The sequence below is a fragment of the Cyprinus carpio genome, chromosome B14 (genome assembly GCF_018340385.1).
Source record: "Cyprinus carpio isolate SPL01 chromosome B14, ASM1834038v1, whole genome shotgun sequence".
In the NCBI taxonomy this organism is placed as follows: Eukaryota; Metazoa; Chordata; class Actinopteri; order Cypriniformes; family Cyprinidae; genus Cyprinus; species Cyprinus carpio.
The window spans coordinates 5,894,860-5,966,289 of NC_056610.1; the positions used below are offsets into that span (position 1 = coordinate 5,894,860).

The 71,430-nt window shown below is 36.4% G+C and overlaps 6 protein-coding genes across 8 annotated transcripts; 2 read left to right on the plus strand and 4 right to left on the minus strand.

Moving 5' to 3' along the window:
• Positions 1-7,494: 7,494 nt before the first annotated feature.
• On the minus strand, positions 7,495-11,400 carry LOC109060025 (cis-aconitate decarboxylase-like). The gene is made up of 6 exons (XM_042737848.1): positions 11,171-11,400; positions 10,674-10,737; positions 10,246-10,433; positions 9,901-9,993; positions 9,152-9,357; positions 7,495-8,787 (listed from the first exon to the last, which is right to left on the minus strand). Exons 1-6 carry the CDS (start codon positions 11,186-11,188, stop codon positions 7,860-7,862), a joined length of 1,497 nt encoding a protein of 498 aa, XP_042593782.1. The 5' UTR covers positions 11,189-11,400; the 3' UTR covers positions 7,495-7,859.
• A 147-nt stretch (positions 11,401-11,547) lies between these two features.
• si:ch211-153b23.3 lies at positions 11,548-17,418 on the plus strand. 2 transcript variants are annotated; one of them, XM_042737846.1, is made up of 11 exons: positions 11,548-11,623; positions 12,902-13,085; positions 13,267-14,733; positions 14,829-14,921; positions 15,033-15,137; positions 15,253-15,362; positions 15,453-15,644; positions 15,746-15,908; positions 16,030-16,195; positions 16,621-16,715; positions 16,794-17,418. In XM_042737846.1, the coding sequence occupies exons 2-11, from the start codon at positions 12,929-12,931 to the stop codon at positions 16,877-16,879; spliced, it is 2,634 nt and encodes an 877-aa protein (XP_042593780.1). In that variant the 5' UTR covers positions 11,548-11,623; positions 12,902-12,928; the 3' UTR covers positions 16,880-17,418. The 2 variants fall into 2 exon arrangements, with proteins under 2 accessions (XP_042593780.1, XP_042593781.1); XM_042737847.1 differs by having other exon boundaries at positions 11,572-11,623; positions 12,905-13,085.
• An 11,210-nt stretch (positions 17,419-28,628) lies between these two features.
• On the minus strand, positions 28,629-34,018 carry LOC109060023. Its single transcript, XM_042737849.1, has 9 exons — positions 33,870-34,018; positions 33,284-33,397; positions 31,011-32,687; positions 30,817-30,916; positions 30,318-30,466; positions 30,121-30,233; positions 29,932-30,021; positions 29,727-29,849; positions 28,629-29,639 (listed from the first exon to the last, which is right to left on the minus strand). The coding sequence occupies exons 1-9, from the start codon at positions 33,922-33,924 to the stop codon at positions 29,412-29,414; spliced, it is 2,649 nt and encodes an 882-aa protein (XP_042593783.1). The 5' UTR covers positions 33,925-34,018; the 3' UTR covers positions 28,629-29,411.
• A 674-nt stretch (positions 34,019-34,692) lies between these two features.
• On the plus strand, positions 34,693-37,473 carry LOC122139577 (glutamine amidotransferase-like class 1 domain-containing protein 3A, mitochondrial). Of its 2 annotated transcripts, none has more exons than XM_042737850.1 (5): positions 34,693-34,845; positions 35,473-35,588; positions 35,708-35,879; positions 36,753-36,954; positions 37,067-37,473. In XM_042737850.1, the coding sequence occupies exons 2-5, from the start codon at positions 35,481-35,483 to the stop codon at positions 37,257-37,259; spliced, it is 675 nt and encodes a 224-aa protein (XP_042593784.1). In that variant the 5' UTR covers positions 34,693-34,845; positions 35,473-35,480; the 3' UTR covers positions 37,260-37,473. The 2 variants fall into 2 exon arrangements, with proteins under 2 accessions (XP_042593784.1, XP_042593785.1); XM_042737851.1 differs by having other exon boundaries at positions 34,779-34,845; positions 35,476-35,588.
• A 2,177-nt stretch (positions 37,474-39,650) lies between these two features.
• On the minus strand, positions 39,651-42,460 carry LOC109102597 (L-proline trans-4-hydroxylase-like). The gene is made up of 8 exons (XM_019115991.2): positions 42,327-42,460; positions 42,188-42,236; positions 41,577-41,803; positions 40,801-41,074; positions 40,605-40,696; positions 40,384-40,523; positions 40,161-40,265; positions 39,651-40,067 (listed from the first exon to the last, which is right to left on the minus strand). The coding sequence occupies exons 3-8, from the start codon at positions 41,698-41,700 to the stop codon at positions 39,978-39,980; spliced, it is 825 nt and encodes a 274-aa protein (XP_018971536.1). The 5' UTR covers positions 41,701-41,803; positions 42,188-42,236; positions 42,327-42,460; the 3' UTR covers positions 39,651-39,977.
• A 1,033-nt stretch (positions 42,461-43,493) lies between these two features.
• LOC109102596 (periplakin-like) lies at positions 43,494-53,257 on the minus strand. The gene is made up of 7 exons (XM_019115988.2): positions 53,012-53,257; positions 51,083-51,233; positions 50,216-50,359; positions 47,562-47,693; positions 47,274-47,480; positions 46,094-46,219; positions 43,494-44,301 (listed from the first exon to the last, which is right to left on the minus strand). The coding sequence occupies exons 1-7, from the start codon at positions 53,101-53,103 to the stop codon at positions 44,074-44,076; spliced, it is 1,080 nt and encodes a 359-aa protein (XP_018971533.2). The 5' UTR covers positions 53,104-53,257; the 3' UTR covers positions 43,494-44,073.
• Between the last annotated feature and the right edge of the window lie 18,173 nt (positions 53,258-71,430).

Genomic DNA, 71,430 nt, shown 5'->3' on the forward strand with positions numbered 1-71,430 from the left:
ATTCAGTTAAAGGACATGCAGTTCTATAAACAGGAAGTTTATACTGAATAACTTACATCTGAGACGCAATATTGGCAGTTACTTCAAAGCCATGAATCAAACCAATCAGATCAAAAATCAGCTTATTTTAACAGGACAGGTGCTGTGGGTCCCATCCGCTCCCTCTATTTCCGTGACCCTGACCACAACTTGATCGAAGTCTCCAATTACCAGCAGTAGACAGCAGGGGCGCTGTATCATTGCCTTAAGATGAAGATGAAGATATACTCAGATGCCTTCCCAAAGATGTTTTTAAATGTAATAAAATTAAAAAAAATGCCAAGGTTGTTTTCACTTGTGTTTTCAGCTGAGCTAACATTCCCTTATTTTATAACTTCTCTGTGGCTGCTAGATCCTTTCATACTGAAATGCATGATTTTAATTATTATTATGCTGTGGAGTAAATTCATTTGAAGCCATTTAGATCTGGTAAACTCTGGATTCACTTAAGAAGCTCTTTTACCCAAAACCATTTTACCTCTTCTGTCTTCCACTGAACACGTAATGTAGTAGAATTTGTTTATGCTAAATTAATATTTTTTCAATTTATAATGTTTATGTCATGTGATGTCAAGTAAATTACTAAAAACAGCAATCATCACCAATATAATTCAGAAATGACAAAGCCAACTGAGATAGATAAAGGTCAGGGACTTTTTTTATTTTATTTTTGGGATCTTAGAGCATTTTGACTTGGAAACGGCAACGATTAATGTCAAACTTAACTGGATACAATGACCAAACCCTTGCACAACACACCTGCAGGACTTCTTGTGAAGAGTTGAAGCCATTGCTATATTTGACAGAAAGCTCTCCATCATCTTCAGGAAGTCCATGTGAGGAAATCCCCTCTGTAGTTTCTGATGTGAGTGAGAAGCAAAGCATTGTCCTGAAGAGGCCGATCATCAGGTTTCTGGAGGTGTGTAGATGTAGCCACCCTGCAAGGGTTCGTCCATCAAAATGAAAAAAGAGCGAAGACTCATCGCATTGACAGGAACAATGCTATTTTTGGTGCTCCAGCCTGAACAACAGAAAGAAACAAATTAATTTTGAGTTTCATCTGGTGATGCGATTTATAATAATACTCCAACCGGCAGTCTGTTGGTGAACAGGCCTTTGATTGATTGCCACGTAAAGCCCAGACTAAAACACTGAATGGTTATTTCTCTTTATATTAAGTGACTTTAACTACTATGTACTTGCATAAAAATAAGTACAATGTTCCTATTGTGTTTGTATTGTATTTTAAAACACTTCTGCTGTCATTGATGTTGGATACGGCTTGGTTAGGGACAGGTTTGGTGGTATGGATTGGTTTAAGGTGCAAGGGATGGGTCAACAGTGTAACGATAAATGTAATTACAGAAATCTATTACAGATGTAATTACATGCAGGTATTTTAAAATATAATTACACTGTACAAGTGCATTGTATCAGAATCAAGAACACAGGACTAGATGTTAAAAGCTGTCTCTTGTGCCAAGAAGTGGTGAGCACTTTTTGAAAGAATGGCAGACAATCAGCTGACTGGATTTCTCCGAGTTGTATGGGAGATGAATCTTGGTCAGGGAACAATGTTGGTATCAAATGATTGATTTCGAAGTACATAGCAGTTAAGGCCACCTAATTTAAATTTGGAGCTATTTTCCTTCTTCCTTCACAGTAATTGATGATAAAATCATGCGTTTAGTAGCACATTAACTGATAATTTTTATTGACACATTCTCTGAACATGAGGGACAAGTGATGTGTTACTGATAATATGTGACATCACTGTTTCCTCTATCCTCTTCTGCAGTGCTGGTAGGAAACAGGAAACTGATTCCTCTTTCTGCTCACCTGAATGATAATCTGTTTCAGCAGAAAATGTTTTTGTTGGTTGTTTTTGTGTCCCTGTAAACCTACAATACACATAATGATGTGCGTGATAAAGCTGATGACACTGCTGTCACAGCAGCAGACACCACAAAGGGTTTGTTAAATACTAACGGATTAAACCAATCTGATGACTTCAGTTTTCTTTATTCTAATACAGCAAAAGAAAATCCACCTGTTTCATCTCAAATTTATTTTTAAGTATTTTTTCAACTTAAATGACATTAAACTGACTTAAAAATCAAGTTGAATTTCACATAAATTCTTAAAAAGAAGTTTAAATCGCTCAACTTATTATTTTTTCTTTCTTTCTTTTTCTTTTTTTTGTACTAGGGTAAATAAATGTACTGTTATATTGTAGACCATAATGTTTTCATTCACAAAAACTTTCATGTGGTTTTAATTATATTCTAATAATGACAAATTACATAATATGTCATATTTTGCATTTATATATCTTAGAATCATATTTTTATTTGAGTTATGATTCCAAATTATAACATTTTAACTAACTTGCATGATATCTGAATTAGTTACTTTTTAGTTACTTAAAAAAAAAAAATCCAACAGAGGAAGATTTTAACAGGGGCATGCGTCCATTCACACTGCTACAGAGTTTGACTCCAGTTCTAATCAAACACATCTGAACCAGCTAGTCAAGATCTTCAGGATCTCTAGAAGCATCTATAAATAAATGTTTGGAATTTATTTTGTCCCGTTGTTCCTGGTTTCTCTTTTCCTGCATGTTTAATTCCTCTTGGGTATTTGTTTGTTGCTTTAGTTACTCATTACCTTCACCTGTGTCTTCTTTAGTTGCTCGTTTATTCTGTGTTTATACAGACCTGTGCTTCAGTCCTGTTTTGAACCTAACCAGATGCCTTTTATTAATTAGTATTACTGTATGTGCACCTACTGTAAAATAAAGTACAACCAATTTTGCACTTGAAATAAATAAGTTTACATAGACATTTAACGTCAGTGGCTTGCATGTACAGTAAGGTCATTCACTCAGATTACAATAGACTAATGATAAAATGTATACTTTGAAAACACTGTAAGTGTATTTTTGAACAATATCAATCCATACATCTGATTTGTGATGCAGTCTGGAGTCATAAATCTCACGTGTTCGTTTACTTACAGGCCAGAGGAGAACTGGTCCATTTCTCCATTTCTGTCTCCTGATGGAGTCTGACTTCATTGCCTTGGCTTAGTCTGGACTTGAAAGAATAAGACTCAGTTAATATTCATTAATAATGTTGTTATGCCTACACTAACACCATAAGATGAGAATAAAACTTCAATTAATATATGTTTTACAGCTAAATTAATAAATGTGCTGAATAACAACACTATTGCCTTTACAGCTGATTTCGATTTTTTTCCCCTCATATTTGAAGAAGTTTGTTTTTCTAGATTCTCAGTGGCTTTACTGAAACTTCACATGATATAACTGAGTGCTGATTCTTGAATTTACCGTTGTACTGTGACTTTCAGCTTAATGACTCAATTCTATCAGCTCTGTAAGTGTCTTATTTCAGACCACTAGGTCTAAGTTACTCTTATCTGCTTATCTGTTTGTTTAATTTCATATGTGCACATTTTTTTATATCTGGCACCACACAATCAATTATTTGCTTTATCTTGAGTTCAAATCTTGAAAAAAAAAAAACACTGCCCTACATCAAAAGGCTCTGGAGAAATTGTAAAACTCAAATGTATTGGACTCCCTTCCCTCAAACCAGAGCTTCCTTCTTTTTTTTTTTTTGTTCAATCTGTTTCTCAGGGTAGTTTGCCAAAGGTTATTTATTTGGTCATTTAACACTCTTAAACCATTCTCTGTTTATACTGGATTAACATTTTGATACCTTATCTTACATTTCTTCCAGATAATCTATTAAGTGTTTCCGACTTCCTTATGTTTAAGGGTGTCTTTGACATCCTCATAACTGGCTGCTGACTGTGTGACCTTTTCACATGTGACATCTTTATTTTTCTTTCTTTTTTGAGTGGGTGAATAGTAAAAATTTCCCAGTAAAATGTAAACCATTAACCAACATGCTTTTGACAGCATATGAAAAACACATTTCTGCATGTAACCAGAAAAAAACAAAACAAAAAAAACAAAAACAAAACAGTTTATATTACATTTTATTTGTCCAAGAATGTGAGAAAACGACTCCTGATAATTACTTTATATAACAGACAAAAATATGTTGTGGTACTTGTCACTGTGTTGTGTAACATTTTGGTTTCACAATAAAGACATATCTTTTGTTCACAGCTGACGATTCACATACTGTACATCAATAGACTATCACAGGCGTTATGTAACTCCAAACTGGAATTACCTATAACCTGTGCCAATTTCCAAAAGCTGTGCCATTGACGACACATCTGACAATAGATGGTGCAGCAAATGCAGCTGCTGTATTCAGATCAGCAAAATATCATTTGGTGGAGGAAACTGTAAGATGAGGACTGTGAACTTCACTTTCTGAATGAAAGCAAACAAAAAGCAAAGTTTATCGCACTCATCATCAGATAAACTGAAACTGGTGAGCACCCCTAGGGAGCACACTATTGAGTGTTCAACTATGCACAGTGCATGTGTGACCTGGGACAATATGGTGGAAATTCTGCTTTTTTTAGCTGTAATTGTCCTCACAACACTTTGAGAAGGCGTCTTGGGAGAAGTTTCTTCTGCTGTCTGTGGTACAGAGATACACTGGCCTACATACTAACTGGCCGTAAAAGCATTTTTTTTTCTTTTTTTTCAGCTAACCCATTACAGGAACAATAATCCAGAAACAACCTGACACTGAGTGCCTTTCTTGAAAGCTCATGGAATGGAGGATAAAACACTGAGACAGACTTTTACCCACAATATTTAATTGAAATTCACCTACTGACTCTCCAAATATATATAGGCTACATTAATACATACAGTCTTACTACAAACACAATATTTAGTTTAAACTCAGGAGACAAGCTGTGATGTAAATTGAAGAACAGGAGATACACTTTGGATGAAAACATTTCCTATTAACCTTAACAGTATACAGATGTTTAATTTTAAGATATATGGTAACACTTTAGTATGCTGTATCCAGATCAGACGGTTACTGCAGTCACCCGGATCCAGTACGTATCCAGACCAGATGGTGGATCAGCACCTAGAGATGACCTCGACAGCCCTGAATGTCAGCCGAGACCAGGACAACTGCGCCCCAGATACAGATCCCCAGTGAAGACCTTGTCTAGACGGCCACAGGGACAAGACCACAGGAACCAGTTGAGTCCTCTGCACAATCTGACTTTGCTGCAGCCTGGAATTGAACTGGTGGTTTCGCCTGGCCAGAGGAGAACTGGTTTAGTTGGGGACTTGACTGATTGCACAGATACTGAGCTGAGCCTGGAGTTTCGGTTCTTTGCAGCTGTCACCATTAGCTTGCTTAGTTGGGGATGCTTGATTGATTGCACAGATACTATTTGAAGAGAGCTGAATGATGACTGAATCATGAACTGACTTTAGCTGGAAAATTGACTCTTTGTCATTGTCCTCTTGCATTATTGACAAGCTATTTCCTGTTGACCCTGTAAATGTGCTTTGACACGATCTGTATTGTATAAAATGCTGTATAAATACAGGTGACTTGGCTTGACTATGGGGACCAGTTCTCATAATTAAATAGTCACTTATTAGCATTCCTATTATTAACATACTGGCTGTTTATTAGTACCTATCAAGCACATATTCTGCATGACCATATTCTACATCCCTAATCCTACTCAATACCTAAACTTAACTTACTACCTTACTAGCTATTAATAAGCAGCATATTAGGAGTTTATTGTGTTGCTAATAGCAAGAATTGGACCTTAAAATATGCCACTTAATCAAAAATGGAGTTCCTGAAAACATGTCAAGTAGAGTGACCAAAATGTTCACATTTTATTTTCAAAATTAACGTACCAATATTATAACTATACCATCATGTGGAGATATCTATTATGGATTTATGGTTCAATTTAAAAAGGCACAGTTATAGTCCCAGTTCATAGTCCTCTTGACTCTAAAATGTAAATTAGTTATATTTTTAAATGGATATTGAGCACTGACACAGAATTTTGATCATACAATTTTGATTTTATTGCAGTTTCATGTCCGCTGCGTTCTCAAAACTCTGGCAATTTGATAATGCCTAAAAGTTCAGGATTTTTATGCTGCATTAACACTTCCTATCCACCTTTTTTTCTGATGTAAAAATGGGCGCCACCATTTGTAAATTATATTTGTCTAGCTTCCGGTCTCATTTGTGGCCAGCTATTTTTGGCTGTACAAAACAGTTTGTTTTGCTGCTTGATATTGACAATTGATGTGCCCTATCATATTATTTTAAGCTGTTATCTTAATTAAGAACACACTAGTTTGTACTGCAAACAGTTTTACTGTTTACTGCACATAGTTATTCTCCTCATTATTTACCTATAGTGGCTAATGAAACGGAAGTCTCACCCATAATCTTACTTCCTCGTTGAGGAAAAAGGTGGATAACACCAGATGTAAGTACATGAATGACATCCACACTAATATTAGTCTGTTTCTCTCTTATTCTGAGGTCAATGTAACCACCAGATCCAGTCTGAATCCAGATCAGAGGGTCATTGCAATCCCCCGGATCCAGTACGTATCCAGCCCAGATGGTGGATCAGCACCTAGAGATGACCTCGACAGCCCTGAAAGACAGCAGAGACCAGGACAACTAGATGAGCCCCAGATAAAGATCCCCTGTAAAGACCTTGTCTCAGAAGACCACCAGGACAGACCACAGGAACCAGTTGAGTCCTCTGCACAATCTGACTTTGCTGCAGCCTGGAATTGAACTGCTGGTTTCGTCTGGTCAGAGGAGAACTGACCCCCCGACTGAGCCTGGTTTCTCCCAAGGTTTTTTTCTCCATTCTGTCACTGAAGGAGTTTTGGTTCCTCTGGATTGCTTAGTTGGGGACACTTAATATCCTGGGATGTTGTCAACTTGATTGCACAGATACTATTTAAACTGAACTGAGCTGGATGATGACATCACTGAATTCAATGATGAATTGACTTTTAACTGAAAATTGAGTGTTTACTATTATCATTTTCCATTATTTATACACTATTCTCCTATTTAATACTGTAAAGTGCTTTGACACAATCTGTATTGTTAAAAGCACTATATAAATAAAGGTGATGATGATGATGAACCTCCTGATCTCAGACACACAGGACACAATCTCCAAGTAGCTACAAATGTCTCCAAGTAACTTGCCAAAAATAACAAACACCTGAATTTGTGTTAATATCTACTTTCAGTTTGTAGCAATACATGTTTGTTTGTTGTAATTCACCCCATTAATGTTTAACATTTTGTAGTTAAAATTTTCCACTACACTGTATATGATGTAAACCTACAGTAATACAGACTCTTTTACTAATATAACTATTTTTATAGAAGATGATGAAAATGGCTGAACTCTTTTCCTTTTCTTTTCTATATATTACTAGTGAAATAAAAATGAATGAGGCATCATCATGCATAGCAATAAAATTTCCTCTTTATTGAGTTTCAGTCTAGATTCCAATAGACACAAGATGTTACATAATTTAAGCAGAAGTCATCACGAAAGAGCTTACTAGAAAAAAAAACTAAACAAAACAAAAAACATTTATATTTACAAACAAACCTTTAGGCATTTTAAGAACTATTGTTAATAAATATTGCAAAAACTCATTTGGAAACAGACACAGCAAGAAATGAGACAGTTCTCCAGTATATACATCGAGAGATAAAGAGAGTGTAGTGTTCGAGTAGTACTTCTAATTAAATAAATCCTACAAGTCGTTGCATTTCAAATCAAGATTCATTATACATTATTGGTGCCGTAATAAAGCAGCATGCTGTTTACTGCAGCTGAGCCAGCAGTGGTTTACAGTCATCTAAACGGTCCAGGCCTTCGACAGCTTCGATCAGCCTGTCCACCCTCTCGTTGGACAGAACTGCACCTGCATTGCTGCGGAACTTCTTTTGAAGGCTTTCTTGGCTAAGTGGGTTCCTCCAGTGACCATAGAAGGTGTCACAGCGCCCTCGCAGCACGTCTCCACTTGCCAAGGTGACCTCCACCTCACCGTACATGATGTTGAAATTGGCCGGGTTGTCATGGGGGTGCTCCACACGGACGCGGGAGAGGAGCGCGAGTAGCTCGGGTCGCTGGAGGGCCTCCGGATGGAAGGACTGCACTGTGACTTCTCCATCCAGCAGAGCGGTGCAGGCGTTGAACTGGAAGGAGTGGCGCGCCTGGTGCTCCGTCTCCGGGAATGGGCGGTTGATGTACTTGGACAGCGGCACCCTAAGCAGGATATCCTGCACCAGGTTTGGAGAAACACTGCCTCCTTTCAGGCCAACCAGGGACTTGTGCACGATGGCGGCGGCATCGGCGATCCAGTGCATGCCAAGGTGTGCGGGAAAGCGCTTGAACGCAATGTCTTGTGTCTCTATGAGGAAGCTGTGCTCATGCTCCTCCAGGGAAGCGATGGGGTTCGGTGCATAGTCTTCATAGAATGCACTGAATCCGGCAACCCCGGGTACTGCATCCAGGACTAGAGGACTTGCCTCCAACCCACGGGATGCCAGCAGGGCTGCTTCTAGACCCAGGCGCGAGGCGTTACCAATGTGAAGAGGTTTGGATTGCGTTGCTGCATTAGCCATTGGTGCACCTGCCAAAGATGCAGCGATGGCCAAGGCATTACTGCACTGACTGCGATCCAGAGAGAGGAGGCGTGCACAGGCTGCTGCGCTGCCCATAGTGCCCACCACGCTGGGAGGATGAAACCTGATGGGGAAGACAGAGAAAGAGTCATTAAAAACCAAGTAAAAGTCTGAAATAGTAACAGCAAATCCAATTAGATTCAATCAACTTCTGACATTATTCCAGAACCCAAGTGGATTCTGTTTTCACAGCACTCAGGAAATAACAAATTATAAGTGTTAACTATATTCTCAGAGCACAAACAGAACTGCTCTGCATAAACAGCTGTCTGAAGAAGCTTTGACAACTTTCCCATGGCATCTGTGATGCTCCAACCCACCCAGCTGCGTGTGCTTTACCTCACAGAATACACTGTTATCCAGGCTGTGCTGTATTTAGACATGCAATTATTGCTCTCCTTAGCTGAGACAAAGAAATGAACTCTAACCTCTTAGGGATGTTGTGAGCCTCGTTGGAGAATCTCATCAGCCGACCTTGGATTTCGATGCCCACATTGAAGGCGGTTAGAAAGTCAAGCCCACTTGGTTTACTGTTGTTGTGCAACATGTCACTTATAGCCAGGAGGGCAGGCAGTACTGCTCCTGAGGGGTGGGTCGCGGGATGCCAAGTGTCGTCAAAGTCCATCGAATGAGCCTGTGAAAAAACCAACATGTCAGTAATGGTCTAGAGTGTCTTTCTGTTTCTACATACCGGCATACATGTTTCATTGCCATGTCATTGCATTCTCTAGCATAGCCAAAACACTAGAGGGGAAAAGGAAAATCCTGTGCATGGCTACTGGTAGTATGAGAAAGACCAAATAAAATAGCCTGTCTAGTTTCTATTTGAAACACTTCCTGGAGTGTTATTAAACACACTCAGTTTAGAGGGTTTGCAGCAGACTTTCCTACAACACAGTGGATGTTTCTGTACTCAGTAAAAGATTCATAATGCTGAGGTTTCATCATTTGAGTTGTTTTCAACATTGCCACATTTAGCTGCCAAAATTGGCGCTGAATGTTGCAAAACAAGTTTATAATTAATGCTTCATTGACTGTCTCTGCTGGAGGCTAATTTCAAGACTTGCAGAACAGGACTTTCTGGAGAAATGCTAAGAATGTGAAGAAGTTAAATCACATTCAGCATAAGCTGAACTAGGAAATTCAATTACAACTCAGTGCACTTGATGACACTTACTGCTACTCCATTGACAAACGCAGCAAGGGTTGGAGAGAGTTTCACGCCTTGGCGTCCGTAGACAAAGCTGACGTCATCAGGAGCGTACATGTGTGAGGAAAAAGATAAATGACTCATTCACATATCAACATGCTAGAAATGGCCAACATTACTGCTCAGACATAGACATTGTTTGAACACCATTGAAAGTGGTTACACAGACATGCTGAACTATGTCAAGGGAATTGTATTCTGTAAAATAATGACTTCACTCATTTCTGCTGGAAAAATGGTGTCTCTTCATGATGGAAAAACACAGGTTGTTTTCTCTACAGTTTACTATTTACTATTGGCGCCATGCTCTACCTGGCAGTGCTGTAGGGCAAGTTCAAACACATCAGTGGTGCTTCCCAAAAGCCCAACGCCGATGCTGTCCAGAACCATGCGTTTGCTGCGCTGCAGCACGGTTGGTGACAGATGCCTTGGCTGGACGCTCTGAATGAACCTGCCAAAACTACTGGTCACTGTTTCCTCAGGGGCAGGACGCTCCACCACTAAAAAACAGATGAGAGACTGTATAAATAAACACTCAAACACTTGACATTGCTGGATAACACCCATCCTTCTGAGTGCCAGCGACTATTCTAGATTAGTCAATTAGACATTCTGTATAAAAATTTAGCTAAATTTCACACCTTAACAAAAGCCTGGACTTTCACTTCTTTACTTTTCCATCACAAGTTAACAAACAGCCGTTTACTGACAATAAGGCTTTGACAGTAGAGCTTGCTCACCATCTAGTGCAGACTTATGGAGTCCTCGAGCAGCAGAAATAGCAGAAAGGTATCTGGTGGATCTCTGTGTACAAACATTAATGTTTCAGTGACTCAGCCGGACATACAGTTTATAAAGTAAGTATGCACTATATGTTTTGTTCTCTTTTGTACTGGTTTAAAAAGCCTAAAAACAAAGCTAAATGTCAAGGTTTATGTAATTACAGTTTTTCCTTGTAGGAAACAACCTCAAAAACAGTTATTGGAAATCGTTTCATCAATCAATTGTTTCAATGAGACACTTCAGTAAAAAAAAAAAAAAAAAAAAAAAAAAAAAAAAAAAAAAAATATATATATATATATAGTATATATCTATATATATATATATATATATATATATATAATATATATATATATATATATATATTTGTGTCAGAAGGTTTGATTTTCTTTAAACCTTAGGCAAACATACATAAATCTATAAAATGCTCAACTATGTAAAGACAAAAAATCTTTACCTGTAGGGTTGAAAGCATTTTGTCAATTTCGTCAGGATCTGGATATGAAGATGCTTGAAATCTTTTGCCGTTGATGTAAAGTTGAAGGAATGTTGTCGTCTTCTCTCTGTCTCAATGTTTAGATGAAATGATTGTAGGTAGAGGATGCTGATGTGCTAGAGTCAGGTGTGTCCACCTTTATATAGTATTGGACCACAAAAGACAATGATACACCCACGGAAGGACCTGGGCTGGATTTTCCAAAGTATTGTTATTTTTAGATTAATAGGTGGGATTTTTCAGCAGGAAACAAACTGTCTTATTGGAAGGGCCAGTGATGTCATCACTGAAGAGGACATGGGTTGGTTGACATCACTGTAACTCCTCCCAGCTCCATTGAGAATGTTTCTATAAACTTAAAGCATTCTTCACAAGCATCTCAATACTTCATTACAGATCAAGGATCTTCACTAGGTAAGTTTCGTATTTCTGTAATCTGTAAACAAATTTAAGCGACATAAATATACAAATCAACAATAATGTTTTACTGCCCATTCAGTTTTGATTGAGTTTCATATTTATATATATTGGAACATTTGTTTGTATACATATTATATAAAAATCTTATTATATATATTATCTTATCTTATATATTATAAATAACCAATTTAATAATGAACAAATGTACAAAACAATTAACATTTCACTGTTCGGTGGGTGTATCATATGTTAAATACATGCTGAAAAGCTGACATAAAAGTATGCTCAAACTTACTGTAAGTTTATCCTCAAGTCTTGTCCTCAGACGGCTGTCTGTCTGTTGACTCCTGTCTGCTGGTTGTTTGAGATGAAACAGATTAAATCTCTGCAGTTGTCAGTTTACTTTCACCTAGACTGTAATAGTATTATTGTTCAGCTAAGAGTCTTCAGATATGTGTGTTATAGAAGAAGTGTGAGTTTTAGTGCCTAAAGGCTAAAACTTCCAATCTGTGAAAGGTGTTTGACTCCTGCTCAGCTGTTTGCTGAACCAGACACCTGTGTCACTTAACTACGGAGGGGAGGGAGGATATGAATGTAAACACACCCTATGAATAGGCTCACTAAATGAGAAGTCTTTCAGCACATAGAGGCACTTTTTTTTACATGGCTTTGACAAAACTATGAGGGTGTTTAACGGTCCTTTTTAATAAATAAAAAATGTTTGTACGCATGCTTGTAGAAGTATGTATATAACCACCACTAAAAGTGCAGAGTATTTTATCTGGTGGATATTGGTCACACTTTTGTTGGGGACCAGTTCTCACTATTAACTAGCTGTTAACTACAACGTTTTGCTCAGTAAACTCCTAATTTGCTGCTTATTAATAGTTAGTAAAGTAGTTGATAAGTTTAGGTATGAGGAAGGGTTAAGGGATCTAAAATATGGTCATGCAGAATAAAGCATTTATATGTGCTTTATAATCACTAATAAACAGTTAATATACTAGGAATATGCATGTTATCAAACAATGTGTTAACAGTGAGAACTGGTCCCTAAACTAAAGTGATACCCAGATACTCATCAGTTATAAGTTACTTTTATATCAGCTGATTTAGGCTGATCAAACCAGGCAAACCTATTTTTAAGCAAACTGTGAATTAATTATTATTGATTATCAGATGACTTGACTGATCAAAGTATTGTATAACCACAAATGTTTGAGCCTTTACTTTTTATCATCGCTTCCTGTTTACACAATTTAATCTTATCAGCAGAAAGCAACATTTAAAGGGAAGTTCATGGCATCAGCAAGTGGCTTTCCGGCAAGTTTTTATGGAGAGCCGGGTGTGCTTGGGCTCCTGGCCAATGGCATCAGTGCTTTCCTTGTTCTACTGCAGAACTTCCATGGGGCCAGGACTGGCGTTCCTGCAGAGGGAGTGGAAAACATATTAGCAGGTCTCATTGAGAATTTTTTTTTGCCATTTTAATTATACAAACAAACTTGGAAGAATCATACATTTATAAACTGATATCAGAAAATAATAGCAACCTGTTTGCATTGTGGATTCATGCTAGTTCAGTCCAGTACACCTGTTTCATGCATCCTTTTCTGTGCATCTTGTGTTCATTTATACAGGCGTTCATCTCATTCTAATTGGTGGAGTGTGTCAGCTTGTGGCAGGCTTGCTGTCTTTTCGAAAATATGACCATCTGAGTGGGACGTCATTTGTAGGATATGCAGCACTATGGGCAAGCTATGGGGCCACAAGAATTTTCCTAGGTGCCAAACAACAAAGTCCAAACCTATTCAATGAATCTGCAATGATAAACAGCACATTTCCAGATCTGTTCACAGACACTAGCATCAATAAAACTGACATGTTCATCAAGGAGTCTGCTATAGCTGGGCTGGTGCCTTACATCCTGCTTTCCTTTCTGCTGGCCTTCTGTTCAGCAACTGTAAACTACATCATGCCCTTTGTGTTTGGGGCCATCACCCTCACGCTGATATTTGAGGCTGTGGGTCTGGTAGCAGGGTGGGGTTTGGTGGTCTCTGGGGTTCTGGAGCTCCTAATCCTGCTCTTTGCCATATATGGCTCATCAGCACTGCTAATCAAGGGACTGGCCCAACGCTATGTGCTAAAAGGTTTTGGAAACCCTCTCTTCAACGTACTGCTACTAGGAACCACTAACGCAAGTAGCTCCCAAAGCTTGGGCCAAGAGAAGAAGAAGAACACGAAATATGCCGAACCGATGGCCTTGGGATTCTTCTGCGACACTGTCTCACCATTTATCTTTGCTTTCTATGCCTTTAACTACTTCCCGTCACTCTCAGTAGCTGCCATCTGGATAACCATCAATTCTGCTGCTCAACTTCTATCTAGCTATTACGCGTACATGCGTCAAGACTGCTACCATGCAACCAAGTTTGGCCTGCACTGCGTGTTTTGGTTGGTGAAGACCTGGGAAGAGCACGTGGTGTCTGTAACCATCAGCCGGGCTGAAGCTGGTGAAGTAAGGCACGCCATGGTTGGCAACTGGTTCTTCGTGTCTGCCGCCTTGGTGCTCTGCATTGCAAGTCTAAACAAAGACACTCTTGAGCTAGTTCACAACTCATTTTTTGTCCTGGTGACCATATCAACCATCTCCCAGATTCCCATTGAAAGGTACTACATCTTTTTTGGAGTGACCTGCTCCCTCTTTACTCTCCTGTCCTACTATGGCACCTTTGCACGCCTCATCAACACCATTGCCGAGAAGGCCTTGATCCCAGTTGGACCCCAGCCTGTTTCCACTGAATCCCTGCAGAAATATCTCAGTTTCCTCAAGAGATCCAAACAGCATGAGCCTGAAGATAAAGGTGCACAGCTCCCTGATGCTTTGTTTTATCTTTGCAATGGAGTGGCTGCACTCTCAGCCATTCACAGCATTCAGCCCGGCCTGGCGTTTTTCGACCTAACTGTTCCTTGGGTGCTCATCCCAGGAGCCATCATCCAGGCCTATGTCAGTCGACTACAGGTACAAGGTGGCCAGAGATTCGGATCTGTTGTTCCCTCCTTTTATGTGGCTATTTGGGCAACTTGGAGCTGGTTTAGGTTTGCAGGTATGAAAATGTACATATTCATAGATAGAATAAAAAAAATAAAAAATACTTGGCTACAATATTGGTTAGAAATCTAAGATGTATTTTTCCTGCAGGACACCGTTTGGAAATATCCACAGAGTCAGCGAATGGATTTGCAGCTGGGGCAATAGCATTCCTGGTCATCAATGCTTTCTTGATTCTAGTTGGTAGGTTTGTTTACAAATACATAAAATCGACTCTCACAACTGACTCCTTATTTAAGCATTGCAAATTGGACTCTTTCTTTATTTCTTTCTTTTTTCTTTCTTTCTGTACAGCGGCCTACAGCAATCTTGTTCTTCTGGTATTGACCACAGTCATGGAGGTCATCATAGTTTGTTTCCTCCTCTCTACTCTTGGAAGACTGCCCTATCAGCTAGAAGGTACTGTACAGAAATTCATTTAGTAAGAAAACATACTGTGAAAAATAAAGATGAAACTGCATGAAAAAAAAATGTGTAAAACTTACCTCACTTTTTCTTGAAACTCTTTCTTTAGTTGCCATGCTAGCAATTTTCGCCATCATATGTTTGTATGGCATGCTAGCATCCCTTGTGAACAGTATCTTCTCCAAGACCCTGATACCAGTTGGACCTTCCCTGATCAAGGTATTACTTTTATCTATGATCACAAAATGCTTAAATCATGTCACTGTTAGACAAGAAGTTCCTACTGACTAACTGATCTTCTTTATCCAAGACAAGAAAAAGAAGGAATCTGAAACCACTTATCCATGTTTTGTCACAAACTCTCGGGAAACCAGTGGACTCCTCAAGATTGCCAAATTGCTGGAAAATAATGGAGTGTGTGGCATCCCTACAGATACTGTCTACGCCTTGGCTGCTTCATGCAAGAACCCCAGTGCAATCGAGAAGATCTACTCTATTAAAGTACGTGCCAGCAGACAAGCTATGAAACATAAAATTATTTTACAAATCATCAAATGCCTGTGCTCTTTGTCTGCTGACCCACAAACTTTTATCTCCACTAGGATCGTCCTGCAGAGAAGCCAATTTGCATCTGCATTTCAAGTGTGGAGCAGCTTGTGGCCACCAAACCTCCTTTTAGTCCCCTGCTATGGGAGTTCATGAGAAATGTCTACCCCGGAGGCATCAGTTGCATTGTCCCCAAGGGCGATTGGCTCCTCAAACTCGGTAAGGTTATTAACAAGATACAGGGTTTTGTAATTGCACACAACTCTTTTATCAAACTTGGGACAATCACCAAACCAAATGAAAACTATCCAGTCATTTTCACTGGCCATATTTTCCACAGGTGTGGGTCCTGCATATGACCGTGTGGGGACCAGAGATAGCATTATGATTAGAGTACCTGACCACACTGCTACTGCTCACCTGTGTGAATTCACTGGCCCATTGGCCATTACATCAGCCAATCCCAGTGGAGAAGCTGACAGTACCCATCACGACATGGTCATCAAGTAAGTTTATAAAGACACCAACAAGTGCTGCAAGTGAATATAAACTCTGCCAAACTAATGCACTGTATATTAAATTATATTAAATAGCCTAAACAAGGGTTAATTGAGGGTTTCAAAGGGTGAGACTTTACATAATCCAGGCTGTTATGTTACCTTCAAAAAACTTGATCAAGAACAAACCACAACACTCTATTATTAGGCACACTGATTCATTCACTTAATTAAACCAGAGTGTTCTGAAATTAAAAGGTTTACCTCTATTATTAAGTTTACCTCATCTGAAGCCAACTTTATTATTAGGAGGGATGTGTTCTCTGCTGGTCTTGACATTTTATATTAAAACAAGAACTAATTTGCAATGGAAAAACATCTTAGCTTTGGCAGTGTGCATAATCGAAGCATTGTTTTCTTTTGTCCTGAAACAGCCGTCTTGGTCACAAGATCGATGGAGTCCTGTGTGATGGTGAATCTAATGAAGTGGTGGCATCGACCGTAGTGAACTGCCTCAAAATTGATGAAGGTAAGCTGATATCCCAAAGAGCCGATATCCTGTTATTATAATATATGTATTGCTAACATGCATTTTGTTCATTTTCAGGAACTATCAGCATTCTTCGTGAAGGTTGTGTGCCTGCATTGAAAGTGAGGCAGATTTTTGAACGAGTAAAAAGCAACATGTTGTAGGATTACTACTAACATCAGTTTCGATGGCACTTTTACTTGCTTTGTTTAATTTGAAGGATGTTTCAGTTTGCATATGAAGGAAATGCTTTGAAATAACTTGACATGTGGCCTAAATGAATAAGTTTTGATATCACTTTACTGCATAATCAGTTATTCTGAGCAAGAAGTATCGCCATGAAACCATGTTAAAGTGAGCATTGTTTACGCTCATATTAAGTGAGCATTAGCTACATAATCCTGTTACTGTATTGCTGTGTAAATGTATTGTATGTTTGCCAATGCTTTTTAAGGCTGAAAAGTGTTCTAATACCAAACTGTTTTTCTTTTTAATTTAATGCTATTTATGCTCTTTCAGTGGATCATGCCTTTGTTGATCAAGAGTAAATACACTGAATAGAAGCACTAAGAAATCAATTCAGCCAATGAATGAAAATATATTTAAATATTGCCATTACTCGGTATGCTTGTATTTGAATATTCTGAACTGAGAAACTGTGTGCATGAGATTTTGTGCTTTAGAACTGTCTAATAAAATACTGTTTTGTCATGAAAACCAAACTTTATTGAGCTTATATTCCAAGCAAGCTTTAATTCTGTTTGTAGTAGAACCAGACAATGAAGACAATAAATACAGAACACACAACACACAAGAACACAAATAAACACAAAGAAAAATATGAAAGAATTTACAGAAAATATGCAATGCACTACTTGCAGTAAATAAACAGCAATATCTGCGGACCACATACAAACAAAAATGAAACAATATAAAAAAGTTTGCAGATAATGGTTGTATAAATAGAGTTGCAATCAGAATTATTCAACTCCCTTGACCTGCAAGACATTCTGATGCTATGACATTTTTTTTTTTTTTTTTTTTTATGAAAACAGTTCAACCAAAGCATCAGTAAACAATCATAGAAACTTTATTAATATACATTTAAGTGACTCTGAAGATGTAAAGTTGATGAAAAGTAAAAAAAATGGCTCTAATCATTCAAGTACAAAATTATTCAACCCCCAAGAGTTACATTTTATGCAGAATATTTTATTCTTTCTAACCTCCAACAAACATTACTACCAAGCTCTTAGATGCTTTTGAGACCTCTCTATTGGGATCTTGGCCCATTCTTGGCTTGAAAAAGCTTCCAGATCACTAATAATCTCCATGAGATTTAGTCTGGAGACTGAACGCACCACTCAAGAATACAGTGTATATATATATATATATATATATATATATATATATATATATATATATATATATATATATATATATATATAGATAGATAGATAGATAGATAGATAGATAGATAGATAGATAGATAAATAGATAGATATAGATATATATACAGGTGCTTCTCAATAAATTAGAATGTTGTGGAAAAGTTCATTTATTTCAGTAATTCAACTCAAATTGTGAAACTTGTGTATTAAATAAATTCAGTGAACACAGACTGAAGTAGTTTAAGTCTTTGGTTCTTTTAATTGGTGATGATCTTGGGTAACATTTAACAAAACCCCACCAATCTTAACAAATAGTTCATAAGACCAATAAAAAATAAAAAAAATAAAAATTAAAAAAAAAACTTTTTAGTGAACTGTTGGCCTTCTGGAAAGGATGTTAATTTACTGTACATATACTCAATTCTTGATAGGGGTTCCTTTTGCTTTAATTACTGCCTCAATTTGGCATGGCATGGAGGTGATCAGTTTGTGGCACTGCTGAGGTGGTATGGAAGCCCAGGTTTCTATGGACAGTGGCCTTCAGCTCATCTGCATTTTTTGGTCTCTTGTTTCTCATTTTCCTCTTGACAATACTTCATAGATTCTCTCTGGGGTTCAGGTCTGGTGAGTTCAAGGTCAAGCACACCAACACCATGGTCATTTAACCAACTTTTGGTGCTTTTGGCAGTGTGGGCAGGTGCCAAATCCTGCTGGAAAATGAAATCAGCATCTTCAAAAAAGCTGGTCAGCAGAAGGAAGCATAAAGTGCTCCAAAATTCTTGGTAAACGGGTGCAGTGACTTTCGTTTTCAAAAAACACAGTGGACCAACACCAGCAGATGACATTGCACCCCAAATCATCACAGACTGTGGAAACTTAACACTGGACTTCAAGCAACTTGGGCTATGAGCTTCTCCACCCTTCCTCCAGACTCTAGGACCTTGGTTTCCAAATGAAATACAAAACTTGCTCTCATCTGAAAAGAGGACTTTGGACCACTGTGCAACAGTCCAGTTCTTCTTCTCCTTAGCCCAGGTAAGATGCCTCAGGAGTGGCGTAACAAGAGGAATACGACAGCTGTAGCCAAATTCCTTGACACGTCTGTGTGTGGTGGCTCTTGAAGCCTTGACCCCAGCCTCAGTCCATTTCTTGTGAAGTTAACTCAAATTCTTGAATCAATTTTGCTTGACAATCCTCATAAGGCTACGGTTCTCTCAGTTGGTTGTGCATGTTTTTCTTCCACACTTTTTCCTTCCACTCAACTTTCTGTTAATATGCTTGGATACAGCACTTTGTGAACAGCCAGCTTCTTTGGCAATGAGTGATTGTGGCTTACCCTTCTTGTGAAGGGTGTTAATGATTGTCTTCTATATTGTCTTCTATAATGATTGTCTTCTATATATATATATATATATATATATATATATATATATATATATATATATATATATATATATATATGTATATATATATATATATATGTATATATATATATATATATATATATATATGTAATGCTTCTTATACTTCTATGGATTATGCATATCATTGTATATCATATATTTATATAGGTGATTGTTGAATTAATTTACTTAGTATCTAACAAATAAATACATGGACAGTTCTATATGAGTTCCTTTGCAAATGTGTCTGTGCCAGAATTTCTTTTTACGTAAACACTTATGAAACTGATGATATAACATTTAACTTTTCTGTTTCCTTCTAAGTTCATTTCCTTTTTGCTTGCTAAATAAAGTAAAAAGTCATTCCAAAACTCTTAGTCATAAAACAAAACAATACCTGCTAATGTGCGGCATCTGGAAGTAAAGCTGTTTTACATGTTTGCAAACATGTGAGGCATTCACTATCATAACAATCATTCATCCTCTCGATTTTAAAATCATTTTCAAGCCTTTCTTTGGAATAATAAAACTAAAGACAGACAATGCAACTAACAGGAAAATAATGACCCTTACAAAAAAAGTATACTTCAAGTTCATTTAATTAAAGTTTAAGTATATTTTAAGTATACTTGTAGAAAGTATATTACTATCAATGTACTAATGGTATACTTGTAAGTGTACTATTTCAGTACTACTTTGGACTAAATTGGCCCCTTTTAGTTTATTAAAGTATATTTTTCAGTGTAATTTAAGTGTATCAGTTATAAACTTTGAGTACCCAACTAGTTTACAACTACAAAGTACATTTTTTATTTTTATTTCTGAAAAGTACATGAAAAGTAATCTGAAAGTATCCTTTTTTATTCTTAGTTTAAAAGAAGTATATTAATAGCACACAGGATGTTTGGCTCCACATACTGTACTATACTAAACGTGTGTTTGATTGATTGGTTCTGTTTTTAGATTCACTTTAAATCACTTTGTTGCCACTGACAAAATGTTGTACAGGACCATTATGAATAGCTATGATACATTTCCATTTTTGTAAATAGTCCATAATTAACTTCTCAGCATGTTCTTTTCTAATCATGTCTGCTTCATTCTTTAACTAGTGATGTTTTTTCCCTCCTGTACTGACACCTCTACACTTTTCCAAAGACATCCTGAGATTTTTAATGACCACAGAGAGTCAGGTCCTTGGTTTAATGTCTCATCTGAAGGATGGAGCTCATCTGTTATGTCCGATGTAGAATAATAAATAGGGACAATAATGTGCTGCAAGTTCTGTCTTGATCTTGATCCTGATTAATTAATGTGATTTCAATGATTATACTGATAACGATGCTTTGAAAGGACTGATCCTCAAAAAATTGGACTGCACCTTATTTTTTAAAGTCACAGTGTAATTACACTATACTGAGTAATATTAATTGAAAACATGTAGTAACTATAGGGTTAATTTTGTAATACTGTAGACCACAAACTTCAAATGCTACTCATATACATTGATATTTCATAAGTAGTTTCCCTTCAAAAATGTAAACGTGCTACAATTATGCGTTAAATACCAGATCATGTTGAAATGGTCCATTTGACAGTGTTATTCAGTCTATTTCCTTCTTCCTCAGTAAGAATGGAAAGATCGCAAAGCTTTTGGTCATCAAACGAGACAATCCTCTGGAAGCTGAAAGAATGACGAGTGACATGTCAGGTGTTTTCCAGAGTGAAGTGTCACAATCTTTACTTCATAGAAACCTATTATATTACCATGGTACACGTCCACAACCATATTGCCATGGTTATTTTTTTTATTTTTATTTTATTAATATTATTTATTTACCAGTTATGTTTTTTCTACTTTATTCATTGATTTAAAACAAAAAATTAACTGTTGTGCATAATAATCAAATATTTGTGATGATTTTTGAGCGTTTTACTTTACCTTTTGTCAGCGTTTGGTCAAGTCAAGTCAAGTCAAGTCTGCTTTATTGTCAATTCTTCCACATGTACAGTACATACATACAGAGAATCGAAATTGCGTTACTCTCAGACCCCCGGTGCATACAGATAACACGAACAGTTAGAGCCTAAAAAATCTAGATCAAATATAAAATATAAGATAAAAACTATACAATAAGGGAATGTAAAAAAGACAAAAAAAAAAAAAAAAATAAAATAAAAATAAGGTTAAATAAAAGCAGCGCAAGGCACATGGCAGATAGAGTGCAAACCAGTGAACAAGCAGTGCAGATAAAAATATTTTTAGTGCATAAAAAAAAAAAAATAGCTTATTCAGTCTGATTAAAAGTGACAAAGTGACAAAGGGCTCAAGAGCAGTTATATTATTAAACTGACTGATGAGGTGGTAGAATGATGTCAGTTCCAATAATAAAATATTTGTGATGATTTTTGAGCGTTTTACTTTACCTTTTGTCAGCGTTTGTTCAGTTAACTGTACTGTTGTGCATAATAATCAAATATTTGTGATGATTTTTGAGCGTTTTACTTTACCTTTTGTCAGCGTTTGTTCAGTTTGCAGACGTATAATGTTGAAAACCTTTATATTGTATATACAGTGTAAGTGTAAAACAGCTTAAGTGCCATTTTTAATAATTATTTTATTATTTTACGACATTTTAAACCAGGTCAGACCAACACAATTCCTAAAACAAACAAACTGTTTTAAATAAAGGTTTTCAGATTGCTGAAATGCTGCTTTGTTGTAACTTTGTCATTTTTGTTAAGTATTTTATATTTTGATATAAAAAGATCATCATCTTATAATATTTGTTTTTTCACACATTTTTGCGCCAAAATTTAAAAGGCTACACATTTTTCAAAAATGTAAAACTATAACATCCATAACAGCTTTGCTTTTGAAGGGTGATTGTTCCTTCACAAACAAAGATAGCAAAGTTTGCTTCACGTATTAAGTGTCCTGCAAGACTATATACAGCTACCAAAACAATATGTATTGTGTTACTAAATGAATTTTCTGAGCAATCTATCGTTATCTTGGTGGATTTATTGGCTGAATCAGGCATTCTGCATTCAATTAACGAACAAATTCAAACTAACAAAAGTAATGTTACTAGTTGAAACCAGCTAGGAGAACTTAAAAATCTGAATGCAGTCCAAAGTTACTTGGACTTTTTTCAACAATTATATATTTATATATATATATATATTTTTTTTTTTCTTTTCAGTGTATACATGTTCTAAAATTATACTTGGCACACACCTATGACTGATTAGATCACATTTAGCTTTTTGTTTCACTATTTTATTCAGTATATTTCCTTCTTCAGCAGTGAAGTCTTTCCAGAACTCTCAGTTATGAAACAAGGCACACTGTAAAAAAAAAAAATCTGTGACATTTACGGTAAAATACCGGCAGCTGTGGTTGCCAGAATTTCACCGTTAAAAATATGGTAGCAACATTTTAGGCTTTACAGACTTAACTTAAATTCACAATAAAATACCGTATTTCATTAACTGATGTAATGTTAATAAAGCAGCATACGGAAGTACTAATATCGGTTTTGAACCATTGTAATACTGATAACCACCAAAAAGCAGGTGGTGATGAGAAAAGTCACATGATTATACTGATATACTAATATATATATATATATGTATATATGTTGTTTGTGTGAATGACACCCTGCTCCTTCTATATATATATACATATATATATATATATATATATATATATATATATATATATACACATATATATACACATATACACATATATATATATATATATACACATATACATACATATACATATACATACATATATATATATATAATATATATATACATATACATCTATATATATATATATATATATATATATATATACAAAAGGAGCCCAGTGTCATTCACACAAACACTAAACACCATCATGGTAACACACGTGATATTGAAATAATGCAATAAACATTAATTCAACAACATTAGATGTAAGATAAAACCCCAATGTACACAACTGATAAGAAAAAACTAAAAGAAACAGTTATTTCAATGAAAAAAAAAACATAAAATATGAAGTGTAATGCAGGGAAATCTGGGAGAGTCAAATTACAGTTTTTCACTCTAAATTGTACAATGACTTTTTCTTTTTCACTTCCAAAAACCGTGATTTTAACAGTGTTTTACTGTAAAATTACATTTAATGTAATTACAGTTATTCACTGTATATAGTAGGGAAACTTACTGATAACCAATTAACAGGTTTTTACTGTAGTATTTTTACAGTAAAACACTGTTAAAAACACAATTTTTTACAGAGCAATACCTAATGTAATCTGAAAGCATGATGAGTCAAAATGTCAGCTGTTTTTCCAGAGTGAAGCATGAATCGTGACATTTCCATTATTCTATGGTAGCATTATATTGTTATACTAGGTATGGCCTTTTTGTATACTTCACCTCTCACTGTAGCAATCATGCATGCTTTATTCTGTTTTAATAGAGACATTGATTAAGTTTTTAATTTGAATTTGAGTCGCATTCTACCTCTCATTAATTCATAACTGATTGCTATTAATAGCATTCGAGCATTTTTAGCATTAGAACTACTGTCAGAAAGTCCCATCCATGGGATTTCCAGCCAAATATACTTTGTTAATTATTCTCAAGCAATTTAGACTACTAGATAAAAGCAAAGTATGCTATAGTACTTCAATAGTGTGTGTGATGCTTCCTGTTACTATAAACACACCCTGCGCTCCAGAGACACACCAGACAGTTCAGCTCGGTTTACAGAGGGCATGTGAGGCAGCTCCTCTCAACCTTTACAAAAACACTGAAACCTAAGCAACATAAAGGAAAGTTGCCAACTGAAATATTGCCCATCCTTCATGGCCCACAATATAGGCTGAGTCACCGATATCTTGTGGGGTGAAAAGTAAGAATGAAAGTAGTGTACCACCCAAACCCCACCGTGTCATGCTCTCAGATTCATGCGCCTGTAAACGGATGCTCTGATGCATCCCCCAGCTGCATGAGACATCATGACACCATCTGAGAACTCAAAGAGCAGGTTTTGCCCATCATAGACGGGCTGGCAAATAAAATAAACTGACAGGGCAGGGTCATTGGTTTACTTTGGCACACAAAAGCACACTCATACAGCCTGACACACCAGCATCTTATTTTCGTTTCATTTTCCAGGAAAGAAACTTCTTCTTGGAATAGAAACTGCTGGAAGCCGCACCTACTGTATTACGGATGTCATTTAAAATGTTCACGTATTTGCCCATTACAGAACAAGTGTCCATTTAATATTTAACTTGAAAATTACCCCTCTTGTACTTCCTTCAGGTTAAATCAGATGAAGGTTTATGTGTAGTTCCTGTCAGTAAACCTGTCAACGAGAACAAAACAAATCCAAAAATCTCTACACCGACAAGGTGCCTAATTGCTACCATTGGTCTATAATTAACTTCACTATTATGTCCTCGTCTTCCCTAAGCTGTTTGAGAAATCTGAAAACCACAGTCCAAAATCCATGACTGTATATGAAAAACAAAAATATTTCCTTCCAGTAATATAGCCTAAATAAAGCCAGATTAAATTCTTCGGTAACTCTATTTTAAGGACCAATTCTCACCATAACTAGTTGTTTACAAACAAGCATATTGCTAGAGCATTTAGTACTTATAAACATATATCAATGCTTTATTCTGCATGACCATATGTTAATCTAGAGCACATTAAGAAGTTTATTGAGGAAAAAGCTGTAGTTAGTTAGTTAGAGAACTGAGACATGAGAATTGATCCCTAAACTAAAGTGCGGCCAGTGTTGAAGTATAGGCTACTTAATGTCATTTTATTTTGGTAAATAGCATTAAAATCACCACTCAACGTTTTTTTTTTTTTTTTGGTTACACTTTATTTTGATAGTCCACTTTAGACATTCTACTAACTATAAGTAACTCTGCAACTAAAGTGTTGATATTAAGCAGACAGTCTACTAATACTCTAACGACTGCTAGTTGACATGGAGTTGCAAAGTTACTTACTGTTAGTAAAATGTCTAAAGTCGAGACTATCAAAATAAAGTTTTACAATTTTTTCCCCTTTATTTTACTTCTCTTTTTATTATATGTGCGTATACTATGTATGTATTTATTCAGAGAGTCTGTCTTTGGAATAAAACTATTCCAATTGCATGTTAACATTGGTTAACATTCATTTAGTTCTTCTCCCTCATCAAACACACCTGATTCAATTAGCTCATTAGTGTTTGAGAATGAATATCATGAACAAAATTGAACTACAATTAATAAATAGAATTAACATTAAACTACAAATTAATAAATACTGATGTTACATAATCATTTTAATTTGCATGTCATTTCCTCTGATTGACTGTCATTTGTTTGGAATCTTCTTGCCTTTATTTAGTAACAATAAAGTCACCCAGCAAATCAGTTCCTGCATAGTTTCCTTTGTATGACATATCCACGTTCTTTCAGTCCAGTTTGATTCTATTATTAGTTTTCATTCATATGCAACTTAACATTGTTGTGCTTCGGTGCTGAGAAATCAAATTCTTTTACTAATAGTGAAGGAAGTAAATGAAAGGAAAGAAGAAATCCTAAAGTCCCCAAAATAAAAGAGCTGTTTCATGTTCTTTATGTGAAAGCATGACGTGTCCAGTTTAACGGAGCAAACATAATAATCAAACCTTCATTTGCTTCCTTCTTCACTGCTGATTAACTCATTTAATGCAAAGTACAGAGAAACTTGTGTGATGCTCAATAATAATATATTTAAAACAAAGAAAAAGAAAGAAACTGACAAACTACAGATGATAAATGGAGTTTTATACGAAATCTATATCTCTCTCTCTCACTCTCACCAGAATCATTTTAAACAGAGAAATAACTGTAAGTTAATGCATTTTATTGTAGGGCAAATGATATTCTCAATTTTTAAATAATTAAAAAAATTATAATAATAATTGTAAGACATGGTCAAGATATATATTTCAGTAATTTATCAAACACAGAATCATTTCAGATACTAAACTCTCAGTTATGAAACAAGAGTGAAGCGTGAATCGTGACATTTCCATGATTCTATGGTAGCATTATAATGTTATACTAGGTATGGCCCATTTTATTGTTGGGCAAATAATATTCTCAATTTTTAAATAACTAAAAAAATTATAATAATAATTGTAAGACATGGTCAAGATATGTATATATATATATATCAGTAATTTATCAAACACAGAATCATTTCAGATACTATCAGAATAAATCACACAATTCAACATTATTAGCTTTCATTGACATATTTTTTAAAGTATCAAATATGCCAAAGTCTTAGCAAGCCGCACTACCTGAGGTATTTGGCATTAAAACATTTGGTGTGTTACAGGAAAACAGTCTGCATTATCTATTAAGATTGATAAGCTTTATCTGAACATGATCTGACCCACATTTGTGAAAGGCTGAATGAACGCTGGACGTGTTTGCCTATAAACCGACAAGAAGCTTTGTTACTAATTTACTAACACTATTTCTTCTTCATCTTCCTGAAGCAGTTTGAGAATTTTCTAAACAACAATTAGAAACCCATAGTAAATGAAATATAAAAATATTTCCTTCCAGAAATATAGCCTAGTTAATGTACAGCATTATGAACAATAATTAATGAACTATCATCAATAATAAGGAATTAGCATTCAAATAGATTAATCACTGATGTTACATAATCATTTTCATTTGCATATCATTTCCTCTGATTGTCTGTCATTTCTTTGGAATCTTCTTGCCTTTATTTAGTAACAATAAAGTCACCCAGCTAATCAGTTCCTGCATAGTTTCCTTTTCATGACATATCTACGTTATTTCAGTCCATTTTAATTCTATTCAAATAATTCTAACTGAAACTGACAAACTACAGATGATAAATCATGTTTTATACTGCCTATATATCGCTCTCTCACTCTTAACAGAATCAGTTTAAACAGAGAAATAACTGGAAGTTAATTAATTTTATTGTAGTGCAAGTTAACATCCTCAATTTTAAAAGTTATACTTCAGTCATTCATAAAATACAGAATAATTTCAGATACTAAAATCACATGCATCTCAACATAATTAGGTTTCACTGACAAAAACATTATACATTTTCTATGTGATTTGATGAAAGCAATACTTATTGACCAGTAATTGACTCCTGTAAATGTTTGTGGTTATTTTAATTGAAGTTTGTCATGGTCTCAGTTATTTTAATACGCCAAACCTACAGCCTCGCCTTCTGAGGTATTTGGCATTAAAACATTTGATGTGTTACAGGAAAACAGTTTGCAATATCAACAATCTACTGAGAAATCTTAATAAACTTTACCTGAACACAATCTGACCCAATGTTGGGAAGAATTGAATGAATGCTAGAGAGAATCTTGAAGACAACAATCAGAAACCCATGAAAGTAAATTAAATATAAAACTATTTCCTTCCAGAAATGCAGCCTAAATAAAGCCAGATTAAAGTCTTCTGTCCATGGTTGAAATAACATGCAAACCGGTTTATAACAATGTGTTTTCAAGACATTTGAAGTAGCTTCATGCCACTCACTGTTTAACTTTAAGCTGCCAGTTTGGTAAGTGACATTGCAGTTTGTCAAGGTGTCAAGTTATTAATTTTAACCCCAAAGTGTAATCAATCTACAACCTCACTTCCTGCCTGAGGTTTTTGTCATTAAACATTTTATTTTCAGGAGTTGGCAATGTTAGAAAGACTCATGATTTTAAGACATTTTAAAATTTACAATAAAATATAATAAGACAAAATAAGATTTTAAATGTTTCTATTAATGACACTTTGAAAAAAATCTGTTAATATTAATGAAGTAGAAGGCCATCACACCCCAGTATTTTAATGATATATTAAGAAAGCCTTACAATTTAATGATGACATTTTTGTGTTGTTTCTATTATTAACTCACTGGCTGATCCTTCACCATCCTGCACATCTAAAATATGTTCAAAGTACATGCACTAAGGGGGGCATCTTTCCCCATCTTACATTATATTTGTCCTAAAAATATTCAGGTAATCTTGAGTCATTGCCAAATTACTGACAATTTTATTATTGATTTTTTTCACTGAAATTCACACTGATTCCTACCAAATTTTGGATCAGTAGGCCCAAACAGATAACAATACATGAAAAGTTTACATGGCTTGATCTGAAGATCCAATATTGGTTAAGATTGGACACAATTTGTTTCTAGAGCTAAGCATTTGAAAGTTAAAATCAGAAGAAAAGGTCAAATTCGAGCACTTGGTGGCACTAGAGGGTTCGAGGGGGCACCCTAACCTTGGCCCCAGAACTTTTCAGACCCATCCCACCCCAGCATTTTACCATGGCTGTTATTGACTCAGCCAGAAAAACAATCAATGTTACACACTTTCAGTGCTTAACCCTAATGCTGTATATATGACAGGTTTTCAGGCATTGGTTTTTACCATTCTCTGCAGGACTGCGGGTCTATGGACACCATATTTATTTAACTTTCAGTATTTTATACAAGTCTACAGTATATTACAAATATAAAACAACACATTGACAAATTAAGAATATACACAATGTTACATTGTAAAATTTCTTAAAATTAATAAATAAGTAGAAAAGGGTTTACAATTACTAGTAAGATAATGATAACCGCACTCATATGGTAAAAATGATTAACAACACATTAATATTGCCTATTTGCAATATAATTTGCCTATTACCATCTTTATTCATTCATATAATTGTAATGTCTTTGTTTCCTGGCCCATTTGTCCAAAACATCTGATGTTAACTCACTAAAAGTCTGTACAGTACATGTTGAACAATTACAGTTGAAACACATTCAGTGTTTGGCAGTGTCTATAAAGACTCGTCCTCCTCCTCCTCCTCCTCATGTTGGCTGAGATCCAGAGAGCTCTGGGAGTTGGCAGGGGAATTTTGACTAATTCCAGAGTCTGTCTGAGTCTCTGACAAGTTTGTCTGAGAGACTGTGAGATGCCTGTGAGGATCTGCGACATCTGTCTCAAAAGCTGCATTCATCTGACCATGCATGTGCTTCTTCTGAATGCCCTCGAAGATCTGAAGAACCTTGAGAAAATCACAACAAAACAGATTCGCTGTGAACTTCAGACAGCTGCATACGTTTTTGAATAATAGGACATGTGTGCTAGTTACCTTAGATTTAGGAATGAGCCCGACACGGAAAAACCCAATCTGGCCATTCTCAATTTTGGTGCAGTCTACCACTGTGGAGGCGATATTCTCTGGAGACGGTCCATCACAAAGCACCCCATCTACCTGCACGATATACGCCAATGAGATTTAATTCCCCCAATAGGTAATACCTATGAATCTTCAAACAAATGAACCATCTCTGTACCTTGTCACCAAGTTTGGCATAAACTTGGTTATGATGGGTAGTATCTGCCTCACCGGTGGGATTAGCAGAGGTGACCGCAATGGGACCCACCTAGTCAAACAGATATGCATGGTTTATACAGTAAAGGTCTACGATAAACAGCTTTTTTTTTTTTTTTTTTTTTTTTTTAGCAAATATGACAACACATACTGCATTAATGAGGTGTGTAGCAACAGTGCAGTCTGGGTTTCTTATGGCTATGCTCTGCGGTGTGCCAATGTATTTGGATGAGTCGCCCAATCCAAAGAATTCCATCCATGGAGCTACAAATAAATGGAGAAGTCTGGGTTAAATTTGACAAAATGTGGTACACATGTCAAGTACAATGTGAATACCACATTACCCACCTCTAGCTATGACTAAGCTAATGGAAGACGGCCAAGCAGCTTCCATAAAGTCCCAAAGGAGAGGGCTGATCTGGTCCCTGACTGGCTCCAACTGCTTTATAGACGAAATCCATAAGGACATGGGTCGTTCTTTCGCCTGTTTCTTTACCCTATTAAGGTGTGATTGCATGGTTAGGAGACACTGGTGGAGCAGAAACCAAAGACTTTTCGGTCACACTTTTGTTTGAGGACCAAGCTAACTATTAACTATGACTGTTTCATCAATAAACTCTTAATTACTGCTTACTAATAGATAGTATTAGTACTCACATTTTAGGTATGATTAAGGCATCTAAAATATGGTCATGAAGAATGGGCTTTTAATATGTGCTTTATAAGTATTTATATACAGCAAATGTGCAAGTAATATGCATGATAATTAGCAACTAGTTAATAGTGAGAGCTGGTCCTTAAACTTAAGTGTTACCGACTTGAAATAGAAGTGGGGAAGGTAACTGACTTATATGCCTTTTCAACAGCCTGTGGACGATTGCAAGCTGCCACAAGCACATAGACGGTGTCTGTGGGCATTCCACATATGCCCCCGTTCTTCATGATCTCTGTCATAAAAGAAAGGAAAGTATGTTGGTATAGACACACAAGCATTCATGAATACACCAATAACTTTTCCCAAATTTTACTTAAGTGGCTCACCTGCAATTTGCTGAACGGATGAGGACTTCCTGGCTGGAAGGTGAGGGCAGCTGTCTTTGCCTCCTCCAAAGCCACTCAACTTGATGAAAGGATCGCCGAAAGGCATTTGTGGGCTTTTAAAGGTGCAGTTGAAAATGCTGGCCAGGAACATGTAGAAGCTGACCAGCCCGAGGATAATGGTCACGCCGATATCGTAGCCGTAGGGCAGCGCGCCTACTGCATCCAGTAAGAAGCTAATGAGGATGAGTTGGAAGGTAAAGGTGTAGATGAACCAAGCCTTGTTGAGAAACAGGGCCCCTGCTGTCACTAACACATTGAAGAGCATGAAACTGATGATTCCCACAGCTAGGTGTAGGCCACGCACATCTCCATAGAGGCCTCCGAAGCGCGTCAGTCCCCACACTGTCCACATGATACCGTAAAGGATGAAAGTCGAACTTTCTAGGGTCTTTCCTCGAGCGAAGGCAACAGAGCCACATATCAGGTGCAGCACACCACCGGAGACCACCGCCCAAGGCAGGATCAGAATAGCCAAGGGGTTTCCACTAGAAAGCGAGGCTGTGATTGAAAATGCGGCCAGGACACTGCAGCCGTGGCCCAACACCTCGGCATCAGCATATTTAGAGTAGCCCAGATATGGAGCGTGTAGATCTTTGCTATTGGTTTGCAAGACAAATCTATTACTGCGGGCCAACAGGTTCTTAAGGAAGCCTGCACCTGTAGGTATCTTGTTTGAGGAAGCCATGTTATAAAGGGTTATAAAGAGCACAAAAGCGGAGGCAACGAATATGGCGGCCTGTACGCCTTGTGTTCCCCTCTGAAAGAAGCTTTGGGGCTCGGATGCAATTGCTATACAGTATGCCACAAAAAACAGCTGGTAGATGGTGTTCACAAACCCACCCTGCAAGTTAAACAAGGCCAGGATGAAAAACAACACTGAGAATACAACTGGGAATGGCACTGGGGAATAGGGCACTTGGTTTGTGAAGTGAACCACTAGCGCGGTATACCCTTCAGTGAACCGCAGGATGGATGTGAAGCCATAGAAAGTGGCTGCCAGGGTGTCCATAGATCTGTAGCTCTTAACACACACACCCAGCTGGAAGACGCCAGCGGTCCACAGCCAGGGCACATGGCCAGAGAAGAGCTTAGGGACAACACCGAGCAGAGGACAAGCTAGCACACTAGCTGACAACAAGTTCATGATCACTCCGACTGTCACAATATCATTAACCTCTTGAATTTGTATTGGTTTCACGCTATCTTTGTTGAATGTTCCGGGGAGCTGAATCTTTCTCTGCGTGATGTACGATAACAAACGGCCACTTCCGAAGTAAGCGCCCACAAAACAGACCATGAGGTAGCAGACAGCGGTGGCTGCCTGTCCGAAGGCCGAGTCTGCCAGACCTGCAATCTGGTGGGCGCACGCGAGACATATGCTCAGGGCGATGAATGAGAGGACAACCTCGTGACATAAAATAGCCACGATGCAGATGGCAAGCAGTGCCAGAGTGAAAGCTGCAAGGCCTGGCACCATGGCGTCTCTCAGCCCTCTGCTGCTATTTATTATGTTTTCACCTGCAAGTATGTGCACTAAACCCGAACCGCACCATAGGGCTGACACTGTCAGACACAGACTACCAAAGAGTACATTGTGGGACTGGCTGCGTCGAACACCTGGATAAAGGACAGTGAGATGAAGAATGAAGGACAAAGAGGGAAAGTTTTACATGGGATGATTTATGTATTCAAAGTCAGACTGCATAAAAAGAGTTTAAAGCTGAAATGTGTAATTTCTGTACAGAAAAAAAAAACACTCTTAACAAAAGTCCCTTTTTTCCAATTAGTCAGACAAACAAATAGCTCGGTTCCAAACCCATGACATTTAAAAGAGCCAATGTTGTCATGTCAGAGTGCTCAAAAACAACGTTTTGATAGTGTCACAGTGCCACACTGTTGATGTTTTTCTTAAAAAATCAATCTTCAAATAATTTACTTTGAGATTCAAGTCTACATGTACTACATTTGTAATATTTCAATCTGGATATAGTGACACTAGTTGTTGAATTAACCAAATAATAAAAAATAGTTCTTTTTTTTTTTCAGTTTCTCCATTTGACACTAAAACTAAAACAACACAGACTATAAACACACACACACACACACACACACACACACACAAAACTTTAAAAATCAGTGATGCAAATGTGATTTGCATTTCTGTGTGCAGTACATTACATCTGTTTTGTAGTCTAATATTGTGTAACACATACCTGAATAAGCCAGCAGAGCAGCGAATATGAGGAGCAGAACTCCTAAAGCTGTGTTTGTGATCACAGGTTCGTCTGGAGAGCTCGCATAGTTGTTCACCAGAAGCAACAAAGAACCTATTCACAAGACATTATTATTATTATTATTATTATTATTATTATTATTATTATTATTACCCTATGATATTTTTAAGGGGGAAAAGGATTACCAGAGATGAACAGAATCAATGAAGATTTACATCTTATCTGTTTTCACATCAGCGGTGTAGTTAAAGTACAGTACACACGTTAATTTTGCCCTCTACTGGCGTTAGCGAAATAATAAATAATACGTAAATAATAAGCCAAATATTAAACAGAATTCAACTCACAAGAATGACTATTATAATTAGCCTATTAATAAACATTTAGAATAACAACAGTTCGTAATGCAAATATTTTTTCATTTGGACATTTCTTGCGAAAAGTTTTATTTTTATTTATTTATTAAACATTCGAGGTAAATAACTGCGATTATAACTTAAATACTCGCTAATAAATAATTTCTAAAATATCTCTTCTTCTTCTTCTTCTGTTTTCTGCCACCTACCCCCAGAAATGCCCAGGACTCCGATGGATAAGTGCAGTGATTCAGACTCCGCCATCCTCAGTCAGATGCGCTCTTCTCACACGCGCGCGGCTTTATACACACCCGTGACGTCATGCGCCGCTACGTCAGACATGCGCTCACAAAAGCCCTTTATTTCCTCTTGTCCTGGAGTTTCCTCATCCTTTATACCACTGCTGGAAAATTACTAATATCCTTCTAATACAAAACAAAATTAATTCAACTATATAACTTGTATATATTCAAACCTTTGCTCCTAAGTTAATATTATATAACTTATTTTAGCCTACTTTTTGTTTAATAAATTGAAACGTAATTTTTATGTACATAAATTGTGGATTTTCAAAAACATTTTACATTTAGAGTTACATTAATTATTATACATTAATTTCAAATTAATTAATGAAACAATAAATACAGAGCTCAAAATTAAGATAAGTATTATGAAACTGTGGCTGTCAGAAGGTAATGGGATATGTTCATAATTAGTGTGAAATACTACACCTGCGGATACTCTACGAGGACACCTGAGGAGAACTGACTTACAAAAAAAAAAAATATATATATATATATATATTGTGCTGCATTTATGCATTTGCTTTGATACTTGCTTATCAAATAAAGATACATAGGCTGCTAAAGTTTGTAACCTAATATACTCTAGAGTTCTCCACAGTGCCCTCTTTCATTCACATGAAGCTTATCTTCAGCTTCATTACAGTGCGGTTAATATGGCACCAATATAAACACATGCAGGTGAGCTCAAAGAAACTGAGGTGTGACTAAGCACAGAGACAATAGGCCTATAGTTTAATTTTCCTTCCAGGAACAAGCCATCGTGGGAGGGACTGTCCAGCCCCAATATAAGCAGCACTCAAGTGCGTGGTGAGAGAAACACTCAGGAAGAAGCACACTTCACTGCTCAACTCAACTCAACTCAACTCAACTCTCTAACAAGGTAGGCTGCTGCACTGCTTTAAACAAATGCAATTCTAGATTTAATGAAAACTTTAAGATTGTTGGACATCGAAACATCGTTTATTTTAACAGTAGGTAGGCTATTTTCTATATCAAAGTTCTGATATTTCTTAAGTTAATTTTAAAATGAATCTTAAAATGTATTTCTAAGTTGTTGTTTAATGTTACTTCAAAATGTGAATCAATATTTAGTAGCAGCCCGTGAAAGCAGCTTCGGCGAATGTTAATCAACATTTTGTAATATCTTAACGAAGCATTTCCTGAATCCAGTTTCTGTTTAATGCTTGTTTGCGTTAACTCCGTGGAAACTGATCTTGTGTCACCCGGGCAAGATCTCTAGGGCGCGAGTGTTATGTAAATATTAAATTCTGCCATTGTAAGTGTTTGCCACCTGTTGCCTACTTGCCATATCTTTTTTCAGTGCCAAGAAGAGTCACTTACTGTTCGAATGAATATGTGCATTATTAGCATTATTAGTTCATTTCTCTGTCTCTCTCTCTCTCTGTCTGTGTGTGTGTGTGTGTGTGTGTGTGTGTGTGTGTGTGTGTGTGTGTGTGTGTGTGTGTGTGTATATCAGCTTCAACCAACAAGAGCAAATACATAGCAGCAGCAGGCATGGCAAAGCGCGTGGCGGTGATTCTGTCCGGCTGCGGCGTGTATGACGGCACAGAGGTTCACGAGGCGTCTGCTGTGATGGTGCACCTCAGCCGAGCAGGTGCCAAGGTAATGCACACAAATAAAGCAACACAAAGCTTAAAAGGGTTTTTTGAAAAAGAACACTCTGAAAATCTGGGTTTTGTTTAAACCTTGAAATAACGCATGCAGCTGACGTGGCTTTGCAGGTCCAGATGTTTGCGCCTGATGTTGAGATGATGCATGTGGTGAACCACTGTGAAGGCAAGCCCGGGACGGACACGAGGAACGTGCTGCAGGAGAGCGCGCGCATCGCCCGGGGTGACGTCACAGACCTGGACAAGCTGGACGTCGGCGCCTTTGATGCGCTCATCATTCCAGGTGATCAGACAGCTGCGGCAAAGACCCGCCCACAGCACGAGAGAGAAATATATAAACGAGAAATGAATGTACGATTACGTTCTGTTATTATAAGTGCGTGCTGCAGTTTTGACGTCTGCTGCTTCATTATATCATTATTATCATTTCAATTAACGTCCTTGATAAGTGTTTAAATTCAGTGAAAATAACCTGGCATCCACTTTTATAATGTAAGGTGCACTTGTTATTATTTATTTATTTACTTAAAAACTGTCATAATTTAGAAATGAAAGGCCATTTTATTTTATTTATTTATTTCTGTGCGGGTCTATTTTTAAAAATTTGTAAACACCTACTTCAGTGATTGGGTAGCATATGAAATAGGAAATACATGTGAAACCTTTTTGACTAAATTTATATTATTACAGCTTCCAAGACTGCTTAATCATAAAAAGTGTTAATTATAACAATAGGGTTCATGATTCTCTAGGGCCTAACAGGAACAGTGTAAACTCTTTAGTCACTGGCTTGATTTGTTGACACATAAAGAGCAATAAACCATTGTGCAGCATTAAGGAGTCTTTTTTTATTTTTTTTATTTTGGTTCCAAGCTAGATCAGTCTACATTTTTTATGTAACGTTAAAAAAAAAAAAAAAAAAAAAAAAAAAAAAAAAAAAACCTAACTTGTAAGACTAGTCTGTGCCTTTTATGCAACCGGCCGTGTCAGTAAAAGTTGTTTTTGGAATAACAAGGAAGTTTTGAGTTTTGAACTGAAAGACTGAAACTTTAATTAATAGCATAGTAACATCTTATATGTTAAAATATCAAGGAAATTTAGATTTCCTTCTTCATTATCTCTTCAAAAGTAAATTAACTCTTAATGTGCCGTACAGGTGGTTTTGGAGTGGCTAAAAACCTGAGCGACTGGGCCTCCAAAGGCAAGGATTTCTCAATAAAACCTGAGGTTGAGAAGGTCATTAAAGCTTTCCATCAGGCCAAGAAACCCATGGGCATGTGCTGCATCTCTCCTGTCCTGGCAGCCAAAGCTATTCCCGGGTGTGAGCTGACCGTCGGCCACGACTCGGAGTGTGAGAAGTGAGTCTGGGCAGGTTTTTGCAGTAGAGTCATTAAAACTGGGCTCTGATGATGTTACTAGTTACGAGGTGCTTTGGTTCTGAACTCAGTGTTGTCTTTCTTGCGCTTGCAGGTGGCCGTACGCTCAAGTGGCTATAACCATGGCTGAACTGGGCTGCAAACACTTGAACAAGAATGTGGGTGAGGTGCACATCGATGCCAAGAACAAACTGGTGACAACGAGTGCATTCATGTGCAACACTGCCATCCATGAGATCTTTGATGGTCTGGGTGTCATGATCAAAGAAGTTCTCAAACTAGCCTAACTTTGTCATTTCAATGTCTGAATATTATTACATCAACAGATATGTATATGTATTTATAAATGAATTATGTTGTCATTTAAACGCAGAAAAAAAAAAAAAAACCATCACAAAACCAAGGATACCAGTTCATTTTCCGTAAAACAGGGCAACATACTGTTAGTGTTTGTATTTTTGTGGTAGTCCATTATCAATAAAACTGAACAGATTTTAAACATTTCGTTGTTCATTGATGTGTTAATGTGTGTTCACACCATTATAGACAATCTCAATTATTTTACAATAAGTATTTTAACTTTTATTGTTATTTGGTTTTTCATTAAGATTGGCAACTTACACGCCCAAATACTGGCAACACTAAAGTGGATTTCATTTCCATAAAAATTAAATTTAATATATATATATACAAGAATCAAAAATTATATCTGATGCCTGAATAATTTTTAGTTTTACTATATATATATATATATATATATATATATATATATATACACACACACACACACACCTTGCTTTGAATGACTTCAGCACATCTGCGGCTGCAGGACATCACTAGTTTCTCACACTGTGCTAGTGTGATCTTCTCTTCTTCCAGTCTCTTCCATAGATCGGTGACTGTAGAGGGTTAAAATGTTAAAGACCACCAACCAAAAATTTAACAGAAATCTCAAAACATTTTAACATCACTACTCTGATCCAGCCATTTCATTATTTCAGTATTCTTAGCTTCAAGGAACTGCTTTACCTGTTTTGCAGTATTGCAAACCGCATGTTGCTGAAGAAGTTTCTGATAAAGATTTGCATGCACTCTGCCATGTAGCTGTATAAGATGCCCAACTACTGCTGCAGAAAACATCCTCTAAACCATAACACTTACTCACTGACTTATTTATGCACGTGGGCTTTCCCCAGTTTGATATTAAACTTGCTTTCACCATTAAGTGAACTTTTGACCAGTTCTCCTCTCTCCACACAACATGCTCCTCAGCAAAGGCCTGATCTTAGCCTTTTGATTCTTTCTGTTGATGAGAGGTTTGGTCACTGCAGAGTGCGCTTTCAGTCCGACTTCTTTTAAATGTGCTGAGACAGATCCTTACCTAGTCCAGCACTGAACTGGTGAGCAATTCCAGCTGCGGCGTTGAACCGATTCCCCATTGAGAGTCTCCTGTCTTCTCATGCATTTGTCTTACGTGGACGACCAGACTTTTTGGGGAACTTGAATTAATTATTCTCATTGTAAAGCTGCAATATTCAAGAAATCACAGATCTGGAGTGACCAACTTCTCTTGCATTGGCCAAAACGGTCGTCTCTTTGGACTTCATCTGGACTGTCTCCTGTCACAGGCTTTCAGTCACCTTAGAGCAGCCCGCCACCTTACAATCACAGTTATAATTAGAGGAATGCTGCCAGTTAAACAGGGTTTGTCATATAATTAAGAAAATTAGCACCAGGTGCCAGATTAACACCAATAACTTGGAGGAATCTGCAAGTGTTCTCTAACTTTGATCAGTTCTTTTTCAAAAATCTCATTTAAGTTTTTTATACTGTGCTTCAGAACCACATTTAATCAGTTTAATGCATCCTTGTATATATATATATATATATATATATATATATATATATTAATCCTGTTATGATAACTTAAAATAGGACTATGCAGTGACCTTGAAATGTACATGAAAAGTGGACGTTAGAATGAAGTCATGTTTAGAGACGAGGGTTGAAAACACATGATTCCTGGTTTTCTTTATAAATATCTATATATACTTTAAACAGGATAAATATTTTGTTATTATAAACAAAATCAATTACATCATTACATTAAATATTATTGCCACAGGGAAAGCTTTACGTATCTAGTAAAAACATAAATAGTAGGCAATATTTATTTTCAGTGAGATGTTGGTCATTGTGTGCTTTTAAAATCTCTTTACAGTGCACAATCATTGAATCAACTAATCAACACCGCAGCTAAGCCTTTGCCACTTTTGTTTCTTTTCACTGTCATATTTACCTTCTTTGGACAGTTGCAGAAATGTGATGATTTTTTCTTCACGAAAAAAAAAAAAAAACTACTCTCAGGATTTATTAAAGACATACAGTTTTAAAAAAATACAGCTAAAAAAAGCATGGACAGTTGTTTTTGTGGCATTTGCAGGAGTTTCCCTTTCAACATTTATGGGAGGAGAGGATTTAAATGAGTCAAACAATGTGATTTACTAAGGTTTGTGGTAATGAGTTTAGTAATATTTGCAACACTACTTAAAGCTCAGGAAAAGCATGTCTTAACCCGTATTGCGCTGGACCTTTCTGCAATAGATGCTCATTTGTGCTGCTCTCGGTGGATTGCATTATGTGGTGTTGTTGTTGCAAATGACTTAAACATCCAGAGGTAATATTGAACAATTTATTGAGTATTTCAGATCAGTTCCATATTCAGAAAGTGACAGTCAAAGGACACATACAGTTCAAAATCCTATAATACATGAATCACCTGAAAACCCTGAAAGATACATACCCAGATTTTAAATTAAAAACAAATATATGACATATAAATATAAATATATACTTTAAAATTTTCACAAGTAATGCTAAATAATAAGAAAAACAGGTAGAACGGCTGAAAACGCTGTTTCATTTGACACACACATTGTTAGAGTTTAATGAGTTCATAAAGCCAAAGCACCCATGTCTTAAATAAAGAGGTCATTATAAGCCGGTCACAGACTGGAGGTTTTGGAGAAATGGTTGTATTTGTCAACACCGCTGACCAGCACCGTGGCAGGGAAAGTCCTGGGACGCTCAGGGTCCTGTCAGCAAAACACACACATATTTATATGCTTTTTCCAGCTAAACATCTGGATATATGTCTATGTGAAATGCAAACTGAGAGAGATGTTTACCTGGATTGGATAAGTGCATGTAGGGACATATCGGATCACATAGCCACAGCGCCTCCTATTGGATGTGTTGGGATCGCTGGCATGAACCAGAAGTCCGTCATGGATCTGAATCCAGAAGCAAACTTAAATTAAACTCAGATATAAGCTCATTTTGATTTGTTCCATAGTTTTGACTGGAAGTGTGTTATTTTTTCAGACTGTCATGGCAAGTATTCATACTCACAGACATCTGACCAGCTTGAAGGGGACATAAGATGGCCTTCTCCGTCTCCACCAGCTCCTCTGGGATCTCCTGATTGACGCTTAGCATGTTGCCAGCTCGTTTTGACTGGTAATGGGGCAGAAGTCCAGAGTGGTGGCTTCCTGTTGGGAAATAAGTTTAGACACATTACAAACCAGACAAAGTGACACGATCCATCTTGCAAACAGAGACGGTGTTCATACCTGGAATAACCTGCAGTGCTCCATTGTCCTCAAGTGAGTCATCCAGAGCGAGCCAGACGGACAGAACGGGACCTCCATCAAAGCCCCAGTACCTGGAAACCAACATATGATGATTACTGAACACTCGGGATGGATATCTAAGCCAACAGAAACCCAAAACAGCGTTTTTAATTTCCTTCTGTGGAATTGTGCTTACTTCATATCCTGGTGCCAGGCCACAAACGGCATCGCCTCTGGCTTCTCAATGCCATCCTTTTCCTTATCACAGGTGTTGTTCGGTTGGATGACGCCGTTGCTTTTTTGCATTTTGCTTATTGGATATTTACAAATGAATCTGGAGTCCAGCAGGATGACGTCTGGCCCCAGAACCGCTGTGACCGCCTCCAGAAGCTTAGGGTGCTTGGCGAGGCCCATCACCCAGTCATACTCCTTGTGGACATTATGAAGGCTGTAAGCGGTGTAATCTTCACCTGTTGAGGAATACTTAGATTAATTTAAGTCCAAACCTCAATTCAAAGGCTTATATGTGACCCTGGAGCACAAAAGCAGTCATAAGTCGCTGGGGTATATTTGTAGCAATATCCAACAATACATTGTATATGACAAAATTATCCATTTTTCTTTTATGCCAAAAATCATTAGGATATTAAGATAAGATCATGTTCCATGAAGATTGTTTTGTAAATTTCCTTATATAAATATATATATATAAAACAATTAATTTTGATTAGTAATATGCATTGCTGAAGACTTCATTTGGACAACCTTAAAGGCGATTTTTCTCAATATTTAGATTTTTTTGCTCCCTCAGATTCCCGATTTTCAAATAATTGTATCTCGGCCAAATATTGTCCTCCTAACAAACCATACATCAGCGGAAAGCTTAGTTATTCACCTTTCTCAATTTTAAAATATTGACCCTTATGACTGGTTTTGTGGCCCAGGAAAAGCTCACTGAGCACTGAAGCTCACCATGTTTTCTCTCCAGGTCAGCGAAGGCGTCCCGGGCCTGCTGCAGCTCTTCAGGACTCAGGATGGGAATGGCCGACATGTACCCCTGCTGCTCGTACAAGGCCTTAGCTGCGTCTCTCTTCATGTCTGAAAATGCAGTGAAACTTCCTCTTGTCTTCTGGAGATGTGCTGAGAACGTCGTCTCTTGCTTCGTTTGCTTCTCAAGGGCTAAAGCTCAGCTGTGCAGACTACACAGGGAAAGAAAACCTGTTTTTATAACCTGGTCAGAAAAATGGGAAACAAAACTGTGCATCCACGTTCAGTCATTTCCATTTTCGACCTCTGAAAACCTCCTTGTTTTGGCTCTACTCCTCCCTACTTATTCATGGCACATTTATTCTGGGTTGTTTATGCAGGAACAGAGTGCTATAGTGTCTGGAGGCAATGGTCCATGAGCAATTAAATGGGAAGAACATGCTACTCTTAAGCACATGAGGGTGGAGGTGAGCATCAGTTAGCAGATCTGTTAAATACTGGCAGCTAGAATGCATACTCAGGCCTTACCATCTATTTAGTAGACTTATTTTCATTAAAAGTTCACAGAGTGTATGCAGAGAGCTAAAAACACTCACGTGAGTCAGAAAGATGCTGATTTCCTATAGTGCTGAGTCTAGGTCCAAGCTGTAGACAAAGTTGAAAGCACAGTATAAAACAATTATAAATCTATCAAGGAAAGTATGGAAACTGAATCATATTTAATTCAGCCAATACCTGTTCTTTGCTCTTCAGGCTGTTTCGTCCTGAGATGTCTTGCTCTTCACTGTCAAACTGTGTTTATATACAATAAGTTGTGAATTAGGCTCCTCCTCCAAAATGACATCATGGCACACTTAATATTTTAGTCTCCAGGAAAAAAAACAAAAAAAATATTTGAACCACCCTATCATACATTATAGGGTGTGTAAGTATGCCAAATTATGTTGCAATATGCTGAGTTAGTCAGCCAATGATGCTGGAATTTTTAGGGAGTCATAAAGGAGCCTTTCCTTTTGTGAGTAAGGTTCTTTGTGTTTATCTGTAACTGGATAATACTCAAGAACACAATGCTATTTTTGTCACTCTCGGTATGTGATGAATGTGATCTACATTGTCACCTGATGATAAAGCAGAATCATTTATTCATATATGAACATTTACCCGAACCATACAGTAGGTACTTGCTACCTATTACACTATTTATTTAGCTACTATCTATTCAAATCTGTGAAAAGTGTCTAAAGGTCAACAAAATAATGGCTTAATTATTAAAATAAAATATTTCAAATACTTCCTATTTCTAAAGATTTCTATATATTGTTTAAAATATTTCAACTACTATTCTATTTAGGTGTTGACTTTTATAGCATTATTCATTTTTTTTTTTTTCTGCCAAAATTATGTTCAACTTATGTTCAGTCATATTTCTGTTTATAAAGACATTTGTGACCCTGGAGCAAAAAATCAGCCATAAGTAGCACAGGTAAATTTGTAGCAGAATTCTTCAATTCAAAATTGTTGATTTTTCTTTTGTGCCAAAAATGACTATATATTAAGAAAAGATCATGTTCCATGAATATATTCAGTAAATTTCCTACCGTAAATATATCAAAACGTAATTTTTGGCTAGTTATATGCATGGCTAAGGACTTCATTTGGACAAACTTAAAGGCGTTTTTTTTTCAATATTAAGATATTTTTTGTTTGTTTGTTTTGCAATAATAAAATTCCTGCAATAATAATGTGATCATTAATATATTAAACATGTGTTTTCGACATATTTAGTTTTTTTGTGTTATATCTAAAGCAGATAATAGAGAAATAGAGTTTATAGCAATTTCTTGTAATCAAATCATAATCAAAGAATTTGGATGGTTAAGCATTTAGGTGACAGACATCTACTTTGGTAATGCAGTTTTATTAAAACAATAATAAAAAAAAGGACAAATCCGATGTGTTATAATAATACAATAAAACCTGACCTATTTAACATGGGCTATGTACAGTGAAAGCACACAATCAGAGATGAACTTTAGTCATAAGGCATGAGCTCAATATAGGGAATTCCAATGGCCATGGGCTTCCTTGTTGTCAAAGGTTCAGAAACTTTTTAAATCGTTTCTTTATAAGGTGTACTGTTTTTCTGCAATAAGCCAGTTAATATATTGCCATAAAGTCAGTTGATATATTAACAAGTCAAAATAAATCGGCTTATAAATGTTACAGTATTTACTCTGGTAAATACTCCTTGTTTGAGTTTCATGTTTTCAGTCAGTGAAGTGGTTCAGATTTATTTACACTGAGGCGACACAAAAGTGCACAGTTTTCACACAGTCATTGTACAAACACAGTCCTTTCAAAAATATGAAAGAACAATACAATAAAAAATAAGAACCTCATATAAATAAAGCAGTTACAAAGGAACTTTGGAATTGTTAAAGATACAAAGTAGCTTGTGTGGATTTGTTTAAGGTGATGTGTTTCAGGGGAAGTCCAGATGGCCGTGATGCTCACAGTGTTTGGGACAGACGTATCCGCCACGCTGCTCTTCTCTGGGCTTCCTCCTGTCTGATCTGGGCCGGTCCTGCTCGTTGTTGCAGCGATGCACCAGAACAGGGTCTTTCTCGGCTGGAGATTTTTTCATCAGGAGTCTCTGGAGAATGCGTTTGTCTGAGCGCTCCTTCTGGAAATCATCCTCGTACACCTTCAGCTGAGAAAACAAACAAGATGACATCATTTAAAACATATAAGATATCTGTCTGACAATGCCTTTGATGGTGTATATGTGCAGTTGATACCTTTTCTGTTTTTGCAATATTAGACTCTAATGATATAGAAATGAAATGGCAAATAAATTAATATTAATGTGCACATCCGGTTGTCAGTAAATAAAAACAGAAAGAGAAGATAAGACAAGATAATCATCAGTTTTCATGTGAAACACAGTCTATTTTAGTGTGTAAGATGCATCATCTCCAGTTTTGGGTAACATACTCTAAAAATTAATTACTAGCTACTAATTACGTCTTCAAAAGTATAATTATATTACTGTACTAACTGCTCTGTTTAAAAGCACTGCATTACTTATTACTAATTATTTTTTAATTCACAGATCAAACTCGACTGCTTGAACAGTACCAGACATGTAACTGATCTTTTATTTAAATAATATAAAATTATATAAATTATTTTTGAACTGACCAAAGAAAGGGAGAGGGATACATTAATAGAAATTACATTTTCGTGTTAAATCAACGTTTGTTTTACATCAGAAGAAACAAACTACGTTACAGACAAACTGTATTCCCGTACTTTACTCTTTCAAGGAAACATAATTAAATCACAGGGATTAATTATTAAGTAATGCATTGCACCCATCACTGATTATCTCTCATGGCATACTCAACGTCACAACTGCATGGCATCACAATTGGTTTCACTGGAAACCATCAAACCTCATTTCCTTTTGCTATAAGATTTTTAAATACAATGGAAATCTTTGACATGGAAATCAGAAGAGCGTGACCTGCAGTGACATAAACAGGTGACAACATAATGATAAACAAGAGATTCATTTCCTCATAGAAACACTGTAAATGGTTCAGTTCTTTGAACTTTTTCATGAACTTTTCAATATTCTGCTTCTGTGTTTAATATTCTTTGCATTAGCTCAGGGGGTACTGCTCTCTGCCATTGGTCAGTCATAGCCCACTTTATACACTCTACTAAAAGTAACTTTGCAACTACATGCCAACTTACTCTCATAGAGTACTAGACTGTAAGGTTAGGGTTTGTTGACATGTTTTACATGTATAACAAAGTTACTCCATATTGTTAATTCACCCAACAATGAAAATTCTGTCATCATTTACTCACCCTCAGGTTATTCCAAACCTGTTTTTTTTTTTCCATTGAACACAAAAGAAGATATTTTGAAGAATATGGGTTGATTGAACAGTTGATTGTTCCCACTGAATTCCATAGTATGGGGAAAAAAGAAAGAAAGAAAGAAAAAAAAATACCATGGAAGTCAATGGGGACCATCAGCTTTTCTTTTCTTTTCTTTTCTTTTCTTTTCTTTTCTTTTCTTTTCTTTTCTTTTCTTTTAAAAAAATCTTCTTTTGTGTTCAGCAGAAGAAATAAACATATAAAGGGTTGAAACAACTTAAGGCTGAGTAAATGATGACAGGATTTAAATTTTTGGGAGAACTGTCCCTTTACGTACCATCATAATAATGTTTTAGCAGATATTAGTTAGGCAGTCTACTAATACTCTAATAACTGCTAGCTGACATGGAGTTGATGAGTTAATTATAATTAGTAAAATGTCTTAATTGGACTATCAAAATAAAGTGTTAGTACACAGTTTAGAGGAATGAACTTCCAAACAGAGGGAGATGACGGTGTTTGATAGGAAACAGTGATTAGCTAGTAACATGTGCCACCTGGTGGTGTATCGGTGTGTTAGTGTTGAGTGTGTTGGAGTGCTCCCCGGTGCTCACCTGCTCCTGCAGCAGCGCCATCTGTTGACGCATGTCTGCCTCTCTGCGCCGCAGACGCTTATTCTCCTGCAGCATGCGCTCATGGTCCTTGTGCTCGGTTTTATAATCAGCCTCGTAGATTTTTGTCTGAGCATGGATAAAATCAAACAATTTACAATTAAAACAGAGTAAAAACATCCATGAAGCATATTGGCTATGTATTTCATATATAAATATATATGGGCTATAATGTATATATATAATATTTATATATATAATGGTAAAGAAATGCAACTAACATTACTTAAACTATTACTTAGGCTATATTAATCTTAAATTATACCCCCAAATTAACCTTTGTTTTCATTCGTAAGCCGCTTTGGATAAAAGCGTCGGCTAAATGATTCAATGCAAATATAAATATTTTACCTTCAGTTTGCCTACTGTACAGATGTTTAATGTTTAACTCTATAAAGCCTATTATGTCGTATTTTATATGCAAAGATGAATTATCTGAATTATCACTGTGACAAAACCTGTTGCTCACTCCTGTCGTCTTCATACTTTTTATTTTAAGGAAAAAGAAAATGCAAAAACATCCACCTTGAGCTCATTGTTCACATGCTGTCTTTACTGATTTTAAACAGAAAAAAAATGTCTTTGATATTGTAAGTAATATTTCCAGATGAACCCTTACTGGACTGAAGCAGCTGGGCTTTACTTGATTCTCCATCAGACATTTTTTAGAGTCTCAATCTATCATCAGTTATTTGAGGAATGTTTATCTGTTCATCTCTAAGTCATCATTGTATTGCATTATATTATATGTTTTGATCATCCAAATATCATCTTACTAAGACATATTGTTCGAGACATAGAGTGATGATGACTGATATTTATATTATATATTTACATGCTATTAGAATTTTATTTTACTTTTTGGCCACAACAATATCAGCAGCTGCATCGAATTGCATATTTTTGCTCAGTTTGAGTCTCTGAATTTGTATGAATGCATCTAAAGTATCTATTAACATATCTATTCTCTATATTATACTTTATTAGCCATAAAAACCTGATTTATCAAATATACCACATATGCATTATTCCACTATTTTGTCTAAAGGTCAGGGTTTACAGGGTATATTTACAAGTCTCTTTTCAAAATGACACTGAATGTTATGAACACATGATAGCTCACCTGACACCGCAGCGCCACCAGCTGTTCTTTAAGATCCTGAACTTCTCTTACAGGGTCAGACTGTGTCTCTATTCCCATGCCTGACAGTCTGAGACTGGACTTTGTGCCCGGAGATGCAGAAAGCCCTGGGGTCGACCGTACGTCCAGGGATGGCTTAGAAGGGCCCTGGACCAGCTGAGAGTCTGAGGAGCCACTAATATCTGGAGTCTTCCAAAGGAGAAAAAGTCAATAAACATGTTAAAGGACAGTCACATAGCATACCCAGCTGATCTGATGCTGTAAGCTCACCTGAGTTCCTCTAGTCCACTGCTGAAGATCTGTTTGGTGCAGTCGGCTCTCCAGCAGTCTGATATACTCCTGCAGATGCTGGTTTTTCTTCAGCTCCTGCATCAGCGTTTGTTCATAATATTCCCTCTTGTTCTACAGACACAAATACGAACATGCAAAAGTCTCAGTGTCTGTTCATGGATCTGCTTCTGAATCAGAGCGATTCACAGCAAAACATCTGTCAGACCATGGCGTTCCATGAAAATGTACAAAAAACTAAATTGATGTGCCACATTTACAAACAAACAAACAAACAAAGGATCCATTTAGAACCAAAACACTGTAGAACTGGAAGATTTTTAAGTTGCACAAAGAAAATTCTGTCACCAAAAGGTTATTCTAACCCCATGTGACTTTCTGTTTTACTTGTGTGGACCACAAAAAAAAAAAAAAAAAGCTGTTTAGCGGAATATCATGCTGCTTTTTTTCCTATGCAACAAATGCATATCAAAAATAGACAAAATTAATCCTAAAAGTATCCTTTTTTTTTTTAATGTGAAAAGTGTGATTATCAGAAGATTCTTATTCTTAATGACTTAAATTTTGTGGCTTCAGAAGATTTATATAGTTTATATAGTGAAATAATGTATATGTAATGTGTATGGACTACTTTGATTATACTATAAAGATGCCTTTTGTCCATTTTAGAGCCTGTCAGCGTGTCACTTTATGCATTCACTGTATGAAAAAGACCAGCAAGAACGCTGTGCTAAATATATCAGTTTTTGTTCTACAGACAAATCAAAAGAGTTTGGAATGATGTGATGGTGACTGAATGGCTAATTTAATTTAGAGGGGAACCTAACTTTAAAAGTTCTGATAGTTTTATGTAGAACTTCTGAAGATCTTACAGTATAATCAGGTGCTTTTTTTAAAATCCCCAAATAGCCACATATAGAATAAATTAACCCTTTACAGCCAAAATGGCCTTTGCTGAACCTGAGGCTCAGAGTATGTGAAATTTAACCACAATCTCTAGCATTAAGTTACTTGTAATTGACAAAATGCCATCCTAACCTGGTTTAGAATGACCAACACTTGGCTGACCACCAGTGCAACCAAACAAACGTCTGCAGATGAGATCTGTCCATTGGCAGACCACCAGGGCCTGGACCTCATCCAGCTGTTCATAAACCACCCTCGACTGTCTTTAGCACTGTGTTATGGGGCTTTAGTGTCCTGGAGCATGTGAGCTTCATCAGGGATCAGTGTTATCCTGCAAAACAGCCTCATATTCCTGCCTCTCGACCATGCAGAGCAATCATCTGAACTAATTACTCCAATATCCTCTGGCTTTCTTCAAATATAAAGTGCTCCAGATGTAATAAATCAGGTGAGCCGTGACTCATCACACATATTGCTTTTCCCAGCTCACAGAACCAGGACACCTAACATCCCAGCTAACAAAAGTATGTTTTCAGAATGCTTTGCTAATGTTCACATTAAGTTATGGAAATGTTATTACTGAATGTTTTCTGAATGTTCAATTTAAATGTTTTAAACATTTTTTATATGTTTTAATTTTTTTCTTGTTTCCGCAAATGTTAATGGAATAATTCATTTTTATTATTGTGCAAACATTATGGGAACATTACATTTAAATGTTCTCAGTAATATAAGAAGTAGTAAAAAAGAATTTACATGTTAGTTTCAGAAAAAAAAAATGTTTTTGTGCTTCTAATGTTTTATAAACATGAATGTTCCAATAATATTACTGGAAGAACATTTGGTCTTGTCTGATCTTTAATAATGCTAAGTAAAACATTAGCACAGAAACATTATTTATACATTGCTAATGATTTGTTTCTTCTGAAACATGTAAATGTTGCTACTTTTAAAAGTATGTTCCCATTATCTTTACAAAATGATGAAATGGAATGTACCTTTAACGTTTACATAACCAAGAAAAAACACCTTATTCTGCATCATTTTTAACCATGATTCCGTAATCGACCAAAACTACAACCAAAAATCTGATTGGCTAATGGGAATGTTGCTGCAGGACCAACACGCATGCACTGTGGTACTCTCGTGAATGCATGTCGAAGACTGACACGAAAGAGAAGAAATTGTTTAATAAAGTTATCATATTTGTTTTCATTGTACACAAAAAGTATTCTTGTAGCTTCATAATCATTGTAATCGTTATTATTGTTGAACCATTGATGTTACATGACTGTTTCAACAATGTCCTCACTACCTTTCTGTGCCTTGACTGTGATAGTACCCTTGCTGTCTATGCCCGGTCAGAGAGCTCTCGGATTTCATCAAAAATATCTTTATTTGTTTTCTGAACATGAACGTCTTACTGGTTTGGAACGACATGAGGGTGAGTAATTAATGACAGAATTTTCATTTCTGGGTGAACTATCCCTTTAAGATTCAGATCAGGAAGAAACAGCTTCACAAAATACCAAAAAAAAAACAAACAAACAAAAAAAAACATGTCCAACCAGTGGAGCAGAACTGTTGGCTCAACCGTTGGCAGACTGTGTTGCTAGGTAAACTAACAATATTTGCAGTTGTTTAGTGACAGCAGAGACACTAAAAATACACACTTGGCCTTTGAAACAGCGGTGCTGTAGGAGTTTGAGAGTGTGTTTCTGCCTACATACCTGCTCATGTTCTACTTTGAGCAGCAGTCGGCTGTTGAGCTGTTTGAGGGCCCTGCTCTCCTCCTCGAGGGCCGCCACACGCTGCTGGAGGCCCACACTCGTGCTGTGATAGATGTGATCCCACTCCTCGTTCAGCTTCATCAGCTGACACACACACACACATATTGCATTTTTACATCAGTGTGGGGACTTTCCGTTGACTTTGTTTTTACATATTCATTACATCATTTTTAATTCCCTTTACTAATCCAGTGTCCATATAAACTAATGTACTATGATTGTATGGACATTTGATCCCCACAAATAAAACCCACAGCCAAATCGGACTCAGCTTCACAAAATACTTGAATAGATTATGTTTGCAAAAATGACACCTTACTTTTTTGACATAAAAATTGGTTACAGTCTGTAATTAATATATTATATTGATACAATAAGGGACCCTTTAATTAAAAAAAAATTAACATGCAAATAGAGAAAAAGCACTATTCCCTTATTTGGTCTAAGAGTGACACCTTCTGGAGAAACTGTGTAACAAAAAGCATGTTTGTTTTTTCGAATTTCAAATGAAATTATATTTGAATTCAATGTTCTCAGCTGCTGTAATTCTAAAAATTATTACTATTTTTTTCTTTGTAAGGTGAATCTCAGAATATACAGCACTATTAATACTAACAAAAAGGTACATTGGACTATAATATAACCACCGTGGTTCATGAATATGGAAACAGAAAGCATGTTTGTTTTACAGTTGATCTAAATGCATTTTTTTTTTTCAACTGATGTTTGTAGTTTGTAGTTCAACTATGTAGCTGATTCTGAAAATTGAGTTGTAAGGGTGAAGTCACAGCTGGTGGTTTATTCTACCTCTTTGTTGAGTCTCCGGAGTTCAGTGTTTTTGTTGAGGAGCTGAAGCTTCTCCTCATCAGAGGAGGTGATTGACATGCTCTCTGTGATGAGGGTTAACTGCTCCTCGCCAGAGAGGAGAGACTCCGCCTGTGCTGCCTCCTCCACCGGCCTACACACACACACACACACACACACACACACACACACACACACACACACACACACGTTAGTTTTTATGGTTTATGAGGAGGCTCCATAGGTGCAATGGTTTTTATAGTGTACAAACTCATTCTGTACGATTTCTAAGCCTTATGAATTACGGGACACAAAAAGTGTCCTCATAAATCACCTTCACATTGTAATACATATGTCATACCCATGTTATTATACAAATTTGTGTCCCTATAAACCACATAAACATGCACACACACAAAACATTTCTCTAACATTTTAGTTCTCACATTATTATTGTTGTTGTTGTTGTTGTTGTTGTTGTTATTCTTATTCTTATTCTTATTCTTATTCTTATTCTTATTCTTATTCTTATTAGAAGCACTTTGTACAGACAAATGCTGGCATGTTTACAATATTTCACTCTATTTTTAACCTTGTTTTCTCACAAGCTTCCTGTTGTGTAGGTTCCTTTCACTCTTGACTAACCCTAACCTTCAAATATAGCTGCAGGCATGTTTAGAATTGAAAGAGAACATCATTAAGACCCTTATGACATTGTTTTCCTCATGGGGACATTTGCACATCCAATGCTTTTTGGATTTTGTCAGGTTTTGTTATTCTTGTGAAGATCCTCTTGAGACCAGCTTACATGAGACGGGCCAAACCACACATATTACATGTTAATAAAAAGTCATTAAGACAGTAATTACAATTAGTGTGTGAAGCTGCTCCACAAAATAATAACAAATTAAATACATCAATACTATATATACCTGTAATTACATTGCAACATGATAATTTGAATGGATAACGAGAAGCAAAATCAGGCAAATCATTAGAGCTAAAACCTCTTTTTCTTGACAGTCTTGTTCTTTCATAGCCATAGGGAACAGTGCTGTGCTGTCATTGCTGTCGAGTTAATACAGAAATGGGCAGATGGAGACTCTGAAGCAGCACAAATAAAGTCATGGAAGTTGTATGCAAATGTACCCATAATTCATTACAGCCTCGTGATGAATGACTCATGCTAAGTATCAACTCATAAAAGTTACTCAAACACATGACCAGGTCCTATAAAAAAGAAAATGAAAATGACTCGAAAAGCTCTGGGAAATTAGAGCTAGGGTGTTTCTGTTACTATAGTCCCTTCCTGTGAGACTTCGGTGTTCTTTCCCCTCAGGATGTCGCACACATATATCACAATATGACTGCACTTTGCACAATTCTCATGCTTACATGCACTACTAGTATATTGGTTGTTTATAAGTCTTAATAAAGCACATATTAATGCCTTGTTCTGCATGACCATATTTTAGATCCCTTAATCCACTTAACAACTACACAACTAACTAGCAGCAAACTAGTAGTTTACTGAGGTAGAAATCTTAGTTAATAGTTAGTTATTGATGAGAAATGATCCGCAAACTAAAGCGTGCCCCAAAATACAAGATTAAGTCAACAGTTAGTGTAATTCTGTATTAATTCATTGGTGAGACTGTCACTGAGGAGTCATATTTGTGTTATTATCATAGTTTGTGAATATGGTAATTATACAGAACCATTGTATATCTCATTTATCGGCCAAACATGTGACTCTTTGGAAAACTATTGTACAAATTAAAGCATTTAACTGGCAAATTATTACAAAAATAATGCCTACTTCCTGTTTACACTTTTCTGCTATAACAAACCAACTGTACTGTCATATAACACTATGACAGTTGCTGCTGACGTCCACTTAAACTAAAGAGAAGACGGTGTAATAATACGCACTCAGACTGCAGTTCATTCTCCTCCTCAGGTAAAGAGCGCTCTTTGCTGGAAGAGTCCTCTTCTGACAGTGACGACTGTGAACTTCCTTCCATCACCCTTTCAAATCTGGTTAATAGCTGCAGTTTAATCCTCTTGTAGTCTTTCACTCCTAAATCCACAGCGCGTGTAACGTGCACAGTAGTGTGCTAATGTGATGTTATTCACTGGAGGGGAAGTTCACATATAAAGCCCTTCATTGACATGCAAGACATGACGGAGCAGGAAGTGATGCTCAGTCTGCCACAATAATAAACATATCCCAACTATATGACCTTTACAAACTAATTACAATATAATGGGGATAATTTATTTAGCCGAATGCCTAGCTCTAGAATGTGATTTATGATTTAAAATGGTGATTTTATATGTTGTATAAGGGTTACTAGATTGCTATAGAAAATAAGGAAGTGATTTGATGGTAAGCAGCAGGGAATTTCCGCTTCAGCATCATCTGCTCTCCATGGGCTTTCTGAAAGACTTCTATTAAAAACCAAACCACGACATCTCACTGTTAACACATGAGCGAAAGGACACTGGGGGGTTGTGTTTCACTTCCAGAATGTCTGTTTACTTGTACTGTTAACTCATGAACTATGGCAACTATGCTTTCCACCAAAATAGTTACAGCAGTTACCGTTACTACAGTAATAGAGTTACAAATGCAATATTGTTTCAGTTTTGTATGACTTAGTACTGGAAAATACCAAGTTCCTTACGAACAGTTCTGTTTTTGGACCAAAATGCCTGGATAATATGTCTTCCCTGTGGCAATTTACAGTTTGCAATACACTAACAGGTATTTTAGTGGAAACTGTGATGTACTAAAGAACAGATAATAAAAATACAGTACACAAATAAAGTGAAATCTAAAATCTGTGTAAACACATCTTCTTACAGCTTTTACATGACATCATGTTTATGCCGCAAGTGAATGGCGCTATGATGTGAAAGAACTAAATTTGTTTATTGTAATAAGCAAACTGTGTAAACTGCAAGTATTCAAAGTGTTCACACAACGATCACATATTTTCATACTAATATATTATTTATAGACTGTACAGATTACTGTGCACAGTATGCATGAGATACCAGGATAGCAGTAGTATAGACATGGCTAAAAGGAAACTGTGGAAATAATTTCAGGAAATTGTGATTTTTCATAGCCCTAAAAAAAAAAAATGCAACACAGCTTCTAAAAATAAGTGGCAAATTTGCTGTTTTGATGATTAAAAGTCATGCAAAAGAAGCAAGAGGGGAATCTTACTCCCTACCTGTACAAACATCTGATGAACAGTAAATAAACATAATATGATCATGTAACAATGTAGCATACTACTGTCTGAAATGTAGTATCTTGTAAAATGTGAACTTTGTATGTTTTTGGCAGCACTAAATAAAAATAGAATAAAGTGATAGATAACAAACGCAAGTGCAAATAGCGATAGCTTATCATTTTTTTTTTAATTATATAATGGATGCTGCCCTATTGTGACTATATAAAATTATTTTCTTCATTTTAATTGAAAATAAACTCCTTTCTGATAAGAGAAGTGGAAAGGGAGAAGAACAAGTTCAGCAAAAGGTGGATTCTAACTGGGGTCGATCGTGTCATAAAGATTGCATTAAAAATGCCTTAACATCTAAGCTACTGAAGCCGTCGCTTGTTGACTGTCTTTTGTTGTGTTGTCCAGCCCAACCACATGTTGGTGGGTGGAGGTAGTGCAAATAGTTTCTGCCAACAAGGCTGGTTATAAGCACTTAGTGTATATAGACACTCGGTTTATTTTTACAGACTGTAGATGCAGTTGGCAGTAAGAAGTATGCTAGTGTTTCATTGTGGAAACTGCAGATGTGATGTGGGAGATGGATTAAGACACTGACCACATTACCGTCCCACTGGCCACGCTTCCTCTATTCATTATGACTGCACGTCAGTCAGTGTATTGCTGAGTCCAGCATTAGTTAGAGCATTAGCTCTAGTTAGCTGAGGGTGAAGGAAGTGCTTTAGCAATGGCTTTATTGACCCAGTGTGCTATCAGGACCAAGGACAAAATGTGCTCTGAAATGGAACGTCCTCCATTCGCTCTGAAACAGAACTGAAGGACAAGGGTTATGACTGAACGTGCTGTTAGGTTTGCTTATTAACTACGACCTTGTGCTTCATCAGCGTCAAAAATCAAAGTCAATCTGAGAAATCAAAAGGCACTGTGATGTTTGATGATAAATGCAACAAAAACACACAACAAGCTAAACTGGATAGCAAAAACCTAGTCATCCATGTCATAATGTATTTTCTATTAAAATATATAGTTATATTTATATTTATTTAGATATATTAAGTTTTACTCTTCATTTACCAAAATAATATTTCAGAACCAAAATATATTTAAATATGTTTTTCAGGGGCAAGAAAATACTCTAGTCTTAGAGTAGCGTATATGTAGGCTTAATTTTAGTATTTATTTTTATTCAAAGGTGTTATATGTTCATTTGTTCATATTTGTATATTACATTTATAATTTCTATACATTTTTGACCATTTTCTATATTTTGAAAATTATTTAAAATATAAATTTATGTTAAATATAAATTATATATTTATATAAGACCACAGTCTTGCTACTAGATGGAGGGAGAGTGTTCCAGAGCAATGTGTGCCTCAGGACAGAACAGGGAGAGAGAGCAGCAGACCAACAGGAGGTAAACTGGAGGCATAGACTGAATATATGCCCAAAAACCGATGGATATCCTCCACCATGGCCATAGCACTAACAGTCAGCAGCCAATGGGCTCCTCACTCCTGGAAGTTAAGCCAGCTTGGACGAATGATCCCACTAAAGCACCACAGAGCAAATCGCCAGCAGATCTGTCAGACAGCCCCAAGGCACCTCAACTCCATCCTAGGCCCACTTTACACGGTGCTCGATACACCAAACAATTCCCCCCAACATACAGGCCAAAGGAGAGATGGTATAGGGGTGAGGAACACTGTTCAAAGCAGCAATGCACCATAATAAGGCCTCTGGCTTACCATTCCTGGAACTTGGCTGTTAAAGGGGTCATGAACTGCCTCTGGTATTTATTTTGTACTGTTCTCTGTAGACTCAGAAGAAAATGCCACTGCTATGATTAGCTAACAGTTATGTTTGACCGCCTACATTCCTCATAGATGAACGCTGCTATGATTTAGGTCAAAAATGCATAAATACTCATATCAAATGATCTGTAAAAACAGACAAAGCAATCACGTAATAAAAACAGTTACTCACACTGTTGCAACATTACTGTCGGATCCAATGTAGTCGCACAGAATGGTCTTTTTAGTTTCAGTCTTTCTGAAAATCCAGTGACGAATTGTGCCTTTTTTGAAAATGAATCCGCGGAAAAATGAAGAAACAAAGGACCAAGTTCTTACTGACACGGTCTGGATCTTCATTTAAAATAAAGTTAATTCACTCTTTCCTAACATTGGGATCAAAAGGAAGGCAACAAAAAAAACTTGACCTCTTATATGTCAAAAGATCAAGGGAATTTTGGTTTCTCAGTTCATGACACCTTTAAGAAATGACAAAGTCACAGCGCCAGAAGAACAATGGCCACCGAGCCTGGTAGGAGTTCATGATCTGATGTACGGCAGGTTCCAGTGTTCGTTCCACACCACAAAAAGAGTCACCGCCTTCACCAGCTGATGCCACTTGCTCAATGCAAGAGCTCCCAGTTGCCAATTTCATAATTCTGCTCTGTGGGAGGCAAATGGTGATTTTAACAGGCACAGGGATGTAACCCAAAAAACAGAAGACAATGTGAATTTGGTTTTAAAGTCCTCAAAAGCCTAAGAACAAAAATGTGTGAATTGGGTTTTAAAGTCCTCAAAAACGTGGATGAAGTGGCTGATGAGCACCCCACCACGGTTTTAAATAACAAAAAAACACAATAAGAATCAGCTAACAAATTAAACAAAAACAGCCAAAGAATTCCCTAACAAAAGAATCAAATTAAACAACTCAAGTTTCAAACCGAACTAAAAAAAACAGGAATCACATAAAGCAGTATTGGATAATCAGCGAACCACTTAAAGCAGGAGTGTCATATTCCGTTCCTGGAGGGCCACTCTCCAGCCCTAATTAAACACACCTGAACCAGCTAATCAAGCTCTTCCAGCCAGGTGTTTTGGAGCTGGTCGGAGCTGCTCTGCATAACAGTGATCCTCCGGGACTGGAGTTTGGCACCTGTGACTTAAAGGATGACTTGGTGGAAGTTAACTCCACCAGAGGGCCCTCTCCTGCTGAAATTGAGGATGAACCGCCAAGAGAAGTTGGCAAAGCTCAGGAAATGCCACTGAAATTACAAACCAAAAAACAGCATCTCTTATAAACGCTTGATGAAGGTACTGGCCAGCAGTGACAGCTCTTAGATTTGCTGGATCCATGCGTATCCACTGAAATGATAAATCCAAGAACAGTATCTGTTCTGAACGCTTATGTAATTCAGCATGCGATAATCCATGCATGGGCCCAAAGAGCTGCCCTTATTTTTCACAAAGAACAACTCTGCTCCGCGCAGAGATTAAGAGTGACAAAGACAAAAGAGTGAGTCAAAAAAAATTAAAGTACATAAAAAAATAATAAGGGCAGAGAATTGTCAGGTAGGAGATTGATGGCACAATCATACAGTCAAAAAAAATTAAAGCTCCTCAAATAATAATAAATGCTGATAGTAGTAGATTTTGTCCATAATACTTCTGTATAATCTGTATAGTTATTTTACATATTGTAGACCTTGTATACTTACTGCTGAGATGGCATTTCGCACAATAAAGTTGAATCATACAGTCAAAAAAATTTAAAGTGCCTCATTAATAATCAATTATTCACAAATAATAATAAAAAAAAGTGCCAGGTCAAATAATAATAATAATAAAAAAATAAAAAATAAAAAAAAAAACTCATTATAGACAGGGTCATCCACAGGGATTGTATGGGTTACTGTCAATTTGTGTAGTTTGTGTAGTTTTTGAAGCATCATTTTTGGACTTAAACTTTGTGCAAAGAAAAAAAAAAAAAGATAAATATTATTTTTATTTTTTTCTCTCTCTCTCTTTTTTTTCTTTTAGTTTGTGTTCATCTGAAGGGTGTGACTGATGGAGTTTCCCTTTTAAGTGCTGTTTTTTGCATGTGTGTGTGTTCCGCAGTGATGTATTTATTTATTTGTTTGTTTGATTTTTTGGTTACTTCTACTTTTTTAACCTTTAAGTACAATTTAAAGTTGTACATTTGTACTGTTACTCAAATATGAAAAATACAGGTACTTGTACTTTTAATTAAGAACATTTTTCACCGAATATCTGTACATTCAGTTGAGTATAATTTTTGAGAACTTTTCAGACCTGTGAGAAGCAGTCCAGAGTGAACTGTGCAGAGAGATGGCATGAGCTCAGGACACACAAGTAATCAGGAGATTGAGAGACAGAGCAGGTGAGAACAGACAAAACACCCTGACACTGAAGAGGTGCAGAGCGAGCCTAGATACAGAGACTAATAATGAGAGAAGAGAGAACAAGAGTGAAGCCGATGAGTGACTGTGCTTATTGCCGAAGGCAGTCAATTGTCTTCAGCCAAAGAGTGGGGAAATGAAAACAAAAACAAAAGGAGAACAGAGCGAAAAGGACAAATAACAAACCCCAGTCCTGACACCATACTTGCTAAGATGTTTACTGCATATATCTTTTATTATTTATTTACTTATTTTTATCACAAAAATTGCATCTAGACAGAAAATCTAAGTCTGTCCACTTAGTTAAAATAATATCATCTCTGCTCAACAAGCAGCATGATTTCATGTCCACCCCCACATTTAATAATAATACCAATGCTTGGTCACACTTCATTTTAAGGTCCAATTCTTGCCATTAACAGACCATTAACTATGACTTTTGCCTCAATAAACTACTAATTTGCTTCTTATTAGTTTAGGTATTGGCTAGGATTAGGGAAGTAGAATATGTTCATGCAGAATAGGTTTTATATGTACTAAAAACAGCCAATATGGGTTAAACCTAAGAAGTCAAAACCTAAAACTGAACCATGGCTCAATGATAACATCTGCTCTTTTAGGCAAGCTTGTAGAAGAGCTGAACGAAAATGGAAAAAGGACAAACTGCAAATTTCATATGAAATGCTTAAAGACTGTTTTGCTGTTTTTCAGAAAGCAGTGAAGTCTAAGTATTTTTCTAATTTAATTGCAAAGAATCATCATAGTTCTAAAGCCTTATTTTCTGTCATAAATTCTTTTTTAAATCCTCCTGTAAATGTGATTTCAAATCCCTCAGTGTCATTATGTGAAGGTTTCTCAAGGTTTTTCTGTGATAAGATTTCTACTCTGAGATCTCAGTTGCAACCACTTGCTAATGTTTCACCTGAATTTTGCTGCTCTTTAGCCATATGGAGTGATTTTGATCCAGTTTCTCTTCGGTCTCTCAAAGAAATTATCGACCATTTGAAACCTTCTTTCTGCTCTCATGATGTTCTCCCTCCACGTATTTTAAAACAAATTTTTGACTCAGTTGGACCTAGTTGGTGTCTTTTCTGAATAAATGTTTAGTTTCAGGGACTATACCTGATAGCCTCAAATAAACAACTGTGACACCTCTTCTTAAGAAACCTTCTCTTGATGCTAGTAATTTTTTAATAATTTTTGACCTGTCTCAAATCTTCAGTTTATTACTAAAGCACTGGAGAAAACTGTGTTTATTCAGCTACAGTCTTTCCTTAGTGCAAATCATATTTTTGAAACTTTCCAGTCTGGTTTTAAGCCTCTGCATAGCACAGTGTCTGCTTTATTACAGGTCCTTAATGATACTTTGTTGGCGACTGACTCTGGTGACTCTGTTATCCTAATTCTGTTAGACTTAACCTCGGCTTTTGATACAGTTGATCATAAAATCTTTTATCTTGACTAGAATATTTTGAGGGCATCCAGGGAACTGTTCTTAGCTGGTTCAAATCATATTTAACAAATGGAAGTTTCTCTGTCAGATTAGGTAATTTTTCTTCGTTGCCTGCTAAACTTTCCTGTGGAGTGCCACAGAGTTCTATCTGCGCACCCATTCTTTTTTCTTTGTATTTGCTTCCTTTGGGCTCTATTTTCAGAAAGCATGGTGTATCATTTCACTGCTATGATGATACCCAAATTTATCTACCTTTGAAACGAAATAAACATGCTGCTCTAGAATATCTTTTTGCATGCATGGATGAAGTGAAAACGTGGTTCTCAAATTTTTTTTTTATTTCTGAATGAATCAAAAACCAAGTTTATAGTCTTTGGCCCCAGTGAAAATACATGGAGCAGAATTATAGACCTGGACTACCTTGCTCCTTTTACTTCTTCCTGTATTAAGAACCTAGGTGTTTTCTGGGATCAGAATCTCAGATTGATAAACAAATAAATGCAGTTATTAGTTCCTGTTTTTTTCAGCTACGCCTTCTCTCAGCTACGCCTTCTTTTCTTTCTGTGAAAACTTTAGCGATTGCTATCCATGCGCTCCTTACATCTCGCATTTAAAATGTTTTTAAATAATCTCTTAAAACCTATTTCTTTTCTTTGGCTTTTAATGTTTTGTGAGTTTGTTGTATGAATCTGTGGGTTGTCATGTATTCGATGTCTTCGTTTGTTCAGCACTTTGGTCAGCCATGTTTGCTGTTTTTAAATGTGCTATATACTGTAAATAAAACGAACTTGAAACTTAAATGATGCATAGAGTGTGAACTTTTAGGGTTTCTATTGAAAAGCTGAAATGTGTTTAAAATTGTGATTGATCAAATGACCTAGATTGGTTTGACTGTCCCGATCTCAAATGTCAAGCTACACCTGTGGTTTCATGTGGTTGGCCTTGTTTATTCTTGTCTATATGATCTCCAAACCTGACCAACCAAAACACCATTTAAACCATCAAAGTAGTCCAACCCATCCAGCCAGGCTAGGCTGGGAGATCAGCTAACCACCATAACCTGGTTTAAAGGGATACTTTAAAGTATCCCGGTCCGTGTATCTTTTAGTCATTTGATTTTTTTGTTAAATATTGAAAGTAGAAAAATGAGAAACGGCTACCTTTTTTGTTTTGTAATTTTTTTTGCAAAATATGAAAAATAAGAATTCGGGTTAATTTTAGTTTTTCGTTCAGGGGTAGAAAAATGAATAAACAGCTTGAATATAGTCACTTTTTATCATGATACATACTGTGATTTATTCTAAAGTGACTTACTGTAAATAATGCATTTAACATCAAATAACCTTAATGTACACTTTTAAAAATAGGCGAGTCAAGCAGCCTACTCGCTGTGTATTGGTTCATGTTTGTGGCATACGGTGTTCAAGGAGACCAAGATGCGCTAAAGCAGGGCATTCTGTTGTTTTCGGGATGAAATTTGTAGTCATTTTGAATGTACACACACAAAAAATGCATTTTACCATATAACTATAAATGACAACATATCAAATTATTTCCCCTCTTGAGGAACAAATCCAAGTGAACATCAACTAATTCTCATTATTAATTAAATAAACTTTATTTTTCTGCTTTATTTAACTAGAGTAACTAGTCAGATGTTGTTCTAAAGGCTTATTAGTTATTAGTTAAGTCAAAAGTAATCAAAAAGTAATCTGACTATATTACCTAAAACGTGAAATGTAATGGATTACGTTACTGACAAAAAATTTTTGTCATGTAATTTGGAATCAGTAACGGATTACAATTTGTAAGTAATCTACTCTGTATATACTCTATACACAAGTCAAAGCATTATTCTTTCCTTTTTGTATTAGTGTTTAAAATATTTATTTTGAAATAAATAATAATATTCATGATATAATAATAATAATAATAATAATAATAATAATAATAATAATAATAATAATAATTAATTACTTAATTAAACAAACAAACTTACTGGGGGACCAGGGTAGGCTATACCCTGGCATGTCCAGCTAATGCAAAGCATAGAATTTATATCTTCACAAAAGAAAGCCCTGTCTAGGCTCTGCCACAGAACAGGTTGTGTCGAGCCATTCATTTGTCTGGTTGTTTAAAGAGAAAAAGATTAAATGTAGTTGCAATAAAACAGTTTAAGAATCCGTACAACTGCAGCAGCAGAGGACTAGTATTCTGCCGCACAGAACTGCGGAAGAACTGATGACAGCATGGTTTGACAACTTTTTTTTTGTCTGACCAATCAGCAGAAAGGGACGTTTAATTCCCACCCACGTTTAGAAATCGAATATTCAAGCTGTTTATTAATTTTTCTACCCCTGAACGAAAAACTAAAATTATGCCGAATTCTTGTTTTTTGTTTTTTGCAAAAAATTTAAAAAACAAAAAAGGAGTCATTTCTCATTTTTCTACTTTCAATATTAAACAAAAAATCAAATGACCAAAAGATACTATCCCTTTAAGTTTTGGTTTGTTTTAGCAGGGTTGCATCAATAAAAAGTCAAATGTTTAATTTATTAAATTGTTTTAATAAACTATCTCAACATCTTTTTTTTGTGTGTGCATTTAAATGGTTAAATTGACAAATCTGAGGTAAAAACAAATTTGCTGAAGCAAACATGCTGTTTTAGCTTTTTTTCATGACTCATGATTCATTACACCAGAAAGGCCATATTGAGCTGGTTATATGACGCAAACCTTATTGTGGTACAAGTGTCTGGAAATTCATTAAGACAAAATGTGGAGATTGCTTCACTCTTTCTTCTGCTGATTATGCGGTTCAGTGTCAGTGGTTAGTCAGTCCTGAAGGATCTCTTCATTTAAACACAAGCCACTAAAATTTGCAATACTGTACATTTTCAGAAAGTTGATTTTGTTCTGACTGCTATTTATAGGATCATAAGGTTTGCGATTGTCAAACTAATAAAACTAAACTGTTTTATTATTTGAAAACTGTAACTACAATTTAACAATGTAATTATGGTAGGTTATTGGCATTCATTTTTTAAAATCAGTGTTTGCATTACCTCTGTGTTTTTATTAATATTTATCTGTTTTGTGAAAGATCTGTTGCATAAATATCTGTCTATAAGCAGCGTAATATTTTTACGATTTCTTTTGCATTAATTATCAGATAAAACAAATCTTTAAAGTAGTCATGTATTAGTTGTATCTTTTTACATTCAGTTTTTTTTTATTATTAACAAATATTTGATGCAACGTTAAGTGTGTAAAATATTAAAATATGTTGTGAAAATGATGATGGAACAAACTGATGTATGTGCACAATTGAGAACTGGATATTTATGAAGATCAATCGCAGCCCAAGTCTCACAAGGTAAACAACGTTACTTAATAAAAAAAATAAAAATAGAAAAAAATAAAGAAAAGAAAATAAAAATCAATGTAATACAAACATTTTCGAGAAATAAGTATTTGGCACATTTACATAATTGGTAAGGGGAAAAAATATTGTGTAGCTGTGTGTACACACCATGAGTTCAACTTACATTTCATGAACAGTAGGGATTAGTGTATTTCATTAATTCACCGGACCCAAACATACGTAAGTTTCAAATGCACTGGCTCAGTTAACATTTATAGTATAGAAATAATAGCAGTGTAGATCTTATTTGCATTTGAAGTGATATTATAAATCCTGTAAACATATATAGAAGGTAATATTTGGATTTCTCTGCACTAGCGTTTAGCACAACCGGAAGTATCTATGCACACACTCGCTAGACCGGAAATCCAAAATGGCAGAGATATGCAACTAGCCCATTGACCATTCACAAAGAGCCACCCTCCTTAGTTACTGTTGCTATCTCCAACAAACAATGCCTCTCTCACACTACACTCATGTTCTCACGCAGTGAAAAATACATCGCAGAGCAAAGAGGAGACTGACAACACACTGACAGACAAGACAGAGCAAGTTACTTCTGGTATGAAACAAGGTCTCAGGAATCTTAGCTCTTAAATTTCGTCATTTTTAAATAAATTCAAACAATAAATACCATTTTGTGGCTCTTTAATGACAGATCACTGTATTGTGTCAGTTAAAGTGGCACGCGAACCGATTGTCTTTTCGTATTTACTTAACAACAAAATGAACATGAATGAACATCAGAATGTATTTTATTTCAACTGTGGAACACACCATTTTTCAAGTTTAAGTCCACCAAAGCTAATCTACTCTCCTGTCTGATTTGTGGTTGGAATACAGCTGTGGGTCCTGGGCGCACGCACATCAATAAAGCGTAATTTTTGTCACACTCTACAATAATAATAACTGTTTTTGCATTATTTTTTGGGGGGGGGTTAGGGTAGACATTAATAAAACACAATCTAATAGGTAGAAATTTTATTTGAATGTTAATTTCCGGACGTAGCTGTTGACAAGATGGCTGATTAAGTGCCATGATTGGTCTGATCGTCTGTCAATCAAGTTTTTTGTGAACGGTCGATTCTTGCCATTAACAAACCATTAAACTACCTATTTTGCCTCAATAAATTTCTAATTTACATCTTATTAATATGTAAGGTTATTAAGTTTAGGTATTGGGTAGGATTAGGGATGCAGAATATGTGCTTTAGTAGTAAGTAGTAATAAACAGCCATATGTTAATAATATGTATGCGAATAAGCAACTAGTTAATAGTGATAATTGGTCCCTATACTAAAGTGTTACCAGTAAGTCACTAGTTTTAACTTCAGCTGGAAACTGCAGTGAATTATACGTTTTTGGAGTATTGCAAAAACGTTGATAAATGCATGTTTTTCCACTGAGCCTGGGTTATCTTCATCACTATAGAGCTATAACATTACAGAGATCAGAGGGAAAAAAAATCTAGTATTGCTGGGCAAACACTGAGTAAACATCTGCAATGAACATCCCAAGGCCATTTGTTGGTGAATCAATTCCCTTCACCTGCCTCTGTGTGGAATGGGATTTGCTTTGGCATCCAATCAGCTGATTAAAAGCATTGACTGGGCTGTCAGGCACGCAGAGAGAGATAGCAGACATCTGCCATATGTCTGAAGATGCATGTCCATGCCTCTGAAGAATGCCAGGATAAAACCGGCAGCAAATTCACAGAGCCGAATATGGATTCTTAATCTAAACTGAGTAACAATCAAGAATTTAAATTGAGCAAATGATTAAAAGTTGTTCATCTTTCCTGATGCTTGAGGGTTTTATAGTTTAAGGCTCAAGTTGCTGGTTGGATCACAGGAAGAAATCTGCCATAAGCTATGACCACTGATGGATAGCAATTCAAGTCACCTTTATTTATATAGTGCTTTTAACAATACCGATTGTGTCAAAGCAGCTTAACAGTATCAAATAGGACAATAGTGTATCAGTGCAAAAGGACAATAGTGAACACGAAATTTTCAGTTAAATGCAGTTCATCATTGAATTTAGTGATGTCTAGCTCAGTTCAGTTTAAATAGTATCTGTGCTATCAAATTGATGATATTGCTGGAAATTAAGTGTCCCCAACTAAGCAAGCTAAGAGGCAACAAGGAACCATCGATGACAGAATGGGAAAAACCATTTGTTTGTTCCATGCTACAACAAACGGTTCCCATGGTCTTGTCCTGATGGCCATCTAGGAGACAAGGTCTTCACTGGGGTTCTGTCTCTAGGGCTCATGTAGTTGTCCTTTTCTCCACTGTAATTCAGGGCTGTAGAGGTCGTCTCTAGGTACTGATCCACCATCTGGACTGGATATGTACTGGATCCGGGTGACTGCAGTGACCATCTGATCTGGATACACCCTGGATCTGGTGGCTACGGTTACCTCGGAATAAGAAAGAAACAGATTAATATTAGCGTAGATGCCATTCTTCTTATGATGTAACAAGTACATTGTGTGTTATTGGAATTATTGTCCCCAGTTCCGGTTGTCCTCATTTATGCAGCCTAAAAATTCTTTAACGGATTTGAGTATTAGAAATGTGTTAGTGTGTCATGTGTAAGTCAGGTTAAGGAGATGGGTCTTTTATCCAGATTTAAACTGATAGAGTGTGTCTGCCTCACGAACAATGTTAGGTAAGTTATTCCAGAGTTTAAAATTGCCCGAATTTTGAGAACGCAGCAGACGAGGAGGACTATAGTGCAATAAGAGCTCATTCAAATACTGAGGTGTTAAACCATTCAGGGCTTTATAAGTAATAAGCAAAATTTTGAAATCTATACAATGTTTAATAGGGAGCCAGTACAGTGTTGACAGAACCAGGCTAATATGGTCATACATCCTGGTTCTAGTAAGAACTCTAGCTGCTGCAATTTGGACTAGCTGGAGTTGCAGAACAACCACCCAATAAAGCATTACAATAATCTAACCTTGAGGTCGTGAACGCATTAATTAACATTTCTGCATTTGACATGGAGAGCATAGGTCATAATTTAGATATATTTTTGAGATGGAAAAAATGCAGTTTTACAAATGCTAGATACATGGCTTTCAAAGGAAAGATTGCTATCAAATAGCACACCTACAGTAGGTTCCTAACTGATGACGAAGAATTGACAGAGCAGCCATCGAGTTTTAGACAGTGTTCTAAGTTATTACATGCAGAGTTTTTAGGTCCTATAATCAACACCTCTGTTACACCTCAAATTCTTTTTCAGAATTTAGCAGTAAGAAATTACTCCTCATCCAGGTTTTTATATCGACTATGCATTCCGCTAGTTTTTCAAATTGGTATGTTTCGCCGGGCCGCGAAGAAATATAGAGCTGAGTATCATCAGCAAAACAGTGAAAGCTAACACCGTGTTTCCTGATGATATCTCCCAGGGGTAACATGTAAAGCGTGAAGAGTAATGGCCCTAGTACTGAGCCTTGAGGTACTCCAAACTGCACTTGTGATCGATATGATACCTCTTCAGTCAGTGCTACGAATTGATGGCGGTCATATACAGTAAGTAGGATTTGAACCATACTATTGCACTTCCATTAATACCAACAAAGTTTTTCCCAAAAACATCAGACATCAGTGTTTCCCAAACCTGTCCTGGAGGCCCCTCTGCCCTGCACCTTTTGTATGTCTCCCTTATCTAACACACCGGATTCCACTCATCTGCTCATTAGTAGAGACTGCAAGAACTAAATTGGGTGTGTCTGATTAGGGAGACATACAAAATGTGCAGGGCAGAGGGGCCTCCAGGACAGGTTTGGGAAACACTGATCTAAACCAACAACATGTATGCTAGACCCTATTCCATCTAAGCTCCTAAAAGAGGTGCTTCCAGAAGTCAAAGATCCTATTCCGACTATTATTAATTTGTCATTGTCATTAGGATATGTCCCCAAAACCTTCAAACTGGCTGTTATCAAGCCTCTCATTAAAAAAACAATTGACCCCAAAGATCTAGTTAATTAGAGACTGATCTCAAATCTCCCTTTTCTGTCAAAGCGACTAGAAAAGGTAGTATCCTCACAATTACATTCCTTCTTAGAGAAAAATGGTATCTGTGAGGATTTCCAGTCAAGATTTAGACAGTATCATAGTCCTCCAGGACAGGTTTGGGAAGCACTGGTTAAGATGATTTAACAAGTTTATAAAATTATTCCACTTCTATAGTAGAGAATGAGTGGATTTGTTCCTCAGGGGATCTATAGTGCACTATCTGATGTGATACTGTAGCTGACAGCTGCATGGTTACAATTTTATCTTTAATAGTAAATAGTATTTACAGTTTTAGCTATATGGAGTTTACAAAAGACTACATAATGATCTGAGATGTCATCACTTTGCTGCAGAATTTCAACACTGTTAACATCAATTCCATGTGACATTATTAAATCTAGAGTATGATTTCGACAATGCGTTGGACCTGACAAGTGTTGTCTAACCCCAATAGAGCTGATCCCAATGCATTTTTTATCATTATCAACATGGATATTAAAATCACCAACAATTAATACTTTATCTGCAGCCAGCACTAACTCTGATAGGAAATCAGCAAATTCTTTAATAAAGTCTGTATGGTGCCCTGGTGGCCTGTATACAGTACAGTAGCCAGTACAAACATCACAGGGGATTTATCATTAACAATTATTTCATTGGATAATTGTATATGAAGCACCATTACTTCAAATGAGTACTTGAAGCCACCCTCTGAGAAATACTGAAAATATTGTTATAAATTGAAGCAACTCCACTCCCTTTACCTTTTGGATGCAGCTCATGTCTATAACAGTAATCTTGTGGGGTAGACTCGCTTAAAATAATGTAATCATCTGGTTTTTCCAGGTTTCTGTCAAACAGAGCAAATCCAGGTTATGATTAGTGATCATATCATTTACAAAAAGAGCTTTTGTAGAAAGGGACCTAATATTCAATAAGCCAAGCTTTATCATTTGTTTATCCGTATTGCATCTGTTTTTTATTTGTTGAACATTAATTAAATTGTTACCTAAATTGGTTTGAAAGTTTTTTGTATGTTTCTAGTTCGGGGAACAGACACACTCTATAGTAAGATATTTAAGTGAAAGAGTCTCTATGTGCTGAGAATTAACTGACTTCTGTGACGTGAGGCAGCCAGCAGACGGTCGGTTTACCCAGTCTGTCTGCTTCCTGACCTGGGCCCCAGTTAGTCAGGTACAAACTCTAAGACTATGTGTCATATTTCTAGACAGAAGAGCAGCACCACCCCAGCAGGGGATGAAGACCATCTCTTTTCAACAGGTCAGGTCTGCCCCAAAAACTCGTCCAATTGTCTATGAAACCTATGTTATTCTGCAGGCACCACTTAGACATCCAGCCACTGAGTGATGACAGTCTGCTATGCATCTCAATCATCTCATCTCAAGTTCACACAACTCTTTAATGTTCTTTTTAGTGATCTTTGACTGGCGAAGTCGAACATCATTACTGCTGGCGTGAATTACAATCTTACTGTATTTACGTTTAGCATTAGCTCTGGCTTCTGGTAAACATTGGACTATGGTGGCTATTTTCACATTCTGTTCAATAGCATCACCAATAACTAGAGCACTTTCATCAGGTCTCTCAGTGGGTGCATGGGGAGAACCTGTTTGATGTTTTGTTTGGAACAGAAGGATGGTGCTTTGACCTGCAACTATGCCGCCTTACAGTCACCCAGTCGCCCTGCTGCAGAGGCATTGCAACTTGAACTGAACAATGTACAGGACTCCCTGAGCTAGTCGCATCCAAAGCTGTATCTACAGCCCTTACATTCTTCCTATCCTCAATTAAAGTTTGGATGTGTGTCTTTAATTCTGAAATCTCCTCTGTCTAAATCTCCCTAATTATTTTCCTGCATTTATCACATGTGAATCCCTCGTCGCCGACAGAGAGAGCTAAACTATACATGTGGAAATCGGTGCACGAAACAATAGCAGAAGAAGAAACCATTACTCACCATGATTGATGATTCTGTCGTTTGATGAACTCGTGAAAAATGGAGCGAGAGAGAAAAGAAACGAAGCAAGAAAAAAAAAAGTAAACAGCAATAGACGCAAATAGAAACGTGAATATAAACACTAATAGAAACTCAAATGGAAATGTGAATGACAAGCTAACTGCCTATCGAATGCTAACGCGCTGCACTTGCGGTTTTAGAATAAAAGCCAGCAATCAAATTAATCAGATTAGTTTGATGAATATTATCAGAAATATGGTGGGAATTAAGTTATATTTTGTCACTTTAAACAACAGAGAGTGATGGTAAGATAGTAAGAAGCTACACGAAGCTACAATCCAAAACCACTCGGCAGCACTGCAGACAGGAACCAGAAGACAAGAACAATAGACAAGACAAGAATAATGACCAACAGAAGATGTCCTTTTTGGCAAAAGTGGGGAGATGAGCACCATGTGAAGTGATAAATAAAGATAGTAGTTGATTCTCACTATTTGTCATTTTAATTCCTCAAACTCAGAAAAACCCAAACACACTAAACAATAGACATTCTGAGCAGATCAGATAAAAATTATATCTACATAATGAATGTCTAGCAATGAAATAACAAACATTCACAATGAGATGACTAAGAGGGGCTGTCCTGTGACATCATTATGGGCAAACACCCTCTCAATGTTTAACTAGAAGGTTAAGTCAGACTCTCGCTTGACAGCACATTCAGTCAAAAAAGGTGAAGTGGAACCAACCCCACCTGTTTCATTTCACTATTTGTATGCTCACTACTGAATTAACTACAGAGGCAAGATGTTATTAGAATGTGAATGTTTTCCAAACAAATGTTTTTTTTTTTTTTTTACTAACACTTATCTACATGTAGTAAACAAAATCCACAAATCAAACATAATAAAGCTGCTAGCCATGGCAGGCATGATGCAAAGCTTATGGTTGCTAAAACTCACCACAACCACTACAGAGCTCACGTGATGTGCTGTGTGAATATATTGACCATTTTCAGTAAGAGTCTAGACTATTCGTTGTTGTTGTTTTTTTTTAATAGATTGAATTTAATGCTATACAGGAAAAAAAAAAAATGATATTACATGATCGGCAGATGCTGATATTTGAAAATTCGGACAACGGAAGGCACTCAAGAATCCACTTAACCACACAGTTCAGACCTAAAGACACTTCCTGAAGCAAAGACTGTAAAGTCTATGGCTGAGAAAGACCACTTCTGTTTCACTGAATGGGAGAAACATCCAGTCCAACTCATTTTGTCTCATGGAAGTAACGTATTTTCTTTGAATGTACGAGACGTCCAATTCATTAGCCTCAGTTGATAAATAACTAGGAATATTAAAAAGTGCAGTAAAGTATATTTTTTCCCACAAATCAGTGTGTTCATGATTATAATAAATTAATATGACAAAATATAAATTTGCAGTATCAAAACAACATAATGGAGTGTGTTTGTACAGCTAAAATAACTGGAAGTGAATGTCACCAGAAGCCTTATTGTCTTTTTTTTTTTCTTAAATGAGATTTAAGACACATTGGAAATGAAAAGGTGTCCTTTTATTATTTCTCAAACAAAATGTTAATAATTTCTTTGTGAAATTAAAATGTCAAATAACTTAACTGTAATAAAAAAAATCTAATGAATAACACAAATAAAATAAATATATTAATATAAACAAACTAAGGTTTTATCTGTGCTCTTTCCATTTAAAATTAGGCAGACAACCACTGTATTGTAATCATGATCCAAACAAAGAGCAAAGAGCAGTTTTTAATATAAATTAGATTGTGTATTCTGAATTTGAAACAAAAACTAAATGGTTTGACAGTAGTTTTGTGAAACTATACTACAGTACAATTAGCATCTAATCAAAACAAAAACAGCGGATGAGCTGAATGAGAAGCAAATTCACTCTCTGACAGCAGGTGCACACTATTTTAATATGCATTATACAGAGATTATAAAAAGTAAATACC

Coding starts and splice junctions, on each gene's coding strand:
- LOC109060025 (XM_042737848.1), bottom strand. Junction 9,994..10,245: donor TTGCCCTACAGCACTGCCAG/GTAGAGCATGGC, acceptor TCTTTTTCCTCA/CACATGTACGCTCCTGATGA. Junction 8,788..9,151: donor GCTCACAACATCCCTAAGAG/GTTAGAGTTCAT, acceptor CTTCCCCATCAG/GTTTCATCCTCCCAGCGTGG.
- si:ch211-153b23.3 (XM_042737846.1), top strand. CDS start 12,929: ATGGCATCAGCAAGTGGCTTTCCGGCAAGTTTTTATGGAGAGCCGGGT. Junction 15,363..15,452: donor TTGGACCTTCCCTGATCAAG/GTATTACTTTTA, acceptor TTCTTTATCCAA/GACAAGAAAAAGAAGGAATC. Junction 16,716..16,793: donor CTGCCTCAAAATTGATGAAG/GTAAGCTGATAT, acceptor GTTCATTTTCAG/GAACTATCAGCATTCTTCGT.
- LOC109060023 (XM_042737849.1), bottom strand. CDS start 33,924: ATGGCGGAGTCTGAATCACTGCACTTATCCATCGGAGTCCTGGGCATT. Junction 30,917..31,010: donor ATCCGTTCAGCAAATTGCAG/GTGAGCCACTTA, acceptor CTTTTATGACAG/AGATCATGAAGAACGGGGGC. Junction 29,640..29,726: donor GGCTCATTCCTAAATCTAAG/GTAACTAGCACA, acceptor GATTTTCTCAAG/GTTCTTCAGATCTTCGAGGG.
- LOC122139577 (XM_042737850.1), top strand. CDS start 35,481: ATGGCAAAGCGCGTGGCGGTGATTCTGTCCGGCTGCGGCGTGTATGAC. Junction 35,589..35,707: donor TCAGCCGAGCAGGTGCCAAG/GTAATGCACACA, acceptor GTGGCTTTGCAG/GTCCAGATGTTTGCGCCTGA. Junction 35,880..36,752: donor TGATGCGCTCATCATTCCAG/GTGATCAGACAG, acceptor TGTGCCGTACAG/GTGGTTTTGGAGTGGCTAAA.
- LOC109102597 (XM_019115991.2), bottom strand. CDS start 41,700: ATGAAGAGAGACGCAGCTAAGGCCTTGTACGAGCAGCAGGGGTACATG. Junction 40,697..40,800: donor GCCTGGCACCAGGATATGAA/GTAAGCACAATT, acceptor GTTGGTTTCCAG/GTACTGGGGCTTTGATGGAG. Junction 40,266..40,383: donor TTCAAGCTGGTCAGATGTCT/GTGAGTATGAAT, acceptor TTCTGGATTCAG/ATCCATGACGGACTTCTGGT.
- LOC109102596 (XM_019115988.2), bottom strand. CDS start 53,103: ATGGAAGGAAGTTCACAGTCGTCACTGTCAGAAGAGGACTCTTCCAGC. Junction 50,360..51,082: donor TCCGGAGACTCAACAAAGAG/GTAGAATAAACC, acceptor TGTGTGTGTCAG/CTGATGAAGCTGAACGAGGA. Junction 47,481..47,561: donor AGTGGACTAGAGGAACTCAG/GTGAGCTTACAG, acceptor CTCCTTTGGAAG/ACTCCAGATATTAGTGGCTC.